Source organism: Castanea sativa, chromosome 3 (assembly GCF_040712315.1).
Source record: "Castanea sativa cultivar Marrone di Chiusa Pesio chromosome 3, ASM4071231v1".
In the NCBI taxonomy this organism is placed as follows: Eukaryota; Viridiplantae; Streptophyta; class Magnoliopsida; order Fagales; family Fagaceae; genus Castanea; species Castanea sativa.
In genome coordinates, this window is record NC_134015.1 from 22,307,410 (window position 1) to 22,379,498 (window position 72,089).

Below are 72,089 nucleotides of genomic sequence, written 5' to 3' on the forward strand. Positions count from 1 at the left end.
CTAATTCTAAAATCAAACATTTTTATAAAAGAGTATTTTAAAATATTTAGTATGACCTTTTTTTTTTCCAATGGATTGTAGAGAGATTTGTAATTGCAAGTTTTTTGGTGCTTGACAAACTTTGCAAATTTAATTTAATTGTATCAATTATGTTTTTACAAACCATTGTTAAACTTTGGTAAAAAGAATATTTTAAAATTTTAGAATATATTGTTACTAATGTTTACGGAAGGGGAGAGGGAGTGTTATTTTATTTAAATCTCAAGGAATGAGAATGTTTTTCCCTTTAGGTTTGGGATGTAGTGTCATTGTTTCAAATCACAAGAGAGGGGAATGTAATTACCAAAATAAAAAATTGTAGGAGAATTTCTTTATGAACTTTATTAAAGTACTAAATTTCTAATCTTTTATCAAAGACAAAAAATGATTGACAATTCTAGAGAGAACTCTAGGTCAAAATGATTGCGACTTCAACTTATTATGTCGAGGATTGTAATTATTTCTAATTGCCAATATGGCACTGCCTCATGTTTAAAGAGAATGTATGGCATCGTACTCTTACCTAACCCAAATATGAAGGGAAATCAAAAAATTAACGGAACAAATGCACACCCTTACCATTTTCTCTCTTTTATTTTCTTTTCTCTCCACAAATTTCCTTACTTTTCTCCCCAACCAATTAAACCCTAAATCCAAAACTTATATAAACTAAAAAAAAAAAAAATCATGTCTATCTTTATAGCCTTTTCTTAGCATCAAAACAAACACACCCATACACACCTTCAAAAAAAATAAAAAATAAAAACCTTCAAACCACCCAAAACCCAAATTAAAAATCCAGAAAAGAAAATTGTAAAACCCTCACCTCCTTCACCTTTGAGCCATAGCATATTGCTGGAGTGGTGTGGATAGCATGGTCGACATAGGTGAATTCCGTCAAATTGGGCATAGATGGATCTATTAGCTACATGGTTTTGAAATCCAGCCATTCATTGAACCGTAAAAGGGAGAGATGTAAGGTTTTTGAGGTTGAACCGAGGTTGAACTGTGATGATGTCATAATTAATTAAAGCCTAAGTATAGATATTAAATTTATAAAACTAGCAAAATTGACTAATATATCTATATATGTGAGGGAAATTTAATGATTTTCAAGCATATATTTAATAATTAAATAAGAAAGTTAATAAAATAAAATAATAACTGTAAGGTCACAATTTACGCCCAAACCCAATAGTGAGAAGGGAATAGGTCCAAAAAGCTCAATACAATGAAATTTATAGAGAGTGGGCTTGAAATCTAGGTTCTAGGGATGTTGGATAATAAAAATGATGGGCTCGATCCCAACGTTATACACAAGGACAAGTTTATAGGACAGAGTTCATCCTTGGACATAAGCCAAGGATGATTTCTGTTATCTCTCTCGATCTCTTCCAAAGATAGATTACAATTATAGACTTTGAGGTATCCAATGTTTATCCTCCCCATCTCCCTGAAGGTCTCTTCTTTCTTTTATATCATCCTTCTTCTTCTCCTCACCTTCCACGTAAGAGTTCGATTGCTAGTTTCGATACTTGTCCCATCCACCTCCCCTGAGGTCTTGGGAGGCAGGTATAAGGCTAAAACTCTAATGCTCATGTATCACTTCCCCATTAATGCGGCTACAGAAGCAGTTGCAGAGCATTCAATGCGGGGGCGGTGGTAACAGCTTTATCTTAGATATTTCACCGCCCTTCTTCTTATCTTCCACATTTACCATACTTACCCTTACCTATAGGGTCTTCTAGAATATTGCCTGTGGATGTTAACCAGCCCTTCTCCTACCTCAACTTCACATAGCCGAGGACATAATCTTCCTCGGACTATCTTCTTGGATATACTTGTTCAGGTATCACCTCCTTACCTTTTAGTATTGCTTTGTGAGTTGACATTCTTATATCCTCGGATAATTCAATGTCCTCGGATTGGGCCTTTAGCCCAACAAATACTCTTGGGCCAACCCTTCACATATTCCTTGGCCCATTGACCCTACAATAACCATGAAAACATTAAAATTTATGATTAATTTTTGAAGTAAAGTTGAATATCTTTGATGGATTTTAATTATCGTTTTTTGTATTCCTTGTAAGAGATGGATAATTTAATTAAGTAGAATAAAATTGTATTAAGTTGTTTTTATAAATTTTTTTTTTTTTAATTGCTAAGGGGTTGGACCGCACGGTTCTTGCCATCGGTTCAAGCGGTCCAACTCCGGTTTTAGGGGTTCACGGAATTAACAAAAAATCCGGTTCTTTGTGCTTAAAAAACCAATTTTCATCTCAGTTCCTGGTTTTCACGGTTTGACCTCCTGGTCCAGTCTTGGTCTGAAAAAAGCGATTAATTCCTTTGCCTCAGATCCGCGGCATATAGGTTACAGCTTATTTTTAAATTCTGTTTAACTTCCAACAAATATCACATATGAGAATGATATTAAAGATAGATCTCCTCCCATTTAATCTTTCAATTCTTTCTTATTTTTATATAAATATAAAATATGTGGTATTTATTTAATTTCATGTGTCCAACTAAAAATCTAAGGGAATTGGAGTAATCACCTTGTATTTTTCATATATACTAGTTAAAGACTTGGTATTAGTCGCAAGATTAATCATTTCTAATCCCATGTATTTTAATTTTAATCTTCTATTTTTGCAATTAAGCGTTAAATGTCATAGAGAGTATACAAGGACATGATGGTAGTATTTTTATATAGGGGAAAACTTGTTACACATTTTTGTGCATCCACATAAGCGTGTAAAAACATTGAAATCACGAATCTAAAGTCCTATTTTTTTTTTAACAAAAATGTTTTTGTAAAATATTTTCCTATTTTTTTGGTTTTTGTTTATATGTAAAAAGTTTTCCGTTGACCGTAAAACTCATTGTAAAATGTTGTAAAATGTGTCACATTTAAAAACTTGGTAAAATATTTTACGAAAACATACAATGGCCTTCCTCACCCTATTTGGTGGCTAGGTCGTTGGAGTCTCCATTTTTGTAGCTAGTGTTGCTACTCTGGTAGTGGGTGTTAGTTGTTAGGTCGTTGGAGCTGCCAGTTCGACAGCTAGAACCCCTAGTATGATGGCTAATGTCTATGGTTCGATAGTCGGAGCTGTCACTCATGGCTATTGTCATTGATCCTGCAATCGGAGTGACAATTCAGTCACTTCGGTCACTGGATCTCTATTATTGGTGGCTTCAATGGCTAAGTTATCGATTTTGGTAATTTATTCTTGAAAGAATTTACATGAACCTAAAAATGTTTTATTGAAAAATGTTTCAAAAGAAAGGGACTTTAAGTCACAATTTTAAATTTTAAATCATGATTTAAAGTCACAATTTTAGTGCATTTATATAAATGTATAATACACACACACGCATATATATATAACTCCAACTTTAGAACCAACCTTTTCATTTCTTTTGGTATATTCTTCAATTTTAGTAGGATAGGGCATCTAGCAATGCTTTCCTTTTTATCCTTTTGAGAGTAATTCTACCGTACCCCATTTTTTTGGGAGTACGGTACCCACTAGTAAGCAATCCGTAATACAGGTTTCCAAAACATTACAATTGACGGTTTCATCCTCGCATTGTGTAGTTCCAATATCACATGTGATAGTTTTTCTGACACTTTTGGTGGTTCCCTTATTTTTTTTCTCACATTTGACAGTTTCGTCCTCACAGTATACAGTTCCAACATTACATGTGACAATTCTTTTGTCACATTTGATGGTTTCCTTTTTTTTTTTCTCACGTTTGACGGTTTCATCCTCATAATGTGCAGTTCTAACATCACATGTGATGGTTCTTTTGTCACATGTGGTGGTTCCCTTATTTTTTGTCACATTTGACGGTTCTATCCTCACATTGTGTAGTTCCAACATTACATTTAATAGTACTTTTGTCACATTTGGTGGTTCCCTTATTTTTTTTCTCACATTTGACAGTTTCATCCTCATATTATGCAGTACCTACATCATATGTGACTGTACTTTTGTCACATTCAGTAGTTTCTTTTTTTTTTCTCACATTTGATAGTTTCATTGTCACATTAAGTAGTACCAACATCACATGTGGCCATACTTTTGTCACATTTAATGGTTATCTTCTTTTTTACTCACATTTGACAATTTTATCATCACATTAAGCAGAACCAAGATTATATATGGGCATAGCCAACCAAATCCAACCCCATTGAATTACATAATAATCGATGAATATATATAACAAAAATATTCCTAAAACCTCTAAAATTTCCAAAATACCCTTAAATATACTAAAATGACCAAAACGCATCCTACCACTTAAAAATGACCAAAATAACCCCAAAACTCTCAAAAATTACTGGGATATCCTTAAAACCTAAAAAATGACTGAAATGACCATAAAACCCCAAAAATGACTAAAATACCCTCTAAACCTTAAAAATAATTGAAATACCCTTAGATGCTAAAAAAATGACCTAAATGACCATGAAACTTAAAAAATGACTAACATGACCATATAAATTAAAAATTGATAGTAATGCCCTTAGAACCTAAAAAATGACTGTAATGCACATTCAACCTAAGAAAAAGACCGAAATATCCATGGAACCTTAAAAATGACTAAAATAACCCTAACACCTTAAAAAATTTCAAAATACCCTTAAAACCTATAAAATGACCAAAGTACCTCATAAACTTGAAAATGACTAAAATACCTCCGAAAACCTTTACAATTACCGAAATACCCTTAGAATCTAAAAAATGATCAAAATACCATTAGAACCTAAAAAATGACCGAATGACCCTAAAACCTAAAAAAATAACCGAAATTACCCTAAAACATAAAAAATTATCAAAATAACCAAAAAACCTAAAAACAAATGACAAAAAATTACCCATAACACTTAAAAATGACCAAAATACCTTTGAAACCCTTTAAAATTACCAAAAGACCCTTAGAACCTTAAAAATAACTGAATGACACTAAAACCTAAAAAATGACCAAAATGACCCCGTAACCTAAAAAATTATTTAAATTCGCTTAGAACCTAAAAAAAAAAAAGAAAAAAAAGAGTGATTGTTTGCCCCCGAAACCTAGACACTTACCAAAATAGTTTCACATGTGACCGTACTTTTTTTACATTCGGTGGTATCCTAATTTTCTATAATTTGTTTCTCACATTTGATAGTTTTATCGTCACATTGGTCAATACCAATGATAGGCCAAAAATGTGTTGACCACTTGTGATGATTTAACCAATTAATTAGCCAAGTGAATTAATTAGGTTTAGTTACATGCAATGAGCGTGGCAGCACAAACAAATCACTAAATAAATAAATGCAGCGGAAATTAAATTTGACACGGTGATTTGTTTATGAATGGGAAAAACCTACACGGAAAAAATCTCACCGAGTGATTTAAGGTCATCACTCCCGAGAATCCACTATTATCAAAACAAGCGGTTACAAGTAAAGGAATCCCAGTACCTTATACCAACCTACAATTGAACTTTTACCCCAATACCCAATTGGACTTATTCTGTAGTGATAATCTCTCCTTGTATTGCATGGCTGTCAGTACATGACTAACCAAAATATGTGCGGATCCTAGTACGCGACTTGATCACCAACTTAAGAAGGAGGTTGACTGTAGATTTTTTCTATTCTTCAACACATGAAGATCATGAAGTTGTTCGGTCACAATACCCTACAGTGTACAAACACATAAGCTTCTCAAGAACTAGGGCAAACTAGGTTTACTGTCACACTTGATGAATTATGCTTTTGTGCAATTATGCTCTTGGTTGTGTAACTTGATACGGCCCTTAAAATAATTCTTATATATGTATAGGGTTGTGAGAAAAGAAAACCCAAACATACTCACGGATTTGGATGAAAAACAGTTATGAAAAACTGAGTTTCATAAACCTCGATAAATAGCCATCTATTGAGCTAGTTGTCGAGCCACAGACTTCATCAGCTTTTAAACCTTGATAGATACTAGCTGTCGAACTAGCTGTAGAGCTTTAAAATCTAGCACTTCATTACTTGATTCTTGGACAGATTTGCATGGCTTCATTACTTGGCCTTGAACTCTTGTTCCTTGAAGTATTAAACACATCCTAGGTCTATCTAAATACAAGTAAAGTGTGTTTTGTCAAAGAATTAGCCAATACACAAAATGTTAACATATGTTCCTAACGTCCAATCACATATGTCCTAACAATTTTTCCCTTTGGCAATTCGTGACAAAACCAGAATAAACAAATGAACATATGAGGGAAGTCATAAATTATTCAACTTATACTCACTTGTTAAGTACAATAAAATCTATCCTAACACAAACTCTTGAAAAACTTTGCAAGAAGAGAGTTCATGGCAAGGAAGACTTTGACAACCTGTATTTCCGAAACACTTAAACAAAACTCATCAAGGCATCATTGTGTAAAATAGAAATATAAGATTGCACACAATAAAATAAGAAACATGTGTATAAAGAGAGAAAAGAAACAACACATGTAGAGATAGGTGAAAGAACATACATCAAAATATATAAATCAAATATAAGTACAATGTATGTCAAAATGGTCACAAGACCTAAGGTACAAGAAGAATGTATCTAAAGAAGAAAGAAGAGAAAAAGATAGATCAAAATCCTGACTACATCCCTCATGAATACTCAAGAACACTCCCCCTACCTCCAAACTAACCCTCCCCCTATGAGTATGACTACTCTCATCTCAAACTACTCCCCTTTTTTGTCACGGGTGACAAAGGAGTAAGTACATCAAGTAGACATCTCATCATCACTAGGCGAGCCAATATCCTCATCCTCATCACTGCTGGAGCCATCGCCACTCACATCCTAGGATGCTGGTGGAGATGGAGAAGAAGCAACCGTGAAACCACCCATCACAGCCTGTCATCGTGCAATATGACCCACACGGGTGTTCACCTGACACAACTCATCACTAAGTGTGTCTGGGCGAGCATCCATGCGTACAAGCTGTACCATAATGGCCTCAAGAGTCACTCCACCCATTGAAGACGAAGGAGCAAAGGTGGATGGAGCGGTAGAAGTTGGAGGAGCAGTCGTCTTGCTTTGAGAAGGTGACTCACAAAAACGAGACGAGAGTTCATCTTCAGACATAGTCTGCAGACACTCACAACCAGGATAGTCAGGAAACTCTATCCTAGGAACGTGTAGTACCTCGGATACAATACCAAAGTAACTACTATGCGTATACCCCGAACACGAGGACGAACTGGGATATAGAGGTGTCAAATCCGAGCATATTGGAGTAGAACTCCTGTATGATCATGGAAGGACATATGATAGGAATGCCACAAAGAGACTCCCAACCCCTACTGTGAATGACAGTGGGTATCTCAAAGAAGTCCAATTTGGCCTTCTCATCACAGAACCGTACATGAAAAGGAGTAGGGTTAAAAGGAGAAGAAGATGAAGATGCCCTAGAACGTAAAGGGTTCCGAGACAGAACAGATTTATGCTTAGGTGCCATGATGCAACTAACGTAAGAGGGAGAGAGAAAGAGAGAGACAATCAGAAAAGTACCAAGCAACACATATATCCAAATATATAGAATTGAAGGTACGTATGCATGAGAATGCATAAACATGTGACATGCATAAAATAAAACATCATGGGCTCAGCCCAATCCAAACCTACCAGCAAACAGCATGCAGTATAACAGCAAAGTAAACACACATCTAAATGCATGAAACATTGTTATAATGCTAGTGTGATGCAATGCATGAGCTTTTAAACTTATTTAAGCAACACCCATCCCAAAAATTGCACAGAACCTTCATCAATTTTGAAAAACTTCAAAAATTTTCAAATAATTCAAACCCTAGATCTAAATTCATGAAATGCATGAAGAATGAGAGATAGAGAGATCATACCAAGTGATTAGAAGTAAGAATAGGCTGAAAATCACATGAAGAGAAGGTCTAGAGAGAGAAAAGAGAGTTTGGGAGGTGAAGAGCTTGAAGTCTGTCAAGATAGATTGAGGGAGTGAGATCTGAAATTGCGAAGGCTCCTTATATAGCATTCTCATAAAGCTCGATTGATCAAGAGCTATCGAGATCTATCGAGCTTTAAAGAGGCACTTTTCAGCTTTCAAACTAGCTATCGAGGATCAAATGAGAGGTTTGTCAACAAAAAAGCTCAATAGATCGAGGTAGCTATCGAGAAGCTATCGAGGAGACATAAAGTTTCTCGATTGATCGAGATAGCTATCGAGAGCTATCGAGATTGTGATAAAGAAAAGCTAAAGATTCTCGATAGATAGCCTATCTATCGAGAGCTATTGAGGAGCTATCGAGATTTCTTAAAAAGAGTTTTTCAAATAGGAGAAAAACACAGATATGAATGCAATCAAGAATGCTACTCAACCAAAGATCCAAACAACATTTTAACCTCTCAAAACCATCTCTCAACAAGAAAAATTTCATGTAATTAGATTAAACACACACACACACACACACACACACACACACAACAAGTCTAACTAATTTTATATTTCAAAAACAAGTTACGACAGTTTGGTGAGCATACATTAACACAAGTATTCATTGTGATGGCTAAATCACATTGTACCTGCACATGTATCAAAAGTAGTAAAGAATATTGCATGTTGTGTGTGAAAATATCGCAAGATTGCATAAGTGTCTTTATGTTATGACGATTTGAGATATGAGTAAATCAATTTAACTCACACAAGATCATAACTGTTTGATGGGAACTATCACCTTTGAGGTACATCCTATAACTCCCAAATCTCTTAGAATACACGCTTGCAATCATATATAAAGTATTTTGATCTTTTTGCTTTTATTGTTTCATTGCATATTTTTCTTTTATTAAGCATATCATGCATGGGCATATAAGAGAGGGAAAAAAAAATACCCAATTATGCTAAACTTTTTGACATTGCACTTTTGCTATGCTAAAACGTATAGATGTCATTTCATGATTGACGGACAATAGTGGTGAGATGATTATTTATACCTTTCTCTTAGGATTTTTTAGTCATTCTCATTAAAAAGAGTGATACAAGTTTTAAGTACAAGAGATTACTTAATCTTACTCATCACAAACAAAGTTCCACAAAACTCACTTGCTTAGTTGTGCATAAAGATACTCATCTAAGTTACAGGAGATACAAAGTTTAGAAAACTTTGTTTCACTGGCCATTCAAGGTATACAAGTACCAATGTACACAAACACACACTATTTTTGTATTTTTTCTGATTTTTCAATTTTTTTTAATTTTTTTATGAAAAATAAAATAAAGAAAAAATGAAAACAAACAAACAAAAACATGTTAAACAAAACAATGCATAAAACTAAATGCAAATGCATGAAAGCATGATTCCAAAAAGATAAGAAAACAAGCAAGAGAGTCCAACTTTAGATAGTAAGAATTAAAGCAAATGTCAAAAAAAAGCAAGACAATTAAGTCTTGGGCTCCTTTCTCACCCACATAGCACGAGTCTTTGGTCGTGAAGATGAAAAGGCACGTGTCCTAGTATGACTACTAAAGGACATAGAGGAATTAGAATTCCCCTGAAATTGAGTTAAAAAGCTTAAAACTTTTAATAAATCGACAAGAGTAGGTACAAAGCCTTTAGACAAAAGACGAGACCTATAGGACACACGCTTATGGGGAAACAACTTGAAACAATTAGGACGAGTGTGACCGGAAGCACCACAATGGTGACAAACATGAGTAGTTTTCGAACTACTATGCTTCCTAGAAGAAGGTCTAACCTTAGAGGTTGACAGAGATCTCAACTTGGGACACTTTGGCCTAATATGACCAACAATATGACAATGATGACAAATGGAGACAAATTCAGATTTTTCATTCAACCTAGGAGGAGTTTTAGACATAGGTTTAGAAACTTTAGCGTTAACATCAGATTGTTTACCTTTGTCTATTCTAGCAATATTAGCCTTAAACTCTTGATTATTACTCTTAAATGGAGGAATATAAAAATATTTTTCTTTTGAGTTAGGCTCAACAACAAGTTAGGCACTAGTTAATTTTTCAACTTCAGTTTTAAATTCAACTAGTTGCTCTTCCAAACTCTTAATTTTGTCCACTTAAGATGAAATTTGATTTTTAAAATTCTCATTCAAATTATTGGCTTCATCCAATTTTGCAATCAATTAATCTTTTTCAAGTTTGACCTTTTTAAATTTAGCTTTTAATTTTTAAGAATATTCAAGAGATTTCACACAAAAATTATAAAGCTTGCAATAGGCATCTTGAATTTCATCATTATCATTCAACACAAGATCTTGCAAATCAAAACAATCAAGAGTTTCCATGACAACAGGGGTCAATGGATCACACAGCAATGATTAAAACATAATCAAAGTGTGCCCGCTTTGATACCACTTGATAGGCCAAAAATGTGTTGACATCTTGTGATGAATTAACCAATTAATTAGCCAAGTGAATTAATTAGATTCAATTACATGCAATGAGCGTGGCAACACAAACAAATTACAAAATAACTAAATATAGCGGAAATTAAATTTGACACGGTGATTTGTTTACGAATGGGGAAAACCTACACGGCAAAAACCCCACCGGGTGATTTTAAGGTCACCACTCCCGAGAATCCACTATTATCAAAACAAGCAGTTACAAGTAAAGGAATCTCAGTACCTTATACCAACCTACAGTTAAACCCTTACTCCAATATCCAATTGGACTTGTTCTGTAGTGACAATCTCTCCTTGTATTGCATGGCTCTTAGTACGTGACTAACCAAAAGATGTGCGGATCCCACTACGTGACTTGATCACCAACTTAAGAAGGAAGTTTGCTGCAAAGTTTTTTTGTTCTTCAACACATGAAGATCATGAAGTTGCTCGGTCACAAAACCCTATGGTGTACAAACATAGTAGCTTCTCAAGAACTAGAGCAAACTAGGTTTCTGGTCACACTTGATGAATTATGCTCTTGTGCAATTGTGCTCTTGGCTGTGTAACCTGATACGGTCCTTAAAATAATCCTTATATATGTTTAGGGTTGTGAGAAAAAAAAAAGCCCAAACACATGCTCACGGATTGGATGAAAAACAGTCTTGAAAAACTGAGTTTCATAAACCTCGATAGATAGCCATCTATCGAGCTAACTGTCGAGCCACAGGCTTCAGCGGCTTTTAAACCTCGATAGATACTAGCTATCAAGTTAGCTGTCGAGCTTTAAAATCTAACATTTCATTACTTGATTCTTGGACAGACTTGCATGGTTTTAATACTTGGACTTGAACTCTTGTTCCTTGAAGCATTAAACACATCCTAAATCTATCCAAAAACAAGTAAAGTACGTTTTGTCAAAGGATTGGTCAATACATAAAATGTTGACATATGTTCCTAACATCCAATTATATATGTCCTAATAAACAACATCACATATAATTTTATTTTTGTCGATTCATAACAATCTTGTTAATAATTAAAATGTTAACAATAAATTTTTCCAAAATAGTTATAAACTTGAAAATTAATAAAAATACCCCGAAAATTAAGGATTTCAAAAAACAGTCCTAAAAATATATAAAATTATTAAAATACCCCAATGCCTCAAATATTACCAAAATACCTTCATTAACCTATGAAATGACTAAAATACATTTTTAAACTTTCAAAATTAATTAAAAAAAAACTGAAAATGAACAAAGTAGCGCTAAAAATATAGAATGACTAAAATACTAATATTTTTTTAAAATTACCATAATAGAATTCAAACCACTCAATTTGGCCTTGTTAGAGTGATATCTTGGATTTTTTTTTTTTTAGGTGATTGTAAAGATATTTTGGTCATGTTAGAGGTTTTCAAGACAACTTGGTGATTTTTGACATCTCATGGGTATTTTAATCAAACACATCTCAACTTTTTTGATACCTTTATGGTGTTAAATTTTCTCAATGAAAAAAAAACCTGACCCAAAGCAAATGTTATTTGTTAGGAAACATTTTCTCCTCTAAATGATTCCAAAGAAGCTATATATTTAGACCATACAATGCTGTAACTGTGAACTCTAAATAAGAAACAAAAAATTGAAACCCAAAACAATTTAGGCCTCAGTGTGTTTTCTTAAAGAACTTGAAATTGAAACATAAAACAAATTTAGGCCTCAGAGTGTGTTCTTGAAGAACTTGGTATCATGTGAAGGGAAAGAGAGTGTAAAATTGAGAAGCAAATAAAGTATACATTCTAATGAAAATAGCTAATGATATTCTTGTCAGGAAATAACAAAATGAAGCAACCAAGTAAAAGCACATATACACCAAACTAGCAGTAAGCTATAACTACATTTCAAAATAATTTTAGATTTCAAATTCCGCCAAAATGCAATGTTATCACTATTTAACAATTACATTCAATATTTCTGCAACTATTTAACAATTACATTCAATATATTAGAAACCAATAAACGGTCAAGATTGAAACAATAAAAATATACGGCTAAGATTTGGGTGGGTACCATATCCCATACCCACTATCTTAGATTCATCCATCAAGCTATCTTAGATTACATTCCATTCGCTTTCAATACTTTGTTGTAGCTTTTTTCATGGAAAGAAGCTTATAGAATTCATTATTTGTCTAACTACTTGGTATTTTATGTTATAATCATATCACACTCAAGTGGAATAACATCTGATTCTCAAAAAAAAAAAAAAAAAAGTAAGTGTAATAACATCTAGTGGATGCTGATATATTATCACATGTAGTGGTAAGGTACTAATATTAGTAGTGATGGCTCATGATGGTCTGGGACTACAATCAACACTTGTAAAATGTATTTTGAAAGCTTTAGAACTTTTTTCCAAGGTTTTCTGACCCAAACCGTGAAAACTGAGAACCGGATGAAAATTTGGTTTTTTAAGTATAGAGAACCGGGTATATGTGGGAATTCCATGAACCCCTAAAATCGAAATTGAACCCCTAAAACCAGGCGGTCCAACCCCTTAGCAATTTTTTTTTTTTTAACAAAAACAACTTAACACAATTTCATTTTACTTAATTAAATTATCCATCTCTTACAGGGAATAAAACAAAATTATAATTAAAATCCTTCAAAGATATTCAACTTTACTTCAAAAATTAATCATAAATTTTAATGTTTTCATGGTTATTATTTTTATTTTATTAACTTTCTTATTTAATTATTAAATATATGCTTGAAAATCATTAAATTTTCCTCACATATATAGATATATTAGTCAATTTTGCTAGTTTTATAAATTTAATATCTATATTTAGGCTTTAATTAATTATGACATCATCACGAAGACGACCCAAAGCTAATTTAAGTTAGTGTATAATGATAGATATTTTGAGAAAGGAGATGACCCAAAATACTCAAATAGAGAAGGTTTGATTGCACACTTGAGGTAAGAGCTTAATATTCTCTTTCTTGTCAGATCTAAGCTTTATTTGGAACTAAAGTATCTTTTTTTATGTGGGTATTTTGGCCAACAGTGAAACTATTTAAATATTTAAGAGTTTTAATGATGCAAACGAAGAAAATTTTAGAATTATTTCAGTAAATTGGACGCTAGTACCTACAGATTTTTCTGTGCTCAGTATTTTAATTTTAATTTTTTATATATATACACTTTGTTGCTATAAGTGTAGATTGAAGTTGCAGATTTTAGGCGTAATGGGTCAAGGGTCAGGTTTCTGCACAATTTTTGTTTAAGAAACTGTACCTGAATTGATGGAATTGGGAAAAACAAAAGGCCTAGTAAGCATAGGTTTAGGTTTGGGGTCTGACAAGTAAAAAAGAAAAAAGAGAACAAAGTGTAAAGGTAAGTGTAGTACTTAAATATGGCCCACGTGCCTTGTCTTTCCCAATGTGACATAGTACTAGGAGTTATAGCCTTATCTCTAGGGCAATAATGGTGGCAGGAACAAAATATAAAGAAAAATATTATGATTATGTGGATTTTTTTTTTTTGAGAAAATGATTATGTGGAATTTTGGCATGAGTTAACAGTGGACAGTTATTGGATATTTTTAGTAGTCTCTCTTCTGATCGAGTACCGTTATAAGTTTTCTTGAAGTATTTAATTATTAAGTAAATAGTGCTTGAAAATTTTTTAGGTGATATCTAAGGATTTTAGAGAAAGTGTTAGGGGGAAGTTCGATTATGGTGAGCTAGCTAAGGTATGTAAATGAAAGCAGATTAACACTGTTCCTCATGATCCAGTGCATAAGATGTACTTCTATTTTTCTTTTTTTGGGATAATTAAGACATTATATTGAAGAGTAAACAAATTACAAATAGAACAACCTGCCCAACACAGCCACTTTAGTACACACAGAGTCCTTCAAAGACCACCTAACTAAGATCACTAACTTTAAAATTTATAAGGAAAACAATACAACTCCAAAATATTAAATCCAAACTATAAACACAGATAGCATTGTTGATAGGGCCTAATTCTATTTTGAATGTTCCAAGATTTAATAATCTTTAAGCCTAATATCTATCTTTATATAACTCGTCAAGCAAAACATCCAAAAAACTAACAAACAATTTCGAGAAACAAAACATATTTCACAGCTTGCATAGGTTAGGGTTTTGTCGTTTTGATACTTACCTTCAACTATGTTAAAGCGATTTTGATTACTTTGAGAAGCCTTCACCATTCAGTAAATTTATGTGATGCCAAAAGAAATTTACCCATCACACCATTGAGTAAAGCCACAGGATGCCAAAAGAGATTCACCCATCACACACAACACAAGAGAGAGCAGCAAGAACTCGAGAGAAGCAGAGGAAAAACTGAAGAATGTGAGCGAGAGAGAAAAAACCTGAGAATGCGTCTAATTTTTTTTTTTTTGTATATTTACTTTACTTTATATAGAACATGCTTGACCGGTAACAAGTTTTCATTAAAATAAAATAAATGATTAGTATTAAAACAAATTAAATCAACGGTTGAAAATTTTAATACCCACTGGGTACTGTGGAATGACCCTTGTAGTTAAGCATTTGGACTTTTCCGTGTAATGACTAAGAGCATCCACACCAGTTCAGTTAAAAATTTGTAAAATAAAAGAAAGTACAATTTTTACACATTTTATGCAAAAAAAATACCCACATCAATGGGTGTATAAATAGCCAAAAATGTGGAAATCCATACACAAGCTACAGTACCGTGTAAATATACACGGCTACTGTAGCTCGTGTATGAATTATTTTATTCCAGGAATAGTTCGCTCCATTTTTCCTCTCTCTTCTCCGTTCTCAACGAACTCAACAAACTCAGTATCATCCACAGAGAAATTAACACAGATACTCAGTAACAAACTCAGACATACACTTGCTCCAAAAAAAAAAAACACACACACACACACAGATACACAAACACACCCATGATGCTTTGGTCGGCGGAGCTGCAGATCGGGGCTGGGATCGGTGGTGTTGGGGATCGAAAATCGGAGCTGGGATCGGTGGTGCGTGGATCGGAGATCGGAGCTGGGATTGGTGGTGCGTGGATCGGAGATCGCGGCTGGGCTCGGTGGTGCGTGGATCGGAGATCACGGCTGGGATCGGAGATCGATGCTGTAGATCGGAGATCGGAGCTGGAAAATGGGTAGAGAGATGGGTAGAGAGAGAGAGAGTGAGCGAAAGAGAAATGAAGAGAAGGAGAGAGAGAGAGAGACATGAATCAGAAATGAAGAGAAGAAATGAAGAGAGAGAGAGAGAGAGAGAGAGATAGAGAGAGAGAAATTACCAAAAAATGAAGAGAAGGCGCGCGGTAGTTGGAGAGAAATAATAAAAAGAAGTGAGGAAATTATTATTTAATTAATAGAGGTGGTAGGATAGATGAACTGATGTGGGTGATTTGTAAAAATGAATGTGTAAAATTTTAAAAGGAGATTTTTCGTGTAAAATAGACGAAATTTTTACACGAGCTGATGTGGTTGCTCTAATGATGACTAAGGGGCAAAGTACGCGTGTGAACATAGAAAAATGGAAAATATGTTTACGTATATACCAATTTATTTCATTCTTCTCTCTCTATAAATACCATCCCAACCATCGACTCTTTGCAAGCACAACTTCTGCGCTTTTCTACCATTTCTTTGATTCATTAATTACACGTCTACATCTCTAGAAGCCTGCTCTGACAAGTCGATCTAAAATGGCGAGTGATCGAACCTGGTCAACCGGCCTCTTTGACTGTTGCTCTGACTGGCATAGCTGCAAATTCCTTATCCTTTCCTTTTCTTACTTATTAAAAAGGTTTATATATTTGTTAAATCATGTCAAAAAATTTCTTTTCTATTCCTTGTTCTTTCTAAGTTACAGAATAAAAAATTATCTCCTTTATAGTGATTGAAATATTGTTAGTTTTAAGACTGAAATCTTTTTCTGTCACAGGTTGTTTGACATGCTGGTGTCCATGCGTTGCTTTTGGCCGGACCTCGGAGATTCTAGATAAAGGATCATCCTGTAAGTATTACAGAAGCGTATAGAATGATCAACTTCAAGCCCATGGTCTAATGGTTTCTAAATCTCATTTGATACATGAAGTTTCGAGTTCAAATTTTCTATATATCGAACACCTTTAATTTAGACCACCCCCAAGAGATTTCTCCCACTATTTTTGTGGGACAGAATCACCGAAAATTATAATACTTGGAGATCAGTGAAGTGCGATGAGAGCCCTAAACAATAATCTTAGCAAAAAAGAAAAATAGAGAAAACTGAGAGAGCAATACTTGTCGTATTTAGTGACCGTTTATATAGTGACCGTTTATATACATGAAATATGTACAGTATTTATACATATATACATATAAATAGTTAAATAAAAACTGACTTGTAAGATGTATATATTGTCTTTGTGCAACATTCAGCTTGTTGCGTAAATGGGACGCTTTATACACTGCTCGGTATTTTCACTGCTACTTCTTTTGTTGGACCCTTCTATTCATGCTGTTATCGTACAAAACTGAGAGAGCAATACTTGTCGGGGGAGAATCATTGTGAGGACTTTTGCACTCATTGTTTCTGCCATTTTTGTGCCTTATGCCAAGAGTATCGTGAGCTCCAAAATCGCGGTTTCGACGTGTCTGCTGGTAATATTAATCTCTCGCTCTCTCTGTGTCTGTGTGTAATAGATAAATAGATCCTTTGAAAATGAAAATTTTCATGGGCTATCAATGATGGGATTTTCCTGGTTTTGCTTAGGATGGAGAGGGAATCCACACATGTACAGTAAAGCAGTGTCGATGGCCCCAGTTGTGGAAGGAGAGATGAAGCGTTAGTATGCTGGAAGATTTGCTTTGTGTATTGTGTTCTGCACGGTCAATGTTTGACAAGTTGAGATGACGAGTTGTTAGTGATAAATAAAATTTTATCAGCTCAACTGTTCTGAAAAAAGTTCTAAAAATTGTTGTGTTTTGTATTATGTTTGTAATATTATTTCATGCTGTATTTATGTGGTACCCTAGCTTGTAATGTTTGAATTAATATTAAATAACCGTATAGTAACCGGTAGCTTGTTTTGTTGAATAATAAGTACTATGTAGTAAATTTTAAATAATTTGTTGGGAACTGAGGTGATTAACTCTTATGATCTTTTTTTTTTTAGGTTAGGTGATATATATATATATATATATATTTTTTTCTTTTTGAAGTCATTTGAAGGGCTTTTAAAATAGGCTGGACTTTTGTTCGATAGTAAGTGCTATTCGTCAAAGAGAGGCATTGGGATAAGACTACTAAGAGTTTTATAGTTCACTTAGTGCTTCATGTGTTTTTGATGGAGGCTTTTAGGTTCTGTTTGGTTATCATTGCAGGTATATTTATTTTCTCTACCCAACCCATTTCATGTTTGACATTATTTTCTAGTTTGGTTTTTGCTTTTTTTTTTAATCACTTTATATTTTTCAATTAAAAATTCAACAAAATTGAAAGAGAAAGTGTTTTTGATGGGACAAGTTGATGTTAGAGGGATCCACATATTTGGTTTCTTACAAAAATGCTATTGTATTCATTTTCAAGAAAATAAAAACATCAAAAAGTTGTATTAAGCCTCTGTTTGGATGCAAATTATAAATGAAAATTATTTTACTATTCAGCTTATTTTTGCTACTATTCATAAGTTCCATTGCAATTTTTGGTATTATTCATAGACCTCACTGTACTATTTTAACTAACTTTTACTTTTATTTATAGTACTTTCAGCGATAAATTTTCAGTTTCAACAAAATAAGCGGTATCCAAACAGACACTAAGTAAGTGTTTGGATAGACGTTTGCGTTTCCTTCTTTTTTTTTTTTTTTGCACGACAAGTTTCATTGTTACGGCTACTGTTCATGAACAGTAACCGGTACTGTTCATGCACAATAACCGATACTGTTCATGCACATGATTACACTATGCGGGAGACAAAGTTATTGTTTAGCACTGTTCACGCACTATTCAAGGGACCCACAAGCACTTTATTCAGAAAAAATATTAAAAATGAGTCCCACAGCACTATTCACACATTTAAAAATTATTTTGCTACAGTGTTTTCAGCTAGTTTTCAGTAATAAGTTCTATCCAAACGGACCTTAAGTTTTTATATTAAATCCTATTTTTTTGGATATTGAAAATAAAAACTGAATACAAATACAGTCAAACAAGTTTTTTAGTAGAGGCTCCCACGAAAACTGAAAATAAATACAGAATACACCAGTTTTTTGCTCAAACCAAACACGTCCTTAGGATTCTATTCCCCTATCCTTTAATTATTGAATTATAGAAAAAAGAAGTTAAGATTGTCCATAAAAAAATTTCTTGTAATTTTTATGCAAACAAGGTAGTATGTACCAAATGCATAGAGAACTGATTGATGGAATTTTGTACCTACAGGTTCAATATCCTTTCAGATGGTAAATAGATATATTATATAATAAAAGTTGACTTCTAGAAGATTTGGTTGCAACATTTGGCTACAATCTCATTGTAAAATTTATTTTATTAATTGTTAGGATTTTTTTACTTAAGTTGTAAGTCTAATATCTAAGTTTCAAAAAATTAAAAAAAAAACTACTTAGGAAAAAACTTCTATTTATTATCTAATTAATAGTTAGTATGGTTTAATTTAGCTAAAATTATATAATATAAGTTTCAAGAAATTCAAAATGAAATATAATATTTATTCTAGTTATCTTAATCATGTATTTCATAATTTGTATTATATAATATTATAAAAGCTGCACACTACGTACCCATAGCCTCTCTTTAAGTTGAATCTAAAGAAATATCAAATTCGGATTTTTAAGTGATTCACAATTATATATTACGATAGTTTTAATATTAATTTTCAAATATACATTTTTTATATAATTTTCAAATTAATTTACACATCATACGGGTACATTATTTGTTCAAATAAAAGGGAGAAATTATATTAATAATTATAATATCTTTAGTAGGGATAAAAGGCCTAAAAATGTGTATTGGCGCATGAGTCTTGTTCGAGGATGCTTAGTAATCCAAGGACAAATAGACATTAGTGAAGGGGTAAGAATTAGTGGGTTATGGAAATGTTATGATTATAAGAATCTGGGAAAGTAGTTTGAGGAGGAATGCCTCATCCGCTAATCAAAGCAAAAGTCAGAAGGTGTGGTCTGCCATCAAGAGCAACACTCTGGAGGATTCTATTGATAAGGATAAACATCAGGAAAGTATAGGACAAAGGGAAACTAATAAATATCTAAGAGAAAGCTGCTACCACCGCATTGAATACTCTGCAGCTAACTTTTTGGCCGCATTAATGTTGAAGTGATACCTGAACAGTGATATTCAGCCTTACAGCTACTCCTAAAGACTTTAAGAATGTGCTAATGAGACTAGGATCAAAGCCAGCAACTTGACCTACACGTAGATGGTGGAGATGAAAGAAATAGGATAATATAAGAGAGAAAGAAACCCTTTAGAGGGGGGATCGAAGAATCAGTAGAAAAAACATTATAGCAACAAGAACAGAAACTGTAATCAAGTCTAACAGAAGTAAATCTAAGAACTGTTCTCCTCAGACATTGCCAAGAAAGGATTTTTTTACATAAAGCTTGCTTTTCTTTGCTTCATTATCAACTTTAGTCCATTGTAAGCCTTGTTCATTTCATTAAAGCCTAGTTTTTAGCCCATTTTCTACAAATTCATTGTATTGGACTTTTTGGGCTTTAATTCTGTTACCTCTTGGGTTAGGACTCAAATCGCGCCCTTACATCTTTCGTTTTACCAAGAAAAGTATATGTGTGTGTGTGTGTGTGTGTGTGTGTGTATATATATATATATTATTTTCTAGAGAGTTTCAACTTATAAACACTTGCTTTTAATGATAACTCTTTATTATTAGATCAAGACACTAGTCAGTTTTTGGTATAAATGGTGATTAAACCCAAATATCTCATTTAACTATTAGAAACTATTAGAAAAAGTATTATAAAAAATAAAACTACTGCCCCTCCTTCACAAAAAAAAAAACTACTACCCTTACTAAATTTAGATGTATGTTTTTGTCTTTTGTCATCCAAATGAAATTTCATAAAAGTATAAATTTTATAAAATTAAATTCAAAAAAGATGTGGTTTAAAATCCTTATTTTACACCATCCAATCTTAATATGTCACATCATCATTTCACAAATAATTACAAATAATCAAATAGGGTTTGCCACACACAATCAATCCTCACTAATACCCGTAAGGAAATAAAAACTTAGCAAACTCAGCTTCAGACAGTCTTCTATGGCCTTTGCTCCAACCAGCAGCAGCCCATCTAGCCATCTTCATAGACGGCGAGTTCTTGGGAGGTGGAGGACAAGGAGGAACATGGCTGAACTCTATTAGTAGTTTGTCTCCTTCTTCATTCTCAAATCCTTCGACGTTGTTTTCTATATGCCTATTTTAAAGTGTGAGTTTTTGTTTCCAATTTGCAATAAAGGGTGGTAAAGTCAGGCAATTGTGTGAATGTTTATTACTGGGTTTGTTTCACAAAAAAATATTTTCAATTCTTCACAAGAGATATGGGATTAAAAGGTTCTTGGTGGGGATGGTCAACGAGTGTTGCATTTGCTAGGAAATTGGTATCAATGAAGCTTTCTAATCCCAGATTTGACTTTTGCGCTCTTGGCAGGACGTGATGGTCTTGATATGACCCAAGAACACGCCATCAATGAAGATGGCCAGATGGGCTGCTGCTAGTTGGAGCTAGAAGACTGTCGGGATTTGAGTTTGCATTGCTAAGTTTTGATTTTCTGATGGGTATGAGTGAGGATTGATTATGTGTGGCACACCCTATCTGATTATTTGTAATTATTTGTAAAATGATGATGTGGCATATTGACATTAGAAGGTGTAAAACAAGAGTTTTACACCATGTTCTTATTGAATTTAATCTCAAATTTTATTCGAATGTTTTAATTCATTGGATAGAAACCGAAACAGACTGCACAATTTCTTTGTCCTCACATCCATTAAATGAACCTTGTGTAAAATTAACGAAGATATTGACAAGGTGCTTGGCCAAAGAAAACATTATTAGGAATTATAAACACTTACTTTTCATATCTCAATCGATCATAATGTGTTAGCCCTTTGAGCGGAAAGAGCATTGGCAACATCCAGAGTCACCTTGCACTCATACGGATCACACAAATTTTGTGCATAAATAAAACATGGATAAGGTGGCTTTTGTGATGCTGTGGTAGCAGCAAGTTGTATTGCAAGGACTTATTTATAAAAATGTAAAATAAAATATAAAAGTCTCTTTCATTTCACTTAGAATTTGAATTTTCATTAAAAAATTGTATGTGAAAAGAAAAATTCATAACATTCTCTCTCCTGTTTACGATCTAAGAAAATTTACGTGGCTTTATGTCCTAAATATAATCTAAAAATGAAAATTACATACATTTAATTAAAATCAAAGGCTGAGTTATGGAGTGGAAATGTGTTAGTTACCCTTCCGCCCTATTAAATAAGCCTTCTCCGAATAAATTTCTAAAAAGGAAGACCTGAGCATGCAGCCAGTGGGGGCCTATAGCCGCGTTTTTGGAAAACGCGGCTATAGGCCCCCCTCTGGCTGCCTGGAAACGCAGCCAAAAACGCGGCTATAGGCCCCCCTCTGGCTGCCTGGAAACGCAGCCAGAGGGGGACCTATAGCCGCGTTTTTAAAAACGCGGCTATAGGTCCCCTATCCGAATAAATTTCTAGAAAGGAAGACCTGAGCATGCAGCCAGTGGGGCCCTATAGCCGCGTTTTCCCCTCTGGCTGTGTTTTAAAAAACGCGGCTCAAAAAAAAAAAAAAAAAAACTCCCACGTGCCCCTCTCTTTCCCACCTGCATCCTCACCTACCCCACTTTCAGCTATAAGTTCCTTTCTTTTTTTCTTTTTTTTCTTTTTTTCTTTCTTCATTCTTCACTCAGCTTCAGGTTCTTCTCTCTTTCCTCTTTCTTTTTTTTTTTTTTTTTCTTCCTTCTTCACTAACTCTTCAGGTTCTTCTTCTTTTTTTTCTTTTTTTTTTCCTTTTTCTTTCTTCCTTCATTTTTCCAACGTAACTCTTTTTTTTTTTTTCTTTTTCTTTTTTCCAACGTAACTCTTTTTTTTTTTTTCTTTGTTTCTTTGGAGTTCCTGCATCTTTTTTTCTTCTTCACTCCAGCAAAACTCTTTTTTGTTTTTTTTTTCTTCATCTCAGACACTAATTTTTCTATAAATCTAGTTTTTTTTATTTTTTATTTTATGTTTAGTTAGTAAGAAAATGTTGAAAATGCTGAAAATTTTAAATTTGTGCTATTGTGTCTCTGATATTGTGCTTATGTTTAAATGGGTTTGTATTCCTGAGCTTGTTTTTTTGTGTTTCTGAGCTTGTACTTGTGTTCCTTGAATGGATTTAGTGTTAGATTTGGGTTGGCTTTGTTGAAGGAAATGAGATTTATGGGTTTGTGTTCTTATATTTTGGAGCAAGTTGTGGTTGTATTGTTAGTATGTTGTGTTTGATTTTGAATTTTTGGGGTGTGTTTGTATTGTGTGTATGTTGTGTTTGATTTTGAAATTTTTGGGTTCGTATTTGATTTTGAATTTTCTGGGTTTTCGTTTAATTTTGATTTTTTTTTTGTTTGAATTTTGAATTTCTTGGGGCGCAGCAACACCCAGAATTTTTTTTTTTTTTTTAAAAAAAACCTATAGCCGCGTTTTTAAAAACGCGGCTATAGAGCTGAAGCCTATAGCCATGGTTCAAAAACGTGGCTTCAGGTATGGTCTGTAGCCGCGTTTTTAAAAACGCGGCTACAGACCCGCAGGGTCTATTGCTGCGCCGCTTAGGCCGCGGTTGTAAACGCGGCCATAGAAAACGCGGCTTCAAGTCCAAAGCCGCGTTTTCGGGGTCTATAGCCGCGTTTTTGAAACGCAGCTATAGACCCCGTTTTTTGTAGTGTAAACGAAAGCAAAAATACAACATGTGATGATTATGCATGTAGAAAAGAGATCAAGCATATTAGGATTTTTAAAATTCACATGCGCATATGAAACACTACTTCTATGGTAAGCATGTTCATCAAGTTCATCCAATATCAACAAAGAAAATGTACTGGCAATCAATATATATTACAAAACTAGATCAAAATAGGATTAGTTTGGAAATTATACTTGCACGCAAAGAGTTTTGGCAAAACAAGCTTGGGCAACACCTCCTATGTTTGTATAGTTCCGCTTCAAATATTCCTTTTTGTCTTCAAAATTTTGGGCACAATTCCTCTCTTCAAATATTCCTTTATGTCTTCAATAATTCCTCTTCCCCTAATGCCTCTCTTAAAGAGCTCTCAATGCTTAACTATTAGCATTGAACCATCCTTTATTTATAGAGAGTAGAAGCCTTGGTTGATGAGTTTGAGTGTGAATTACAAAACTCCTCAAGGATATTTATCTAAAAAATAATGAGTTGATTAATTTACAAATATGATAAATCGAGCAAATAACCAAATTTGTAAGCAAGTCACTTTTGTTTTGTCAAATAAAAAATGGAGTCTCTAATATGCACTCATCAATCCCACGTTACGTGATAGTAATGGATAATACCACGTGTATTACCAGGGCTTTATTGGGCTATCACTCAAACTGCTCACTAAGTGAGGGCAAACACACTTGCAGTGTCATTTGCCTACCCCTAAGTGCCAAACAAAATTTAAGAAGAGGTGAAGTGTTGAACAAAACTTTGATCCCTAGCTGGTCAAAATGTCAAATGATGACACTTTGGTTCAAAGTTTGAATTCGATCCAATTTTTAAGTTTTTATCATTTTTTTTTTAATAGAGAAAATAATTTGCCACTGAGGATTTTTTTTTTTTTTTTGGTAGATGCATTGTAGCCTCTAAGGCAATTTATAATTTTTATTGAATAAAATTTCAGAGTTTTCCTATAATCTTATGATGGTGGATTCTAATCTCTCTCCTTATAGATTCAAAGTTATTTTCTTGAAATAGATGTGTTTTATTTCTTATGGCTTTCCACCTGCATCACAAATAGTTGACTAATATTGTTTTTTGTTGTTAAAGTATTATTTTTTTTTTTTTTTAAGAATTAGTAAGGTTCTTATTTACTATGAAACAACCAATATAGAAGGTAGAACACCAAAAGCCATAGTATAAACTAAGCCTGGCCTCTGCAAAGCACAATTTACAATATTTGTTAAAGTTTTTCTTGTTGCATAAATCCATAGAAATTGTTGGGAAATTTAGACCCCGGTTGATAGAATTAACAAGTTTTAAACCCAAGTTATTAATTAGATTAATTGTGAATAAACCTTGTTAAAACAAACAAACATTAATATCATGCTAGAAAAAATAAATAAGAGAAGATATGATAACCCACGAAACCAATGAAACAAACTAGTTTCACAGCAAAAAACCTGGGGGGAAATCTTCTCGAAAAGCATTTCACTATAGTATAAGGAGGTTTCAGATGTAGTACAAAACTTTTGTCTCTAAACTCTACAATCCCCGTAGACAAACTTACAATAGAAACCTTTTTTCGCTTCAGAACCTCAGAGCTCTTCAACATATGAATGCCACCCTTTTGCATGGATCCCAATACGTAACTAACCGATGATGCACGGCTCCCAGTACGTGACTAGCTCACCAACTTGAAGAAGATATTGGTGTTAGGGTGTATGCTCTTAATTCCTATTGTATTATGCTATGTATAACATAATGTTATGGTTAATAAAATTGTTTTATTATTATCTAAAAATAATTGTAACATGAATATTGGAACATTATCATATAGTCCATGAGATGCATAGTATGTGATTTAGTCACGGAAAATATAAATCACAAATTCTTTATAAATTCAGAATTTTAGTTCGTAGTAGGTGATAAAATTGGGCATTTCATCTGCGAAAACTATAACATATCAACTAAGATGATTTGTCTTGATCATGGAAATTGAGATTTCTAGTTGGTATGTTGATATATTTTAAAAGTTAAAACATATTGAATTGGACCACTGTGAGATTTATTATTCTCCTAACGACCGTCAAATGAATAATAAACTCACGACTTCTATTTACATGAACTTTTAATCTTGAGAGGATAATGGACCTGATCATGAAGTGTAGGTTGCTTTGATATATCAGAATTGAGGTCTAAAGAAACAATCAAAATCTCAGTATATTGAGCAATCACATTTAGTATTGATGAAACATATATTCTCAAGATGGAATTCATAGTCTCTTAACGGAAATATAAAATATTCCCTTGAGATAAGTTTAATGAGTTTGGTTATTCAAAGAGTTAGGCCTAACCACTTTGGTAAGAAAGTTACTAAAGTATATATTTATGAAATTGGATTTCATAAATATATGATGAATAACTTTAAAGGATTAAACCGGGTACTCAAGGAATTAAGATGTTGTAATCTTCAAAGTGACAGTCTATATTCATGACCTTGTTTTACTACGAATATCTTATGAAGAGGTTGAATGTACAATAAATTCTTGAAATATAATTTATAAATAAAGTCTAGAGTGCAACTGTATTTATATAGTGCTATTAGATATAGTTAATGGTAACTTTGGACTTGTCAAAAGTTGACAGAAAAGCCCAAGACCTATTGAAGTTAATGTCTTATTGGTCCATTTTGTTCCCATTCCAAGCCACACACTCAAGCCCAATTGGAAAGGCCCAAAATGCCAGCCCAATTAGATAATCAGTTAGATACAAAGAGAGACACATGCAAAATTTTTGTGTGTGTGAAAAAATAACACTATTGTGAAAAGGTGAGTAAGAAGTGTTAGACACTATAACATTCTTTCTTGGAAAACTGATTGAGAGACCACACTTCTTGGGTGTTAGTGGAATTGGAGTGAAGATTAAAAGTGTTCCGAAGTGATTCTGATCTTCTTTTTTGAAATTCACCACACCAAGGTACATTTTCTTGTTCTTAAATTCTGAAACTTATATAGTACATGTTAACATTTATGAATGAAGTAGATCCGTTATTTTTTCCACTGCATTTGTTTTGTATGCGATACGAACATGTATTTATCCAACAATTGGTATCAGAGTGGTCTTCATTTTCATACCTGTTTAACATGTTTTGAGTTTTGGAATTAGTGACAATAGTTTCATGTTGTTAGAAATTAGTTTTTTGCATGGTTGTTGAAATTATTGTTTGATGAAAACAGATATTGATGTTATGATGTTGTTTAAATTTGAGTTTAAGTATGTTAAATTGAATTGTAAGGCTATAGCATCAATGAAATTCAATTTTGATATCAATCTTTGTCCATTATGTTCATATGATGGTAGTTTGTTCATAAAAAACGTTAAAAAACTATCTTAGAAAAATTCTGGAAAATTTAAAATTCGCGAAGCTCGATCGATTGAGCATCGAGAATCGATCGAGCTGGAAAATTTTTCTCGACCGATCGAGGATCTATCGATCATCGGTCAAGTTGGTAGAATTTTTCTCGATTGATCGAGGACTTAAGATACAAAATTTTCTCTAAGTGTTTTGTACATATATAAAGAGCAAGGCTATATGTAATTTGCTTACGCGTGTTTTAAATTAAAAACTTTTATTTAAAAAAAATCTAGTGGGAGAGAGATACAAGGGTTGGATCTCATGACCTCCATTATCGGTTCATAGAAGTGTGGGATAAGCACCTCATCTTGACGTATAAGCCTTACAGTCCCAAAGGAAAGTGTTTATTTCATAGTACTACAAGATTGAACTTACTCGTTTAAAGTAGTGTGAACAAAAATCTCGTCTTGGCGTATATGCCTCATGATCCCAAAGTAGGGTATTTTATTTCATGGTACTACAAGTTTAAATACTATAAAGGGAGATGGAATGTGGCTACACATGATTCTAGATAATGGTGTACACTAGACTAAGTGTAATGTTAACCTCCCAAATGAGCTATGTCATTATTATTTAGAGGTTGTAAGTAATACGGCATATTATTAGTGTTTGATAAGAGTTATCATGATGGCACTAATAATAAGAATAGTTCACAATCAATCATAGTGTTTGTAATAAACTTGCTACCAAGGAATTATAGGCACGGGATTGAGTTCTTGTTACACATATTATATTATGGTTTTATTAAGGTTCCATATTATATGCTTATATGCTAAATTGATAATGTCCAGTTCACTTATTATATTCATGTTTATTGTTTTCATATTTTATCATGGCATCATTTAGTCCACTTGTTGTTATTCTTAATCAAAACAAACTAATTGGATCCAACTATGTTGACTGGAAAAAAAATATGGACATTGTTTTAACTGCTAAAGAGCACAAATATGTACTTATTCAACCATGTCCTAACTTTCTTTCATTAGATGCTCCTCTTGAGGAAAAACAACAATATGATCGTTGCAAAAATCTAATGAAATGGCCAAGTGCTATATCTTAGCATCTATTTCAAATGTTATACAATATCAAAAGCAAAATGTAGCCTAAAGGAGATGTTTGGTGAGCAAAGTCGTTCTGCAAAACAAGAAACTATGAGGCAAATTTATAAGACCAAAATGGCTTAAGGTAGTTCAGTGAGGGAGCATTGTCTTAGGATGATCTCTAATCTGAATACATTGGAAGTTTTAGGTGTCGACATTGATGGAGAATTCTAAGTGGATATGATACTCTAGTCACTACCATAATCATTCGAGAATTCAGACTTAATTATAACATGAGCAAAAAGATTTATTATTCTTTGTTTGAATTAATGAATAAGTTAATGGCGGCGGAAGGCATTCTTGATACTTCTAGTGTTGAAGCCAATATTGGTGAAGCTTCTACTTTTCAACTTAAGACGAAAGGCAAAGGTAAGAAGAAGAAGAAGAAGAAGAAGAAGAAGAAGAAGAAGAAGGACTTCACCAAGCAGGATGGTAAACAATTGCCTTGGGAGTTTCCAATAAGGGAAAGAAGAAGGAGTACACCAAAGGAAAGTGTTTCCATTGTGGTGAAAAAGGGCATTGGAAGAGGAATTGTCCAAAATTCATAGCTACCAAGAATAAGAATATGAAATGTTTATTCCTTCTTGAAATATGTTTAGTACAAAATCCCACGGATTCTTAGTGTGTAGATTCAGGTTGTACTAATCATATCTACAATTCTTTGCAGGGGTTCCAATAGACCAGAAGACTGAATGAGAGAGAACTTTTTCTTACTTTGGCTGATGGGAGCAGGATTCTAGTTGTAGCTATTGGAGTGTTTAATTTATGTTTTAGTTCTAGAGTTTTAATATTGGAAGACTATCTATATGTACCTAATGTTCATAGGAATTTAATTTTTGCAACTTATTTAGGTAAACATGGGTATTGTGTTATCTTGAAAGACAATGTTGTAATAAAGAAGAATAAAGTGTTTATCTGTTTTGGCAATATTGTGGATGGTCTTTATATTTTAACTCCTGATAAGCATGAATTATACAATTCTGAATTAGATAATAACTCTCATGTAAAATCATTAAAGAGATAGTTTCTTTCTAGTGATGCATATCTTTGGCACTTGCGTTTAGGTCATATTAATTCATATAGAATTCAAAGACTGATCAAAGATGAACTCTTAGAGCTCTTGGACTTTGATGAATTTCCAGTTTGTGAATCTTGTTTAAAGGGTAAAATGACCAAACGACCTTTTAATACAAAAGGTAGAAAAGCCCAACAGTTGCTTGAATTAGTTCATACAAATGTATGTGGTCCTATGTTAACCCAAGCAAAAGGAGGTTTTGAGTAATTCATTACTTTTATGGATGATTACTCAAGATATGGTTGTGTACCTAATGAGATGGAAGTTCGAAGCCTTTGAAAAGTTCTAAGAATTTAGGTCTGAAGTTGAGAATCAATTGGGTAGACGCATAGAGGCCATTGGATCTGATGAGGTGGCGAATACCTTCTTGGAGATTTCAAGGATTACCTAATTCAAAATGGGATTATATCCCAATTGATTGCAATTGGAACTCCTCAAAAAAATGTTGTAGCAGAAAGAAAGAATATGACTCTTTTGGAAATTGTTAGGTCCATGATGATTTATTCAACTTTACCAATTTCTTTTTGGGAATATACTCTAAAAACGACAATGCATATTTTAAATTTGGTTCCATCAAAATTTGTTCCTAACACACCTAAGGAATTGTGGAGTGGGTGCAAGCTTAGTATGAAATATCTCCACATTTGGGGATGTCCAGCACATGTGTTGAAAGGGAAGTCTAATAAGTTGGAAGTAAAAACAGAAGTATGCATGTTTTTAGGGTATTTAAAGGAAACCAAGAGTTATTTATTCCATAATCATAAGGATAACAAAGTGTTTGTTAGTACCCATGCCAAATTTTTGGAAGATGATTATGTGAATAATTTTAATCCTAGGAGTAAAGTTGTTTTGGCTAAAATAGATGAACCTGTAGTTGAACAATCAATGGATGAAACTAGGAATGATGTAGTTGTATTAGATACACCATAAGATACTACTCATGAGATGTCTAGTACATAAGTGCCTCGACATAGTGGGAGAATTGTTCAGCCTCCTATAAGATTTATAGGTTTGGGAGAAACTTATGAAGCTATCTCAAAAGAGGCTGAATCGAATCCCTACACTTATGAGGAGGCAATGAATGATATAAATGCATATCATTGGATCCAAGCTATGAAATCTGAATTGGATTCTATGTATTCCAATCATGTATGAGATCTTGTAAAAGCGTCTAATGGCATTAAACCAGTTGGTTGCAAATGGGTTTACAAGAGGAGAGGGATAGATGGAAAGGTTGAAACCTTTAAAGTAAGACAAGAGGTGAAAGGGTATACACAAAAAGAAGGTATTGACTATGATGAAACTTTTTTGCCAGTAGCCATGCTTAAATCTACCAGAATTATCTTATCCATTGCTGCTCATTATGATTATGAGGTTTGGCAAATGGATTTCAAGACTGTATTTCTTAATGGCAATCTTGAAGAAGAAATCAACATGTTGCAACCGGAAGGTTTCATAGCAAAGAACCAAAAGCATATGGTATGCAAGTTGAAAAAGTCCATTTATGGACTTAAACATGCATCTAGGTCATGGAACATCAGATTTGATCAAGTAATCAACTTATTTGGTTTTGAACAAAATCTTGACGAACCATGTGTATACAAAAGACATCGAGATAAAGTAGTAATGTTCCTAATGCTTTATGTTGATGATATTCTACTCATTAAAAATGATGTAGGGGTAATGTCATCAGTTAAAGTTTGGCTGTCAAGCCAATTTGATATAAAGGACTTGGGCAAAGCTAACTATATTCTAGGGATCAAGCTTTGGCAAGATCGAAAGAATATGATGTTAGATTTGTCACAAGCTGGATATATAAATAAGGTTCTAGAACAATTTAGCATGTAAAACTCCAAGAAATGATTATTTCCTTTCAGACATGGAGTTCCTCTATCTGATAACCAAAGGCTTAAGACTTTTGAGGAAGAAAACATGATGAGACAAGTTCCCTATGCTTCTGCTGTGGGAATGAGAAGTCTCATGTATGCCATGCTTTGTACTAGACCGGATATTTGTTATTCAGTTGGCATGGTCAGCCGATATCAATCAAATCCAAGACCAAAATTGTAAAACATATTCTCAAGTATCTAAGGAGAACGAGAGATTATATGCTTGTTTATCGGTATAAGGATTTGATTCCCATTAGCTATATTGATTCATATTTTCAGTCGGATCTTGATTTTAGAATGTCCACTTCAAGTTGTGTATTCACCTTGGAAGATGGAGCCATAAGTTGGAGGAGTGTTAAGCAATCTTGTATTGCCAACTTCACCATGGAAGCTGAACATATTACTGCTTGTGAAGCAACAAAGGAGGCTGTTTGGCTTAAGAAACTCCTTTCTGATCTTAGTGTTATGAGAATTGAGCAAGTTCCTATCACATTGTTCTGCGATAATAGTGGAGCAGTTACACAATCCAAGGATCCAAGGAATCACAAGAAAGGAAATCACATAGAAAGAAAGTATCACATCATTCAAGACATTGTTGCTTGTTGAGATGTAGTAGTCGCAAAGATTGATAGTGCAAAGAATCTAGCAAATCTCTTTACCAAAGCCTTGTCCCAAAGGACTTTTGAGTCACATTTGGAGAAAATAGGAGTTAGATTAGTGCACAATAATCTTTAGGGCAAGTGGGAGATTGTTAGGATCTGTGACCTTAAATCCTATTGTATGATGCTATATATGACATTATGTATAACTTAATGTTGTGGCTAATACAGTTGTTTTATTATTATCTAACAATAATGGTAACATGAATTTTGGGATATTACCATATAGTCCATGAGATGTATAGTATATGATTTATGTGATTTAGTTACGGTAGATATAAATCACAAGTTTTTTGTAAATTCAGAATTTTAGTTCGTAATCGGTAATGAAATTGGGTATTTTATCTGCGAAGACTAGAACATATCAACTAAGATGATTTGTCTTGATCATGAAAATTGAGATTTCTAGTTGATATGTTTTAAGAGTTAAAATATATTGAACTGGACCACTGTAAGATTTATTATTTTCTTAATGACTGTCAAATGAATAATAAACTCACGACTTCTATTTTCATGAACTCTTAATCCTCAGAGGATAATGGATTTGATTATGAAGTGTAAGTTGCTTTGATATATCAAGATTTAGGTCTAAAGAAACGATCAAAATCTCAGTATGTTGGGCAATCACATTTATTGTTGATGAAACATATATTCTCAAGATGGAATTCATAGTCACTTAACGGAGATATAAAATATTCCCTTGAGATAAGTTTAATGGATTTGGTTATTCAGAGAGTTAGGCCTAACCACTTTGGTAAGAAAGTTACTAAAGTATATATTTATGAAATTATATTTCATAAATATATGATGAATAACTTAAAGGATTAAACCGAGTACTCAAGGAATTAAAATGTAGTAATCTTCAAAGTGGTAGTCTATATTCATGACTTTGTTTTACTACGAATATTTTGTGAAGAGGTTGCATGTACAATAAAGTCTTGGGATATAATTTATAAATAAGGCCTAGAGTGCAACTATATTTATATAGTAGTTGACAGGAAAGCCCAAAGTCCATTGGAGCTAATGTCTTATTGGTCCCACTCCAAGCTATACACTTAAGCCCAATTGAAAAGACCCAAAAGGTCAGCCCAATTAGATAATCAGTTAGATACAAAGGGAGAAACATACATAATTTTTGTGTGTGTGAAAAAATAACACTATTGTGAAAAGGTGTGTAAGAAGTGTTAGACACTTTGACATTCTCCATTGGAAAACTGATTGAAAGACTACACTTCTTGGGCGTTAGTAGAATTGGAGTGAAGATTAAAAGTGTTCCCAAGTGATTCTGATCTTCATTTTTGAAATTCACCGTACCAAGGTACACTTTCTTGTTCTTAAATTCTGAAACTTACATAGTACATGTTAACATTTATGAATGAAGTAGATCCGTTATTTTTTCCGCTGCATATGTTTTGTATGCGATACAAACATGTATTTATCCAATAGTTGGCTGCAAAATTCTTCACTTTATCAACAATGAAGATCAAGAAGCACTTGGTTACAAAACTCTAAGATGCAAAGATGTAATAACTTCTTTCAGAGAGAATAAGGCATCGGTCACTTTTTGCATGTGTTCTTCTTATATTCTCCTATGTGATAGCCTTTAATATAAGCCTTATATATGTCTAGGATTGTGAGAAAAGAAACCCTACACAAATACATAAGCATGAGCCAAAAATTAGATCTGAAAAACTAATTTTCATAATTCTCGACAGATAGCATTTGTCAAGCAGCTATTGAGACCTCGTTAGACAGAATCCATTAAGAAATGTCGAGACTCATTAAACCTTCATAGATAGCTATCTATCGAGAGCTATTGGGAATCTATCCAGCTTTAGGGTGTGTTTGTTTGGAGATGAAATAGGGTGGATGGAAAATTTTTGAGAAAAAATAGGAAGAAAAACTTTTTTAAGTGTGTTTGGTTGGATGGGAAGGAAGAAAAATAAATAGTGGGGCCTAGGTGTTCTCTCTGGGCCCACCAAAAAGTTTTTTCCCCCAAATGGAGAGAAAACTAAGTGAGGATAAATTTTTTTTAATTGACAAAAATACCCATGTGCACATTCTTTATTTCTTCTATTCCTCTGGGTAGTACATTGCCCTTTTTTATCTTTTTTTTTTCACTGGGCAGTACCATTGCCCTTTTTTTTGTTTTGTTTTTTTGTTTTTTTTTTTCTGGGCGATTGCCTTTCTTTTTTTCTTTTTCTTTTTTTCTGGCAGTAACATTGCCTCATCTTTTTTTGGGATATTATTTTTATTTTTTAATAAAATTGGATGATTGCTCTTTTTTGTAATTATTTGTCACTTTTTTTTTTTGTTTTAATTATCATTCTTCAACAAGGGTATATGAGTAAATTTATGCAAACTCATTTTTTTCATCCTTCCACTTTTCCACTCTTAACCAAACAAAAAGGATAGAAAATAAATTATTTTCTATCCTCCCACTTTTCCATCCTCCCACCATTTTCTATCCTCACACTTTTCCACTCCTCCAACCAAACGGACCCTTAATGAACAGTCATTCTTCACTTGTTTCTTGATCCAATCTTCATGGCTTTAATACTTGGCTTGAACAACATGTTTCTTGAAGTATTAAACATATCCTAGATCTACCTAATTACAAGTAAAGTGCGTTTTATCAAAGAATTAGTAAATTACATAAAATATGTCCTTAATAATCTCCCCATTTGGCAATTCGTGAAAAAACCACAACAAAAAAATGAACATATAAGAGAAGTCATAAATCACTCAACTCATAATCAATTGTTGAATAAAATAAAATCTACTCTAACACAAACTCTTGAAAAACTTTGTAAGAAGAGAGGTTATGGCATGAAAAACTTTGACAACATGTATTTCTAAAACATTTTAAACAAAACTCATTAAGGCATCTTAGTATGAAACAGAAATGAAAGATTGCATACAATACATAAGAAACATATGTATAAAGATGGAAAAGAAACAACACATGTAGAGGTAGGTGAAGAAGACGTGCATCATATATATATCAAAGATAAGCACAATGTATGTAAACATGATCATACTCTATGGTTATACTATATGGTTGAGTAGAAAATGGCTAAAAGCAATTACTATTGAAATCTAGAGGCTAGAATGGCACTAGTGCAATCCAGCTGATATATTGTTTGGGTGTCCGTGCCCCATGTATGGTTTGGTGTACTAGTATAACTACAAAAAAAATGCCTATTAGCGACCAAGAATCGTTGACAGGCCTAAAAGGCCCTCTCAAAAAATATTATTTGTGATGGCAAAATAAAGCCCTTGCAAATACTTGGTAAAATGTAAAATATTTGTGACCAACAAAAAAAGTTGTCGCAATTATGTGTTATAACTGTCACAAATACTAATATTTTGGAGGGAAATTTTCCCTCCATATTATTTGTGAGGGACAATTAAAAATCTCTCGCAAAAAGTGTATTATTTGTGATGGTTAAAAAAATGCCGTCACTAATACTAAATTATTTGCAAGGGCTAGAATCGACCTTCACAAATAATCATTAAAATGTAAAAAAAATTGGAGGGAAATGTTCCCACCAAATTATTTATGAGGGACAATAAAAGTTCCTTACAAAAAGTTTATTTTTTGTGTGAGTTAAAAATATACCCTCACTAATACTAAATTATTTGCGAGAGCCACAATTGGCCTTCACAAATAATCATGAAAATATTAGTTATTCTAAAATCAAAACAAAATAAAAAGAAATACATAAAGATATAGCACTTTGTATTCTTTAGATGAACCTTTTGTTCACAGCCTAAAAAAAATGTCTTTTATATGCATCCTATATATGAAAGGTCTGTCTTTATTTTCTAATAAATTTTACCCATAAAAAAATGATAGCACTTTCAACAAAGAAGAATGACATTAAATAGTCCTTTTAACACGGAAGTATGAAGAAATTTTTAACAATTACAAACAAACAACCTGTATTTCCTTCCCATTTTGTGCCCTAGACAATGAACACAAAATAATAAATTAGTTCCTTCCATGTCTTAACAACTTTAATAGCATTAAGCTATAAGGAGAGATTTAGATTTCACAAAATCATCCCACTTGCACAGTAGATTCCAATGCACAAGTCTCAAAACCATCTTTGCCCTCTTGCAGTGTAATTTTACTTATCAGTTCTTGAGGCTCAAAGTTGACTAGCTTGGCCTCAAGAGGTTGCAAGCCATTGCCATGAAAGAGGAATATTTTGGAATATCCATCAGCCCCAACTCTACTTATGTTCTTCTCCAAGCACCAATTTAGAGCCCCAAAGCCCAAATCCAATCCCACAATAGTCCTTGAATTACTACATATCCATTCTACACTGTCAAACATATAGAATTCAGTAGGTATTTACATGCTTTTGGCATTGCAACTGCAAAACAAATTAATGACCTATGCAATCCCCACCCCCTTTCCAAAGAATTAGAACATAAAACTATTCACTAATAAAATTTTCACTCTCTTCACAAACTCAACCTGGGCATTTTTTCACTGTCGACTTATAGTAATATGGAGTAATGTGTACCCACTTCTCAATCTAATTCTTTTAAATTCAAAATACAAAATAAAAGGGGAAAGGAAAGGAGACATATGCATACCTAGATTCTATTTAATGTCTTCAAGAAACTGACACAGCCAAATAAAGGTCTTAGTTGAGAGGGAGGTAATAATTGAAAACTTGAGACTAGCTTACTTGATTTAAGTGGGGCAGAACCAAAGCATTTACAATAGCCGTCACAGCAAGAGATGTGACTGCAACAATTGAAAGGAACTGGGGCAAGCTGAAATGGAAACCAAAGAATAATTACAAAGAAAAATTATCTGGTATTTGACAATTGATACACACACAGAAAGATCAGAGCCAAGAATTATGATCACCTGTAAAAGGTCACACACTGTTAATGCAACAAAACAAGATTACCTTCTCCACATGAAAAAAAACAATCCTAGTATCCGATTCCTATTATGAATGAGACCTACCATGGGTTGACCAACTTGTAGGAAAATAAGCATGCTTTGAGAGAAACTTTATTGAAATATGCACAAAACTTACACGTTTATATATCTCTAGCATTCATTAATGCAATATTTCAATTAAGAGGGTGATTAAGGAAATGGTTTGCGTGAGTTATTTGCTGAATCAGCAATAAATAAAATATTTTCCTGTAAAATCTGTTCAGGTTCTAAATGAGGATCATTTGGGTTCTATTACTAAGATATAACTTAATTATAGATTTATTCGCAGAATTGTGTGTTAGCACCATGTCAATTTGACATTTTCTACTGTGATTGAATTCTGCTTATAGATGGAAAGGAACTGAAGGAACTCAAAATTGGGAGCAAGGAAAAAGATAAACTTTATAGAGATGAAATGTGTAGGACTGCCAATCTCATAGAGGAAAAAGGTAAACATTTTGCTTGGCAGATTTTTAGGTAGCATTTGTCAATTTTATTGCTAAAGGCTGATAGCTTGCGACTCCTATAGACTGCTGGTTCATATGGAAAAATGAGAAAATGTAACCAAATAAATTTCGATCACAGAAATTATAGAAGAACTTCATTAGGCTTTGATTTCACTATCTATTTATTACTTTGGAAGACATTTGAAGTTCAAGCATCAAAGCACCATAAAATTTGCATATACTAGGTTCACCTTCACGGCTCAAAGAATAATTAAGTACATGGCCTTTGGAGCTATGCAGTTTTATATATATATATATATATATATATATAGACACACATCTTAAAATCTCCAATTTTTAGAAAGGGTTGCATTGAGGGGGTAGAGAACAAAATAATTCCGCTTTAAACAGGCTTAGAGACAGAAACTTACCCCAAAAGTACCGTTTCTGATGGAACTGTTGATTTAAGAACTCCCACTTCTAAGAAACCCGCCAACGGTAACTTGCGCTCAAGAGCAGAGGTTATCTGTAAGAAAATCCTATTAAAATCTGTCACTTCAAACTAATTTCATATAATCACAAAACTTCAAACTCATTACCTTATCTGTTTCTCCAACAGTAAACTGAGGATTCTTATGAACTAGGATTGTCCCACTAGGCTTCAATACTCTTAAAATTTCTTCAAACAGCCAATCAGTGGGAAATTCAACTGATCTACAGATACAAATAACAGTCTCGAAAGAGGAAGACTCCACAGACAGCTGATCTATTGTAAGTCAAGACCATAATCAGAATAGACATGAGAACAGAATATTTGAATTAGAACTACTATGGAAGCATTCTTTAAAAAAAAAAAAAGGCTTGAATTTAAAAGACCCTGTAAGGTCAGGTAAAAAAAGGGCTAATAGAGTTATAAAATTATGTATCTTGATAGTAGGAGCTTGTAAAACCAAGCTATTTATAATCTGAAATGACTGAACTTATACATTAAATGGCATGAAGACTTCCCAAAAAGAAGAAGCATAAGAAACAACTATGTGTTGTAAACGATAACAAACACTACCTCAATCCAATGCCACGGCCCCACCCCCATCCCCCCACTCAAGAGACAATAGCCAACAGTCAACACAAATACACCATTACATATTTACATATTTACATATATACACTTACACAAAAAGCCAATTTAGCCAAAAGAGAACTAGAGGAAAGCCTATAGGTGCCTACTGAGATTAACAAAGTAAGGTGTAATGTATATCTAGATTAACAAAGATTCCTACTGAGAGGAGGTTGGTAAATGCACCATTCAAAATAAAGCAGAAACCTTGTCCTCATTTATTTAAGTTGCAAATGAAGTTCTGTTAAGCTCCATTTGTTCAAAAAACGATAGATGGCTATTTCTATAACTGGTGCACAATATCACGTCATCACTTTTTAAAGCAAATTGATCATCTCATTGATAACTTGACCATCAAAATAACCTCTCACAGAAGATGCCCGATCCCCATCAAACCACCACTTGATTGGCCAATACATGAAGCATTCAATCATGGTCCGCATTTCTAAGCAACCAATGATCTCAATACTTATTCGCCAATTTAAACTATTATGTACAGCAACTTATAGCTTAAAGTATTCATTTTTCACAAAGAAAAATTATTTAATTAAAATAACCAGCATCAACAGAAAAAGAAAAAAAAAACATTTTTGAAGTCTTTTTCTTTTTACAAAAGGTTAAAAAGATAAAAAGAGAAATCATGGGGAAAAACTTTTGTACATTTCACATGCATACAGATTACATACTGTGTGAAAATAAGTAACTTCTTAAGAACCAAGGAAAAGAACCAAAAAATTGAAAAACAAATATGTGTCTATATATACTTGTGGCTATCATTTGGTAGCTTCTATAAAAACTTCAAGGCAATGCTATCGAACTTAACGCGATCCAACACAGAGTCTCACATTGACTGACAAAGCTTAGTGCCATATATCATTCAAGATGCAACTTTTTTCCAACCTAAAAAATCAGACAGGAAAAAAGAATAAAATAGTTACAGTTCACAATTACCAAGCACCTCTGAATTCTTGCCTTAAATTACATGAATCCAAAGAATCCTATACCTCATATTCCTAAAAACAAGAATTACGAATCCAAAATATTAAAATCCAAGCTCAGAAGCTTCATAAAAAAAAAAAAAAAAAATCGTTAATCCAATTTCCGAATCAGAGCCCTGGATTGAGCCGAAAACGAAAACAAAAACGGAAAGAGAGATATTGCATGCCTGGAGAGCTCTGGTGGCGAATTCAACGCCGATGGTGGACTTGGATTCTAAGCAAAATTCGTTGCGAGTGAACCTGGAGAGAATGTTGGATTTTCCGACGCCAGAGTCAGAGCAAAGAAAAAGAGAGATTTCAAAAGAAAAAAAAATAGTTAGTAAGTCTTAAGTCTAAGTCAATACACTGCATTATCAAAAAATAGTCATAAGGCAGACTATGAGATAGAGAAAAGTGAAAAAATTTAGGGGGAAAAGTGAGATAGTCAGTTGGCGTGAGTTGGGAATGTTAGAGGGAAAAGTGAAAAAATTTAGAGGGAAAGGGGAATTGTGTTCCAAGGGAGTTGGGAGTAGGGAGTGTTAGAGGGAAAAGTGAAAAAAATTTTGAGGGAAAGGAGAATTGATTGACATGTGGCGCTAAGGTTCAAAGTTTTATAAGAAATTTCTATCACTTCTGTCAAAAAGGGAAAAAAGTTTTACAAGAAATAATTATATAGAGGTGTTGGGCATAGAGCTGTCTTCTTTTGGTCTTAATGGCTCTCTGCGGTGTTTTATTTTATTTGGGACTAGACTGCATGTAGTGAATGTACCACCTATACTAGTGTATGCACTAGTTTACTTTGTATGACTATATTTGGCATTTAATAAAAGATTTCTACCGCTCAAAAAAAGTTTTATAAAAAATTGTGTTATAAGAAATTTTTTTTTTCTTAATTTAAATTTTAAATATATATAGCGGCATGTGGTTTGAAGTTTATAAGGTTTAAATTTTAAACAATTAGTATAATCTTTTATAATAAACAAGAATAAATAGGAGTATGTATATGAAATACATAAGTTAATTAATGAAATAAATTATATATAATTCATAAATTGAATAGCTCCCCAAAATTAGATAATAAAAAAGATTATATGTCATATGTTAAAAGAACAATATGAAATCTCCGTAGTGAGCTATATCAAATACTATAAAATAACAATATAGTTCAGATATTAAATATTAAAACAAATGATGGGTTTGCTTATATGTAAAAATGGTTTAATTTGAGCTTGATCTAGTTGTTCAATTGAGCTTAAATTTCATCGACACCAATATTTTACCATGTTATGCAAATCTAATGGTAAGAATTGGAATCTAAATTGGCACATGAAGGTTAAATGTCGTGTGCCGGTACTTTGATCGGTCCACTCTTGCAATCAAACTATTTAATCACACCCTAATTTCGCCAATATCCATTCTTTACTATGCTCTTCCCATCCAATGGCTGGACTTTGAATTTGGTGCCATTTTCAAAATTGTCAAATTCAAGACTCATGCCCTTGCAAGGCTGGCCTAAGGCCCCCACCACACAAGGCTCAAATTTTAATCCTAAGAGAAAAGGCATTGTTCCCTATTATAAAAGGCTCAAAATTTTATAGAATTATATATGTATGTGTATATGTATGTATGTATATATGTTTAGGGGTGTGTGTGTGTGTGTGTGTGCATAATGGTTGTTTATTATTATTAGTGATACTAAGGATAACACAAATTTACTATAGGATTACAAATTGACATGTCACCTATCACAAAAAAGAAATTTAAACATTCATAATTATTAATTAGGTAGTTGAAGTTTATTGATCATGTTGAGCCGCCTCTGCGCCCCTATACCTATCCCCTAAGGAAAAACTTTGACTACCTTGTCCAAAAAATCCAATATACATCCTTTAAAATTTTGTCCTTTTTTTTCATATTGACTTTTGAAAAATCTCTTTTGACGACAAGATACTAGTAGGCATCCCATGGATCACACATAAGAGTGATCGAGGTAGCCCTCACACATTAAGATTTCTATTTTATCTCGACATTAACCCTCGCTAGTCATGGGTTTTTTAAAAAGAATTTAAAGTAAGGACATTTTCCCTCTCTAAAATCAAAACCATTTATATCTAAGCACACGTGTAAGGGCGCAGTTTGGGTCATAAGCCTAAGAAGTAATAGGATTAAGGCTCAAATAGCCCAACACAATGAATTTGTAAAGAGTGGGCCAAAAACTAGGCTTTAATGAATTGAACGACACTTACAACGGATTAAAGGTGGGAAGTAAATAAGGAAAAACAATTCCAGTTCTTGCATATATTCTCTCTAGACTTGATTACAATTCCAGTTCTTGTTGCTACAATGTTTTCTCCACCGATTCTTAGATCCTCTCTTTCCTCTGGAAGGTTTCTTACATTATATAGCCATTTTCCGTTGATCTTGGTCATCCATTTGTTGATCACGTAGATCACAACTCGAGTGCTTGTCCCATCAGATGTTTCCCCAAACCTTTCGTGAGTTGCGGCTACCTAGACAACACCGTTCAGGGGTCTTCTCCACATAAATGCAGTCAGAGGGTTTGGTGAGGTGCAATAAATGTGGTGGTAGCTTCCTTCCCTTCAGACATGACAAGACTGACCTCCTCCCTGAAGCCCTTCCTCTACAGTGTGACCTCCTCAGGTAATGTGCCACTGACATGGTCAAGGCTCGCCTCCTCAGTTTTTAAACAAACTAAAGTTAATTTTACCAATCATGATATGCCACATATTTAATTTTTTTTTTTCAATTAAAAACTTTAGCTATTTTATAAAGAAAGTTAAATAAATACATAGCAAGTTTATATTATAGGAACATAAAAAAATAGTAGTACAAGGACTTATATTGGAAGTCCAAAACTTGTTACATAGTGTGTGCAACTACTAATAATGTCATCGATAAATTTTGAACTTTATGGCCTTTTGTGATTAAAATATTGGATTAATGAGTTTGCCAAGTATTTATATCTTTTTATTTAAGTCAATTATAAATAAGATTGAATCTCTCTTGTGGGTTCCAGTTAGTTCAACTGGTAAAGTCTCTGATAGTCGTATAAGAGGTTTGGGGTTCAATCCCCGTCTACACCAAAAATTGATTGGTGTCTTTGGTCTAATGATAAAGAGCTATCATTGGGAGTGGACGTTATAGGTTGAAATTTTCTCCAAAAAAAAAAAAAAATTGAATCTCTCTCATAGAAAAAAGTATAAATAATATTTCTTCTAAAAAAAAAGTATAGATAAGATGGACTTTAAATACTTTCAAACCATAAATTATTTTGAAAGATAGTCTCCTTCTAAATAAACATGTTGTATATCTATTTCTTTGACAAAATTTAACTTGTGTACATCTACAATTGCCTATGTATATATCATGAGGCAAATGATATATATATATATATATATATATATATATATATATATATATATATATATATATATATATATATTTTGTGAAAGGCAAATGAAATCTCTACCTTAATATAATAAAAATATATATTTAATATATGCATCTATTCCCAAAACTGAGCATATCTATAAGTTAAAAATATAATAATAAATAAGAATCCTTGGAGCACTAGCAATAGAGGTGCTAAAAAGCTATTCTTAGTACCACTATATACTAAAACAGTGTTAGAGCATCCACAGCAGTGGAGCTAAATTTTTAGTTTTTTAGCTACACAAAAAGTTACTTTACCTATTTTACCTTTTCACATTCTACAGCAGTGGAGTTATTTTTAGCTTTTAACAGAATAAAATAATATAAACACTACAATAAAATAATATTTCATTCAACCACCAACACACAACCACATCCACCATTAAACCCATAAAAATCACAGCTCAGCCACAACCCCACTATGCCCATCAAAACCAGTGAAGAAGAACAAAACAAAAACCCAAAAAAATCAACACAACCAAACCGAAACCCATGCCCGATACTCTGTCTGATTCGGTACCGGTCGACGAGACTTGCGCCAATCATCAATCAGTGATCATAGACAGTGATGATGAGTGCAAAGCGAAACGGAGTGCTTTGATTTGAGGTGAGTCGGGTAATGTGGGAAACAGAGTGCTCCGATGCTTTGGTTTCCGATTACGCTACAACTCTCTCTTGGCTTCGATCTCATTGCTCTACTCATGGGTCTGAGGCGGATGGCGGATCGGTGGCATGGGTCTGAGGTGGATGGCGGCGTGGGTCTGAGGCTGATTGGCAGTGGGTCGATGACGTCGAGCTTTGGAGTTGAGAAAGATGAGGTTCAGATGTGATAAGAGAGAGAGAGAGAGAGAGAGAGAGAGAGAGAGAGAGAGAGAGAGAGAGAGAGGCACGGTGTGAATGTGATAAAAGAATGGAAAAAAACTTAGCAAGTTGGATTATTTTAATCTAGAGCTGGAATAAAAAATTATTATTATTTTTAGCTCTCATGAATAGTGCACATCTATAGATAGATGTGCACTGTTCATGAGAGCTAAAAAAAAAAAAGATTTAGCTCCATTGCTGGAGCATGCTTTTTGGTGTTTAAGGAGCTAAAAAATATTAATATAGAAATATACCATCACTGCTGTGAGTGCTCTTATAGTGAAGCTATAGTTATAATTTTTACTCTCCACCCAATTAAAATACTATATGTTTGTTGATTTTTTTTTTCTATTCTTTTTATCCAACCGTGTCTATCACTCTCCTCTCACTCTCAACTCCTTCTAAACTCTCCAACCATTCTCTCAACTCCCTCTGAACTCTCACCTCTCTATCTCATTGCCGCCAGCCTCAACGTCACTGGCCCACTATTGACCCACTCCGTCGAAGTCCCAAGCCGACCCAAGCCCCAAGCCGCCGATCCACGCCTCCGCCCAGTCCTCCATCTCACCGCTCACCCAGCGCCAACAAGCCTGGATTTCTCTGGATTTCGTGGGTTTCATCGTCGATCCAAGCTCTGGGTTTCTCTAGGTTTCATTGTCAAAGCCGCAGCTGCCTTCCCAGCCCATTGCTTTGGTTTTCCGCCGAACTCAGGTATCACTCTATTCTCTCTCTCTCTCTCTTTTTTTCTTCTTTTTAATTTTTTTTTATAATAATTTTTGCAATATGATTTGTGGTTTAGACTTACGAGTTAAGATATGTAGTCTGTGGCATCTGTGATTTAGGTATTTTTAATTTCGTGATTAAAATGGTGTGGTTTGTTTGTACTCCCTGTTCAGTGATGGGATTCTTGTGATTTGGTTGTGTTCTCTTCGTTTATGCAGTTTGTGAGGCTTTAAGTCACTTAATTGCATGTGAATCATATGGGTATGTTGGGGGAAATTCGGTGTTTGAACTTTTTTGGCTGGGGTTTTATTAAAATGTTTAGTTAGTTTAAACATTTTGGTTGGCTGCTGAGAAAATGTTGGTAAAGGGGGAAATTTAGGCACTCAGTTTAAAGTTTTATGGTTATATACTCAATTTTAAGGAATGTCTTTTGATTGCAAGGGGTCAGGGTAGTTGAGAAGGGTCAGGATTAGTGCAAGCAAGTGTATGACTTAAAGTAATGTTTTAAAGTAAACAAATCTCAATGAAACTCTTCCCCTAACATTATCATATGTTGTTGAAATTAAGTTAGCCCCTCTTTGGACCAAACTTTCTCTTATTCAATATCATGAAATTCCATAGTTCTTGCATATAAATAGGAAAAGTGAGAGTGTAAGGGCTTTACAACTATCAGGAGTTTTTGGTTTGTTTTAAAATTTTCATTTATCTATTGATTTGATGGTGGCTGATTTCAGATTTCACATTTCATATTTCTGTGCACGTGATACATTGAAAGTGATTTCCTGCCAACCAGAAGTATCATAATCATGTTCTATTGTGTAGTACACACACTTTGGTGTGTTGTATTGGATATGAGATTCGATTTGAAAATTTCCAAGGCAAATATGCATCCCCCAATGACTTAGCATACCTCTAATTGATTTTCATATTGTAGCTGAGGGGCTGACTTATTCTCCACCTACAGATATGGAATTTAAAGAATTTTATTTGATTTCTTCCTTTTTTGAGAATTTAGTGCATCAAATATGGCCTATACATTATGTTTGATCAATTCAAATTTGATGTCTTAGTCATCACTTTTGGCATAGTTTAATCAAATTTCTTGGAAGCAAACTAAAATCTTTTTGCAATTTTATTTGATTTGTAGGAATCTAAATCTCTTAAAGATATACCAGTAGTGATCATGTCCTCAGATTACATCCCATCAAGGATCAACAGGTAAAGGGAATAACATACATTTTTGTTTTAATATAGTTACTGAAAAATGCATTTTGTTTTAAATTTTAAAAAATGAGAATTTTTTGATTCAGTTTTTAATCTAACATCGTCTAATTGGTTTGATCAGATGCTTGGACGAAGGAGCAGAAGAGTTCTTTTTGAAACCAGTTCAATTATCTGATGTGAATAAGCTCAACCTCATTTGTTGAAGGGAAGAGACAAGGAATCAGAGCCCAGCATCAACAAGAGAAAGGGCATGGAAGAATGCCACTCACATGACAAAACAAGAACAAAATATGATGGCTTGGAAGTGGTCTAAACTCTAACCAGCAATTTGATGATATATGGAGCTTTAGACTGCTCATGTGGTCGCTTTATGCCTCCATAAGCAGTTTGTAGGGATGCTGCACACTGTTTTAAATATAAAGCGGTGAATAGCAAACCTGACTTTTAAACCAGTCTCAAAACCTCTTTACTGAAAGGTAAGTTGCAATACAGCTTTCCTTGCTTATAGCTTATCCGAGACCTAAGGAGTTTAATGTTGATTATGATATATTATTATATGATTAGATTTGATATGGTATATGTGTACTTATTTATTAAAGCATTGATATAAATACAAATTCACTTTAATTGTTTCATTTTTATGTTTTTTATTTTTTTTAAGGATGGTACTAGCAGAGATGAAGATGACTACTCAAACAATAACATAGAGGTTGAAAGCAACTTGAAGGGTGACTCAGAGGAAGACTGGTATAGATCTTATCATAATTCTAGTTGTTTAAGTTTAAAACAAGGTTTAAATTCAGGATTTCTTTGTATATTTTATATTTTAAAGTTTGAACTTATGTGAATTTTTATCTTTTAATGGATCAATTTTTAGTAATTATTAGACTATTGTAACATGATAGTTAAACAAAAATGATATAAAAGAAATTATAAATAAATAAATAAATAATAAAATATTTCAAAAATTATAAAAAAAAATATTACCACTGATGACATAAAAATTTGGTCATAAATAACTTTAAAGTGACGACAAAGTCCCTCGCAATTAATAGAATAGCGACACTTAACATCATTCAAAAATGTTTTAAGTGACAGCTTAATGTCGTCATTATTATTCCTAACTAATTGCGAGGGGGTTAAAATCCTTTGCAAATAAATTTTAGCGACGTCATTATTTGTCTCGTCGTTAATTTGAAATTTGCAAATAATTAATTGCGAGGGTATAAAGGTCCTCACAAATAGTTATTAACGACAACTGCTTCTCCTTGTTAAAAATAAGTTGCGAAGGGTTAAAAACCCTCACAAATAAATTTTAGCGATGACATTATTTGTCACTAAAAAGTATGTCGGCAATTTGGAATTCGCAAATAACTAATTGCGAGGGTATAAATGTCCTCACAAATAGTTGTTAACGATGACTGTTTTCCCTCGCTAAAAATAAGTTGTCGACTTTTCTCGTCGTTTGGTAATATATTTGTGAGGGTGAATTTGTTTAGTAGCGACAGTGGATTGCCCTCGTAAATTATTTATTTGAGGGTGATATATGTTGTTGGAAGCATTTGTCAAACATGTTGCCGTGACTTTCATGAACGTATATCACCATTGCAACATGCATAAGAATGACCATTGAGCTGATTTACTCTATGCATTATGGGGCTAAAACCTAATTGCAAAATGTATATTTGAAAGGAATCTCATAGTATTTAAAGTTGGCATCACTAGAGTTGTGCCCTGATACCCACATGAATGTATTATACATGAAATGTGGGGCAAAAGCCTCACTGTGAAATGCATATTTGAAATTCTATCTTGTTTCATGTGAACATTCATGCAGCCACAACACATAGCGAAGCCAATCTACGAGCAAATTGTGTTACTCTTCTAGTACCATAAAATGGGGTTTTGTGAACAAAGAAGAATATCAACGAGTAATCATAGTCCTTGACCCCTTATATATTTAGTGCTTCTCACACACATTTGTTCGGTTCAATATCTTGCAACTAATCGTCAATATGAGGTCCAACTCAGAGACTAACTACAATCAGAATCTGATTGTGATGTAGGTCGAACAAAGCGATTAGCTAGAAAGAGGAAAATTAGAAGCAAAAATGTAACACATGTTGTTAGAAATACTGAATAATTGTATTATATTTCTCAATTAAAGAATATACATGTGTGCCTTTATATATGAGGCATATGAGTGTAGTATAAGTAAATGTGTAGTCCAAAAGGTGTGCTATACAAGTAATCCAGTTGGGTGTAAAGCCTATAACATTATACACGTTAATAGCCCCTCAAACTCAAGGTGGATGTAAGACTAACTTGAGGTTGTCAACCAAAGTACGAAGGCGTCCCTTAGGATGTGACTTGGTGAAAATATTTGAAAGTTGATCTGTAGAGGAGATTGAGATTAGCTTGAGAGTACCATAGACAAGATGATAACGGATAAAATGACAATCGATCTCGATGTGTTTAGTCCATTCATGGAAGACATCATTATGAGAAATATGAATGACACTCTTGTTATCACAATAACGAGGAGTAGCAGAGGATGTAGACACACCTAAGTTTTTAAGAAGCCATCGTAGCCAAAGAAGTTCAGATGTGGTATCAGCAAGGGCACGATATTCTGCTTCAGTAAGAGCGGGCCACATGAGTTTGTTTCTTGCTTCGCCAAGAAATCATAGAAGAACCAAGAAGAAAGCAATAACCAGTAGTGGACCTGGGATCAGTAGGATCTCCTGCCCAATAAGCATAAAAAAATACACGGAGAACAAGATGAGACTGAGCAGAGTAGAAAAGACCATGGAAGAGAGTGCCCTTTAGGTACCGAAGAATATGCAAAACAGCAGCATAGTGAGTCGATCGTGAAGCAGACAGATACTGGCTCACTTGGTAAACAGCATGGGAAATGTTTGGACGAGTAGCAGTGAGATAAACTAGGCTGCCGACTAAGTGTCTGTAAAGAAAGGGATTAGACAATGGTTCCCCCCTGAGGGAATTAGATGCGTATTAAGCTTAACTAGAGTGTTAACAGTCTTGCTATTAGTGAGTTTAGCTTGAGACAAGAGTTCAGAGGCATACTTGGCTTGAGTAATGTAAAATTTATCTGTAGAATGAGTGATTTCAAGACCCAAGAAGTAGGTGAGATGTCCAAGATCTTTCATCTCAAACTGCTGACTGAGAAAATCCTTGAGTTCTTGAATGCCACTGAGGTCATCATCAGTTATGATCATATTATCCACATACTGGAGAAGTAAAATAGTGCATTTGTCAATGCGAAAAATAAATAAGGCAGAATCATAATGATTGGCCATATAACCCAAGCGAGAGATAGTAGAGCTGAATTTGGCAAACCAAGCTCATGGAGCTTGTTTAAGGCCATAAAGTGCACGTCAAAGATGACAAACCTTGTTTGATTCAACAGAGAGACCAGGTGGAGGTTGCATATAAACTTCTTCACTTAAATCCCCATTAAGGAATGCATTTTTGACATCCATCTGGAAAAGGTCCCATTTACTGGCAGTAGCAACAACTAAGAGAGTATGAACAGATGAGATATGAGCAACCGAAGTAAAGATCTCTTCATAATCAATCCCATACTCCTATGTAAAACCTTTTGCAACAAGACGAGCTTTGTAGCGCTCAATGGATCCATCAAAGCAAGTCTTAATCTTGTAGATCCACTTACAACCAACCACAGATTTCCTAATGGGGAGAGTGACCAAGTCCCAAGTATGGTTTTTAGATAATGCATCAAGTAAAGGTGTAGTACAAAAATGTGTGCTATACAAGTAATCTAGTTGGGCCTAAAACTTATAACATTATACACGTTAACACACCGTAAAAAGAAAAAGAGAGAATGTTACAGTTATTACAAGCCGCTAGCTTGTATGATATGCGAAAAAGCTTTGCATTAATATATTAAATATACTAAAAAACTATAAATGTCATTAAATATTTAATAATTCTATTTATATACTAAGCACATTACAATTGAATTTTGACAGAATTGAAGAAAAAACTTCAAATTGAGCCATTAAAAAAAAAACATTAGAATGTTCTATTGTTGGATGGGAGTCTAACTTCTCACGAGAATAGTTTAATCTCACATCAATATTCTAATTTAGATGCATTTTATAGCATAAAAAACTAACACATACACATTCTTTATTTTTTTCCCCTAGAGTTATGGGTAATATATTTCTTTGCTTGTGAGAATTTCAAATAGAATGATTTGACATTAGACTTGAGTAGAGCATTATTTCTTAAGCTTACTCTATTTGATATATCCACTCACCTTCAAATTGTGTGAGATATATATAACACCAAGTCACCAACAATTTATATGTAATCAAATTTTCTAATACTAAAATTTATCTTATTTATTTATTTAATTATTTTTGCTTTTTACAAAATATTCTGGGTTCGAAATATGTAGAAATTGACGGGTGTCATTGATCTCTACAATGCTTCTATGTGCTTGATCAAACCCAATCAAGGTTGTTAAAATTGGGCTCCTACACAGGATCATTGTAGATCTAATAGGATTGGATTGGATTGTAGGATTGAATTGTGGAACATAATATCCTACATTTATTCTAAAAAATGCAAAATAAAAAAACATTCGTAATTAATTTTGTATGTTAATTAATTACTAAAATTATGATTTGATCCATAAAATAACAAATATTTTCAAGGAAGTCAATACTGTACCGGAGGCTGTATCGGTTTCGCCACCGGTACGATATATTTTGGATACCGATCAATACCGGTGTACCGTTTCGGGTTTACCAATATTTTATATATATAGATACACACACACACACACACACACACACCCCAAAATCTCTAGAACCATGTTTATAAACATATAATATTTCACTTATATTATACAAAATACAAAAGTTTATCATAAAACATTACCTCAATTCAGAACAAATTATTCATAATTTTAGAATTTAGTATCAATTAAAAGAAAAAAAAACATAATATAAAAAATAGAAAGCTTAGTTGTTCATTGCATACTAAGAAAACAAATAATACTAATAAGTTAATGTAAATAAGTTACCATTATACCTTTACAAAAATTCAAAAAGTACAAAACTAAAAAAAAAAAAAAAGCTTTTTTCTATACCGGCCGGTATTGCCCAAAATTGGCCGGTATGACTGGTATGACCGGTATTTTTTTTTGGTATAATATAGAAGTGTATCGATACCCGTGCACTGGCTGGTACCGGTACGGTATCGACCACCCTGAATTTTTTACATTAATATAATGTAATTTGTATATATCATTACGTTTATATTAATGAAACAAATATATACTTAATTTCAATACATTTTTTTCCAAACTTTTAGTGAGCAAAATCGTTAATATGGTGAAAATCACTAATAATGATTATATACATTAAAGAATCATTAAAATCATGAAAGAAAAATGATAATTTTGACCTAATATACATCTCTAGGAACTATATAAAGTAACCATGACTTTTGAGTAGAGTTTGTAATGTGTCTTTGTGTCCCTCTCTCTTGTGTGAGTGTATGTGTGTGTGTGTGTGTGTGTGTGTGTGTGTGTGTGTGTGTTTGTTTGTTTGTTTGTTTTTATTTATTTTTTATTTTTTTAATTTCTTAACACAGTCTACTTATAAATACCAAATTTCAAATATATTGGAAAAGCGCAATGTTCATCTCTAGGAACTATATAAAGTAACCATGACTTTTGAGTAGAGTTTGTGGTGTGCCTTTGTGTCCCTCTCTCTTGTGTGAGTGTGTGTGTGTGTTTATTTGTTTGTTTGTTTGTTTTTTTCTTTTTCTTTTTTAAAGAGCTATACAAAGTTTTTTTTTTTTTTTTTTATAAATTTCTTAACACAGTCTACTTATAAATACTAAATTTCGAATATATTGGAAAAGTGCAATGTTTTATAAAGCTTAAAGATGTAATACCAGAAATCTTTTTCTCTCCCTAGCGTGGAGTCCTCTCTCTTGTGCACTCACGAGTTCTTTTCTCCCTTGGCTTTGTGCGAAGGGTATTGTTTTTTTGTTTTTTCTTTACCATGGTTGAGGAGATGGCTAATCATATGGACAAACTAAGGCTAACATCTGAAGAGGAAGAGATTATAGCCATATCCGATGAAGGTAGATTAGAAGCACTTGAGAGTTGCCATCTGAGTTTGATCGAAAAATTCTTAACGTGTAACCCTTTTAACAAGATGGCAGCCAAGAACACGTTAAGGAGGGCTTGGGGTGTTGATTATGAGATGCAGATTTTAGAAGTCGGACCAAATTTATTCTAGTTTAAATTTAGTTCAGAATTTGAGATGGATAGGATTTTGAGGGGTGGTCCTTAGTCTTTTGACAATCAGCTTCTTTTGTTACAAAGATGGAAAAAAAGAATGACTGTTGGAAACATAAAGATGGAGAATGCGTCGCTTTGGGTTCACATCTGGGGAGCGCCGTTGGATATGATCTCTCCCCAAGTTGATAAACAAATAGGCCGACTGGGTGTAGTGGAAGAGGTTGAATGGATGAAGAAGAAAGATGATGTCAATTTTTTCATCCGTGTTTGGGTGGCCTTACCAATCTCGAAGCCTCTTTGGAGATGGGGGTTCATTGCTGGGGCGGATGAAGAGCGCTTTTGGGTGGATTTTAAATACGAGAGATTACCTTTTTTCTGCCATTATTGTGGGATTTTAGGCCATGACATCAAGAACTGTGCTACTCATTATGCAACAGAGAAGAATGGTGGTATTAAGGAGTATCAGTATGGAGATTTTCTTAGAGCAATAGAAGGACGTGCAAGAGGGTCAACGAGTCAGTCTACTAGTGACAATTCTAGGTTAGGGGAGGGTGTTGGTCGTGATCAGGGTTCGAAGCATGAGGGAAATGGCGGCGGCAAGGGAGGAAGATCATGGAAACCCTAGTACGAATGATAAGGAAGCTTCCAAGAATCTAGGGGATGTAGCAAAAATTACAGACACTAAAGGGACTGACCATGCAAATGTGAAGGCAGTGGACTTTGGGAAAAAATGGGTCGGTTCAAGTGTATTTCCAACTAGGCATGTGACTACTGACTCACATACAGATTTTGAGGAGGATTTGTGCTTAGCAAATTAGGAGGCAGTGCAGGCAAATTATCAGGTTGATGAGTTGTTTATGGATAATGAAAAACTCATGGATACAATTGGGCCAACCTCTTCTAAGCCTAGAACTAAATGAACCGGCATCAATAGATTGGATTTGGGGCTTGGGGGTCTAGCAAGGGCACTCACGTTAGCATCACTTGGGAAGAGAGACATATGTGCAACCGGTTTTGTACAGAATGATGATCATAAAAAAAAGAAAGGAAGAGTGGAAGGTAGTGAATTGTGGAAGGCAGTGATGTTAAGATATTGGCGGGGGTGGACAGCCACCCTTGCCAGAAGCAATGAGGCTGATAAGTTGGAACTGTCAAGGGCTTGGGAACCTTTGGACAGGTAGAAGCCTTCGCAAGATTGTGAGGGAACAAGCTCCCATAGTCTATTTTCTAATGGAAATTAGACTGGACAAGGATGGTTTTGAGAATCTTTATAGTAATTTGCCGTTTCAAAATAAAATTATTGTTAAGCATCTTAATGCTGGTGGAGGGTTAGCTTTTTTTTGGAAGAACAATATTAATTTGGAGGTTATTAATTACTCTGCAAACCATGTCTTAGTAGTGGTAACAGAGGAAAATGGGTTCAGATGATTTATGACTTGCTTTTACGGTTGGCCGGAAGCTCAGCAGAAAGAGAAATCGTGGAGGTTATTACAATATGTGAAGACTTTTGTGGAGAAACCATGGATGGTTATAGGGGATTTTAATGCCTTTTTACATGCCTCAGAGAAGAAAAGTAGAAGGCCGCCACAAAATTCACAAGTTGATGCTTTTAGGGAGGCGTTGGAGTCTTGCCATCTTCAAGATCTTGGATTTAAGGGTTATCCATTTACATGGAATAATAAGAAACCAGGGGAAGCAAATACAAAAATTAGGTTGGATAGAGGTGTGATTAATGCAGCTTGGATAGGGAAGTTTCCTTTGAGCAAAATTGTACACTTATTTGCCCATGCATCAGATCATCTACCATTGTTGTTACTGGTACAATCTTTTGATCACCAAAGGCAACGAAGGGAGAAAAAGTTTCAAGTTTGAGGAGTCTTGGCTGCTGTTGGATGATTGTGAGGACATGGTGAAGGAAGCTTGGGGTAGAGTTCTTAGTGCTTCTCACGGCCTTGAATGTATTTAGCAGAAAATTCAAGCGTGTGGAGCAAAATTGATGAGATGATGTTCGGCCAGGACTGATCCTCATGTTGAAGCAATTAAAGAGATTCAAAAAAGGTTGGACCGTTTAAATGAAGAAGAAGTATCTGAAACTAGTAAAGCCGAGTATTTGGAATTGAGTAAAAAGCTAGATGACATTCTTCAAAAACAAGAAATTTATTAGGCCCAGAGGTCGAGAGTTTCATGGTTGAAGCATGGTGATCAAAATACAAAATTCTTTCATTCAAAAGCTACTCAAAGAAGAAGGAAGAATCACATTAGGGGTATTTAAAATGCTCAAGGGCAATGGGTAGAGGAAATAGAAGATGTTGTGGAGGTAATTTCAGATTATTTTTACACTCTTTTTCATGCAGGAGCTGGTGATCAAATGGAGGAGTGCTTGGATGCTATTCCACATAGGGTGACTGATGATATGATGGTGGTCTTATCTAGTGAATTCACTGCTGAAGAAGTTAAAGTGGCTTTATTCCAAATGAGACCTACCAAGGCTCTTGGACCTGATGGTATGAATGCCCTTTTCTATAAAAAATTCTGGCACATAATGGGTGATGATGTGGTTTTTGTTGTGTTAGATATTTTATATAATGGTAATATGTTACCTGAAATCAATCACACAAATATTGTTCTTATACCAAAAGTGAAAGTTCCAGAAAAAATGTCGGATTTTAGGCCAATAAGTTTATGTAATGTCATTTACAAAATTATTTCCAAAGTATTGGCCAACAGGTTGAAATAGGTACTTCCACATATTATTTCACAGACGCAGGGTGCATTTGTACCGGGAAGATTGATTACAGACAATGTGTTGGTGGCCTATGAGACACTGCATACAATGCATGCTAGGAAGAAGGGCAAGAAAGGGACATTAGCATTGAAGCTAGATATCAGCAAGGCCTATGATCGTGTGGAGTGGCAGTTTCTTCAAAGGATCATGGAGAAAATGGGTTTTCCAGCAGTGTGGATTGAAAGGGTGATGACTTGTGCTACTACTCCATCCTTTTCTATTTTGGTGAATGGCAAACCATATGGTATGGTACATCCTTCACGTGGAATTCGCTAGGGAGATCCACTATCTCCATATCTTTTTCTGTTATGTGCAGAAGGATTTACGGCTTTATTGGCAACAGCAGAATTGGAAGGGAGGATAATTGGAGTTTCTATTTGTAGGGGAGCACCCAGAATTACTAACTTATTGTTTACGGATGATTCTCTGCTATTTTTTCAGGCCATACAGAATGAAGGGGAGGCCATTATGGAGATTCTCCAAATCTATGCAAAGGCTTCAGGTCAAAGTATAAATCTGGAGAAGCCATTTGTTTATTTTGGCACAAACATAACAGGAGTCCAGAGGCAGCAGATGTTGTAGATTTTGGGTGTCAAGGAAGTGATGAAGTTTGAATCGTACCTAGGCTTGCTAACCTTGATTGGTAGGGCTAAGTACCACACCTTCTCTTATTTAAAGGACAGAGTGTGGAAGAAGTTGCAAGGATGGAAAACACTGATGTTATCTAGAGCTGAAAAAGAAATTCTTATTAAGGTCATTGCTCAATCCATACCGACATACACAATGAGTGTTTTCAACTTCCTATGAAGTTATGTGATGAACTAGATAATTTATGTGCCAAATTTTGGTGGGGTCAAGTAGGCAATGAAAGGATAATTCATTGGAAGAGTTGGGAAAAACTTTCAACTTCAAAATGGGAGGGTGGTATGGGTTTTCAGGACTTGAGGGATTTTAATTTAGCTATGTTAGCTAAACAAGGCTGGAGATTGATCCAAGACCATGATTCCTTACTATCAAAATGTTTCAAAGAAATTTATTTTCCTCGTTCCTCCTTTCTTGAGGCAAAAGAGTCTCCTGGATGTTCTTATGTGTGGAGAAGTTTGGTGGCTGCTCTTCCTATTCTTAAATTGGGCTATTGTTGGAGGGTTGGTAATGGGGTTTCAATAAGTGTGCTGGGAGATAAATGGATACCTACTTATCCTACTAACAAGGTTCTTCATCCCATTCATGAGCTGGTTGAGGACATGGTTGTTTCAGAATTAATTGATCCGGAGTTGTATACTTGGAGAGGGGATATGATCATGACTTTGTTCCATAGAGAAGATGCTAAGGAAATTAAAAATATTCCCCTTAGTAGAAGGGCTATTTCGGACTCAATTATTTGGATGCATAATAGACATGGGAAGTTCTCTATCAAGTCTGCCTACAAGGTTGCACGAAGAATGCAAGGTGAAGGGTCTCGGGCTGAATCTTCAGGGGGCTGTGTTGGGAAGCTTATCTGGCCAGTTTTGTGGAAGCTTTGTATTCCAAAAAAAGTTAAAATTTTTTGGTGGTGGGCATGTAATGACATATTACCAACAAAGTGTAACTTGGTGAAGAGGAAAATTATCACTGATGACAAATGCCACATCTGTACCAAGGAGGTGGAATTAGCAATCCACGTTTTATGGGGCTGTGCAGTGGTGCAAAATGTGTGGGCAGGGAGCATTTCAAAACTACAAAAGGGTGTCTCTGGCTTTAGAGATGTCATGCAACTGGTGGAGCACTTGGTAGACCGGCTTTCCCTTGAAGAGATGGAGCTATTTTGGGTTCAGAGTTGGCTGAATTGTAATCAGCGTAACTGTGTCTTGTATGATGGGCAGCTGAAACATCCAACCAGTCTTAACAAAAGGGCAGAGGAGTTTCTTAAGGAATTTAAACAAGCACAAGTATCTCTGGATAGCAATCCGAGGGAGCAACAACTTGGTGAGACCTGGCAGCCGCCTCCATCTTCGGAATTCAAGTTAAATTTTGATGCAGCAATTTTTTCTGGGGTGGAGAAATCTGATATAGGTGCTATAATCAGGAACGATAAGGGTGAGGTCATGGCTAGTATGTCTGCAATTGGGCTGAAGGTGGATACAGGTGAAGAAGCTGAACTCCATGCGCGTCGACGATCCATTGAATTCGCGGTGGATGCTGGCTTTAATCGGTTAGTGATAGAGGGAGATAATTTAAATGTTATGAAGGCAATTTCCTCAGATGTGGCTAACTATTCTTTTCTTGGCAATGTGGTGGATGATAGCCGCCATTTGATGTCCGGTCTACAATGGGTTACAACCAGTAAGATTAGGAGGGGAGGTAATAAGGTAGCACATGTATTAGCTCAACATGCTAGAAACTTAGATTTTGATTTGTATTGGATGGAGGATTCTCCCCCACCAGCTTTGGAAGCTTTGTATCAGGATTTTATTTTATTATAATTGAATGAATGACGTTCCCTTCTCAAAAAAAAAAGATGTAATACCATAATTTTTTTATTTAAAAAAAAAAACATATATACACCACATTTAACTATTAATTAAAAGAAAATTTTTAAATCATGTGTTCTATAATTGTTATTAATATTAAATCTTGTGTGTGTGTATATATACACACTCAATTGGATGACAATAAGGTATTTAGATAAGTTTACTGTAGTCTTCATAAACCATAATAAAAGAAATTATTTAAAAAAAAAGTGGTGGTCAAACGAAAAATCAAAACGTGGTCATACTATTTATATCTCATCTACCCAACCTTCGGAACTACCTCCACATTGACACATTCTCTTTTCTTCTTCCCTGTTTATTTTTCTCTCTCTAAATCTCTGTTTTCTATTCCTCTATTAGACATCAAAGAGTGTTATTCTTTGATCTTCACTCTCTCTCTCACAGGTATCATTAATTTGGGTTTGATATTTGGTTGCACTGACTCTATGAATTCTCAGTCAAAATTGTGATTTTGGGTTACCAAAAAAAAATTTCAACTGATTGCGGTGCCTAAATTGCACAAATCCAATTGATCAATTGAAGGAAACCGTAGGTGAATTGTTGCTATAGCTTTCACTATTCTTTCAATTGTATAGCCGACTCGGACAACATCAATTAATATCTCGTGAACATTTTCCAAGTATCTCCTAATGGCTCTCCCACTGCCATAGCTACGGTCATTGGTGATTATAGAAGAAGCATTGAGTCGTATAGAAAGCTGTTCGAGGCTATTAAGTTGTCGAAGAGCATAAAGAGGAGTTGGGCATAAAAAAGATAAGGAATAAAACAAAGCAAAGAGAACAGCTCAATGCCTTAGGCTGCACAGAGGTAAAGAAGAAGGAGGAGTTATCAGAAGACAGGCAGTATATCGGGTGGGAAATAAATAAATAAATAAAATGCAAAAATACACTTTTAATCCCTACTTTTTAGGTTTATTCTCATTTTGGTTCCTATGATTTTGCACCTACTTCAATCCCTAAAATAAAAAAATCATTTCCGTTTTGGTTCCTGTTTTCAACCAACTAACAAAAAATGCATACATGGCAAACAGAGTGCACCGTTGGCATATTAGATGTTAACATAGTTAATAAATTAATAATAAAAAAACCACATCCATATCAAAACCCACAAAACTCCAACACACCCACAAAAAACCCAAATCCTCTATCACGCACCGATCCAAACCAAAACCGACTCGCTACAAAACCCACCACCATGGAACCGTCACAAAGACAAAGAGAGAGAGAGAGAGAGAGAGAGAGAGAGAGAGAGAGAGAGAGAGAGAGTGTGTGTGTGTGTATAAATGAGCGAACCTACCACCACGATGCCACTAGAAAGACGAAAAGAGAGAAGATAAATCTAGAGAGAGATAGAGAGACAAGAGAATCAGCAGTTATGGACTGAGATGGTCAAAGGAAGAGAGAGAGAAAGAAGAGAGAGAAAATGGAAATTGGAGAGAGAGGCAAGAGGGTCAGAGGAAGAAAGAAGAAAGAAGAGAGAGACAAGAAGGAGGAGTGACGTGATAAAGAGAAGATATTTATGTTAAAGAGAGAGAAACTAAAAAAATAAGTAACGACATTAATTACAATGCGTTTGGGTTATTGGATTGAAATGGTCAGTTTTTAAATGTTATAAACTTGATCAGCATTAGTCCAAAGGGCAAAACTTAGATACAGTAACTTAGATACAGTTCCTTAGGTACCATTTTTAAATTACTGCCATCTGTCTAATTTAATGACTCCACTAACTGATGTTAAAACCCCATCTCCTTTTCCCATCAAAATTAAAAAAAAAAAAAAACACAATCTCCTTTGTTTTCTCTTAGCCCGAGAGAAAATCTGAGAGCTTCAAATTTCTCACCCAGTAACCAGATCTCTTCCTTCCTCCATTTTATTTGATGTTTCAATATTTATCAGTTACCAAACAAAAAAAGGGGGAAAAAAACTGGTTTGAAGTTGAGTGTTGATGTTAACATTGAAATCCAATTCGTATTCACCCAAACAAAACCATTGCAAACCCATACTCCTACCCAAACCCAACAACCACTTCCCTGCCAAACTCCATGCAGCAAGCCCAATCTGGAGATTCGGTGTCAAGATTTGGCTTTGAAAGAAAATCAAAAGCACTAAAAAATCTTTTTTTTTTCCTACTTGTTAGGCACTCCCCTGTAGATCTGCAGACTCACTTACCCCGTCCAGAAAAATGAAATTAGGTAGTGCATCCCTTGAATGCATGTGTCTTTGGTTATCGAAAATTTCCATAGATTGACCATCTTTAGCCATCTGGTGTGAGAGTCTAAGAGATTTGATGAATGGATTTCTAGCGGGCCAAGAAAAGAAAAAGTAAAAATAAAAGGGAAGAAAGAAACAAAATGAGATGGTGTTTTAACGTCAGTTAGTAGAGTCGTTAAATTAGACAGGTGGCAGCAATTTAAAAGAAGTACCTAAGGAACTGTATGTAAGGTATTGTATCTAAGTTTTGCCCTTAGTCCAAATATGTTTGTGAAATTATCCAAATATTTTTAATTAAACGTTTCATACAAAAGGATTAATGCATGTATTTTCTAGAAATAGAAGGATTCTAGAGAGAGGGAGAGGGTGGTAGAGCAAGATAGGGAATTCACACATCAATCTAAATTCAAATATGAAATTTTACTATTAATCTAATTATCTTTAATAGTGCATTTACATGGAAATTTATTACCTAGGAATTTTATTGGTAATCACATGTAACTAATTCACATTTATCACTTGGTAAAGTCTATTATTCTCGAACGAGAACCAATTAGTGTCTTGATTGGATGTTAAGGAGCTATCATCAAAAGTAGACACCATAGATTTTCTCTATCATATTTGTTGAACAATTCAAAGTCTCCTAAGATTTTTATTATTGAGACTTGACCGTGGTGTTTCTTATGAGAACAAACACACAATATCCACAGCCTAAATACTTCGATAAATTGATAAAAAATACAGAGAGATGTCCGTGTGTTGTTCTCTACAACACCACATGTAAGTGAAAATTTCGATGTGTTGCATAACTGAGCGCTTGGCCCCTTTACATAGACAAACAAAGGGTATAAAACCAAGAGATATACCTCTTTGACAATGGGTTGGACTAGGCTCACTATTGGGCTACTTTATTTGGGTTTAATTCGGCCCTATATTTCTAACAGTATCTATTAAAAAAAATTCACATTATTCAAATGCAAGAATACAATTATGACGTATTAATCACATGTTAGATTCAATAAACCACAACATCTAACAACTTCCTAAACTCTAGCATTAGCATATGCTCTAACTATTTTTCCCTCCAATTTTTAAATACTACAACAAATTTGGTAGTGTGGATTTAGCTGTAAGACTTACATGGGACATGTAAAACTCAGCCCTTAGGATTGGTTGACTTGGTGCCATGTCACTCCTTCGTGCGACGTTCCTATGCCATGTCGACATCTTATTATTGATATTGCTTTAGACTCTTACGATGTCATAGGAATTGCTAACCAGTGATTTATTAAATCATTTAAACAAATCATAGCATTATTAAGTAGATTAGTGAGTAAAAGCATATGTGGATAGTGCTCTAATTTTTTACACGATGGGTTGAAGTAACTTCCCAAAATTTTTTTTGTCCATATCCAACAGAGCTTCAGCTCTAATAGATCTCGTTCACGAACGTAAAGCTTTGAAATTCTGTATACTCATCATAATCCAAAAGATCAACTGAAATGTCCTTGCTTTCATCGCCTGCGCTACCCCTAACCCAGCTAGATGACTAAACCTACACCAAAAGCTAGTTTCCAAAGAGCTCAACAAACGAATTATATTATGAGAAAGTGACAATCAACAGGCTACCCACCATATATGTTCAACCCTCAAGTGAAGTCCCAGATTCCCATGGTTCACTGGACTCTGGGATTGCTCCTCTGAATTTCAAAATTGTAAGATTAGTTAGATTCTATAAAGAATGAAAGTTCAAATAGTGTGTAAAACACCTATGGACGTTTAGACCCCCAAATACAAAAATACCAACACAAGCTTATAATCAAACAATATATATGCGGAATATGAAATATAAGCTACATCAAAATTGTTATCACACTCTAAACCATAATTAAATTCAATCACAGCAGTAATTAAAAAGTAAAGAGTAAAGGAAGAGAGTTGCAAATACAAAGATAACACGACGATGTATTATCGAAGAAGAAACCGAAGTACTCAGCGAAAAACCTCTCCACCGTCCTCCAAGCGGTTAATAATCCACTAGAGAATAAAATTTTGATACATGAATAGCAGAAAACCTTCAGAGCCTAATCTACCCAGTGCACCTAAGCCCTCCAAGCTTCTTGTTTCAACAAGGTTATGCCAAACCTTGTCTTCTCTAGCTTACCGAATCCCGCAATCACCCATTGCATCATCCAAATGAATTAGTCCCTTCTAAACTGCTTCCCAAGCACCAAAATACCTCCTCACTGATATCGGTATGGTGGAATAGGATTTGACTAAATGTACCTCTCAAGGAAATGACAATGGAAAGAGGGTAGAGGACTTTGGAGAATCAAAGGATGAAAATTGTGGATAAGTCAATCTTTTTATTCTTAAGGGTTTCTCTCTCAAAATTCTCTCTGAAAGCTCTCCACATTTCATGTGTATAAGGGTATTTATAGTAGGGTGTATAAGGAATGCAAAATGTCAATTTCAACCAAACAGGGCATTCTGGCGACTCAACCTTGCTATTGGAACGAGTTGCGAGTCTGAGTCGCGATCTAACTGCCTGGCCAAACTAGAATTTTTTTCCTGTAGTGCTCCAGCTGTCCTGACCCTTCAGCTCCTCCTGCATACTTCATCTCCTCCAACTGTCGTGAGCTCTAACCGCAAGACTCCTTTGAATTGCACACATCTTGAGTTTTCCTCACACTCTCTCACACACTATCCTTACATAAATCTCACCTAAATCAGGGTATCTAATTGCTAAATTGCAAGCAAATTTGGCACGGAATAAAGTCAACACATGATTGAATAAATTCAACCTTACAAAGAGGGTGTTTTTTGGCCCCCTTAAACGTTCCTTTGAACCTTTTGCTGAAAACCTACTTCACTGCTTCAATCACAAAGTCACAGGTTGGGGAACCTTCTACTGTCCATGGCTTAATTTTAGACAAGTCTCAAAGATCATAGATAGAGGATCTTCCTGTGAGTTGGACAAAACATACAACTATGTACCAACCTAGTGGATTTACAATTCATATTTTAAATTGAAAGATTAGTAGTTGAATTATACAATACTATTGGTATATATAGACGGAAACAAAAGATGATGTTTAAGAATTTTGGTGGTATTTGTATTTGTAGCTTGAGCTGCAAATGTAGCACTTTATGTACTAATTAACTATTTCACGGTTTGTGCAATGTGAATGCTTGTTGGCAGAAAGCCCAAAAACTGAGGAGGCAATATACAGAAAGAAGATGCTTTGAATGTCATTTGATCCTTTAAGAAATCCAAAGTGCCCCCCATTGGAGCATTAAACCCCTTATTGATGATATTTTGTATTTTGTAAAGTCCTTTGATAATTTATCATTTTCTTTTGTTTTTGGAGAGGACAATTCTTCAAGCCATCTTGTAACCTAGTGAGCAGCTCTTGTAAACTAGTCTGGACTGATTCTCATCTCCAATTTGTCTACTTCTATGGTTAGCCTAAGTTAGTTAAATATTCTTTAGCACATAAACTTTATATTGAGTTCATTGTAATACAAGTGCTTAATATTAATATATAGCCGCCAAGAGCTTTCTCACTATGGACATAGGCCGTTAAGCTGAATCACATAAACCTTTGTATATGCTCTCTCTTTCATGTTTTCACTCATTATTCAATTATTACACACAATCACACAATATCTTTCACATAGGCCATGATTAGAGATGGGGCCAAGCCTGATTTCTATTGTTCCTCTCCTATTTGGGTTGAGCAATAAAGTCATTATTCCAACAAAAAAAAAAAATTTTGAGGAGGCAAATATTTTTTGTGGGGATTGATTGTGTTTGTTTGTTTAGACCCTTTAAAATAAATTTTTAAACCTAATGTATTAGCCAAGTTTTTACTTAAGTTAATTATGAGATATAGGTTAAACAACAATAAATCATATCATGCACAGTGGAAAAGAAAATAACACACAGATATGATCACCCAAGAAAACCAATGAAACGAACCGTCTCAAGAGAAAAACTTGGGGAGAATTTGACCTAGCTATCCTCAAGGTAAACAAATCCACTAGAAAGAACTAAAGTTTACAAAAAATTTAACCCTAAATCGATTGCTACCACTTGTAAAATTTAATGACACGACCAAGTGCAAGCTCCGACTCCACGGACTCTTCTCTCTTGGATTTGCAACACACAAGCTCCCACGCTTATGACTTTAAGATCACACACATAGGTTTAGATCACCAACACTTGATTGTAGATCTCACTTCGGTAGACACCTGAAGAGTTAGAAGGTTATAGAACCTCTCAGATCTTACATGATTAACTCACAAGTTTTCCAAGAGTATTCAAAATGTAGTTAAGGTTTTCTTTTTATACTTAATTAGTACCCATACGCGATTGTTACATGAATCTCGAATATTTTATCCATGGGTACCCAAACCTGATTTTTGGGTTTAAAAAAAAATTATGTTCTAAATATTTGGGAATTCTAGATAAGTTTCTACTATTGCTTTCTATAATGATGGGACCTAAATTTGAATGTTAATTTTAATGGATACAAAACTTGCTGCATATAAATGAGTATATGATGTTATCTCAAAAAGGATTTAAGGGTTAATTGTTAAAATTTCCAAGAACCAAATAAAACTATTATTTGGAGTCCAAGGATCACATTTGTAGGCTAAAAACCCTAGTTCATTTAGACACATATTAGAACCAATCACATTGCCTTTGTCCAATCAATTATCATTCAATCATCAAACAAAAAACAACAACAAAAATTCATTCCTGGTGACACCTTGATCAATTAAAAGAAGCCAAACATAGAGTAAAAAAACTGGTTGTATCATTAAGAGAAACACATATCCCAAACCATTAACAAACAAAAGCAAACTCAATTTGTTCAAGGAGTAAGCAACCAAGGTTCTGTTTGGCTCTGTTACAAAGCTTCCAAAAAAAAAAAAGTCATGAAGGAAAAAAATGCGTTATTTGGTAACCTCCCAAAACGAGATTTATACTCCTCTCAAAGCTCTATTAGAATAGGCTAGAATTTGGAAATTTTAGGGGGGGGGGGGGGAGAGAGAGAGAGAGAGAGAGAGAGAGAGAGAGAGAGAGAGGAAAAAACACTCAAAATGGAAAAGAAACTTACAGTTAAACTTAGGGGTGGCAATTCGTGTTCACGTGCATGTCAAGTTCACATTGGGTCGAGCTATGAGTGTTATGTGTTGACACCCCATTTTGCAACCCATATTTAACCTCATATGGAGGGTAAAAGGGTAATTTCACCTTGCAATTAGATATCTTAATTGTGGCCATTGTATCCTTAATTTCATTTCATCAAACTAATCTTGATGTTGTAACGATTAAATTGACTAGTCATGAGCCTTAATCGGACCATCAGCTTGAAATTGATCATCAAAATCAAGTTTTAATGGTTGAGATGCACTATCACAAAATTGAGTTTGACTATATGTAATTATGAACAATTGATTCCAATTGGTTATAATTATAATCAATATTTGAAATTAATGACGTGTCATAATTTAATTGGCTAGGGCTACATCTTATGGTAAGGTTGCAAACACTTGATTAATTAGATAATCAAACATTAATTATTCAATGAGTAATTTGTATAAATATCATTTTAATTGAGGTAAATTTGGAATTGATTAAGTTTGAAATGGAAGTGATTGGAGTTTATTAATGTTAATTGAAAATTAATTTGGGGCCTATTAATGTTAATTATGTTGATACTATTTTCTGAAAAATGACCCCTGCTCACCATTTCGTTGATATCTCTTAAAATATTTTGAATATGTGAGTGAGATTTATTTTTCCAGAAACTAGACATTTGGGACTTCAATTTGAGCATAGGAACAAGACAATTCCAATCAAAATTGAGTCAGATATGATTTTTTTTTTAAATTTTAAATTTAGCTTTGTGGGCTGTTACAGGAGCTATGGGAAAAACTGAATGCTTGGTCATTTAGCTTGCTTATCACTCCCACCAACCTCCACATTTAATGCACTAGCTTTCTTTAAATACTAAAATATGGTCTAGGTTCATGATTCTTTTTTATCCTTTGTCAACCCTTATTAATTCCCTTCTATTCATATTTTCTCTACCACTACTATATAAATCCCCTCTCTCTCATCCATTCCAAAGCACTAAGAAACACTCTCTCTTCTCCTCTTTTGAGTTCTAGTGAAATAGAGTAGTCTTATCATATCTTGGTCTTCCTAAGACTCTCTCTCTCTCTCTCTCTCTCTCTCTCTCTCTCTCTCTCTCTCTCTCTTTCCTAGTTCTTCTTTTCTACTTCACCTTTAGGACCTCTACCAAAAGCCTCCACCTCCACCATGTGGAACTTTCATGCAGTTATAATCTCTTTCCCTAACTTTTTTTTTAATTGCTATAATGAGAATTTTAGATTTGATAAGCGAAGAATGTATTGACCCCTTTGGTAACTTAATCAATTAATTTATCCAAGTGAAATTAATTAGATTTAATTACATGCAATAGCGTGGTAGCACAAACAAATCACCAAATATACTAAATGCAGTGGAAAATAGATTTGACACGGGTGATTTGTTTACGAATGGGGAAACCTACCAAGGCAAAACTCCACTGAGTGAATTTAAGGTCACCACTCCTGAGAATCCACTATTATCAAAACAAACGGTTACAAGTAAATAAATTTTAGTACCTTATACCAATCTACAGTTGAACCCTTACCCCAATAAACAATTGGACTTGTAATGTAGTGACAATCTCTCATTTCAATACACAGCTCCAAGTACGTGACTAACCAATCAATGTGCGGATCCCACTACACGGCTTACTCCTTCACCCGAATCCTTGTACATGACTAACACACCAACTTGAGGAAGATGTTGGCTGCAAAGTTCTTCAATTCATCCAAATAATGAAGATCAAGAAGCTCCTTGGTTACAAAACTCTTGATGCAATGACGCAGTACCTTCTTTAATGAAAAGATGAACTAGGGCAAATTGTCTTCAGTCACAATATGCATGAATAATCACTTTGCATCCTTTGTAAAGGCCCTTAAAATAATTCTTATATATGTCTAGGGTTATAAGAAAAGAAACCTTACACAAATAACTTGGATATGCGTGAAAAACAAATCTAAAAATCTGATTTTCGTAAATCTCAATAGATAGGTTATCTGTCGAGCTGGTGTCGAGCATCAGACTAAAACTGCCTTTTAAACCTTAATAGATACAATTTCTCGAGCTAGCTGTTGAGTTTTAAAATACAACACTTCCTCACTTGTTTCATGGATAGATTTGCATGGCTTTAACTCTTGACTTGAACAACATGTTTCTTGAAGACTTAAACCATCCTAGATCTACCCAATTACAAGTAAAATGCGTTTTGTTAAAGGATTAGCTAATATACAATAACATATGTTCTAACAAGTTCCACCTATGTCCTAACAAGATGAAATCATGCTAGTGATTATATAAATTCTTTGAATATGTTTGAATGTTCTTAAATTTTCATATGCATTCTTCACTAGTTCTTGGTTGTTCATCACATGTTTAAGCATGACACTAGTTTTGATCTTAAATCCAAATCCAGAATATGAAAAATATGTTAATTTCATAATTCTCTCAAATCCTTGAATCTAGGATACCACCATTCATACACATGAACCAGAATTTAATTTTCAATTCAAATGCAATGATTAATAAATTGAATTAGAGTTTATCACATGCACACACATTAAAATTCAACATACAATTGAGTGATTTGGATTATACGATATGAATGTTGGCCACCATAGTCCAAAAGACCAGTTTCACCAGGCAAGGTGAGTGCCTAACACCTTCCTACCTTATAACATAGCCTTCGAACTTAGATCAATGATTAGTAGACCAAGTACTTATCCATGTAATTTTTAATCTCTAGATTGTAAATAGGAAACAAAACCATGTGCTTTATCTTAGATTGTATCTAGAACCAAAGCCATGTAATTTCCAATGATCAATGTACATTCATTCTTAAATCAATAAAATGAGGATTTATTTTAATTTTGGTTTTCTTATTTATTCTAATAATTAAGTAAGTGGTGACTCCATTGTAAAACCCTTAATCTAAAGGGAAAAATACAATTAGTCGAACTTCCATTCGAAGAGGCAATAACATGACTCTATCCATTCACATAGGTTTGGCCCAATACCAAAACGAGGCCAGGGGTGCGGACTCTCACATTATTTTATATGGGTCAACACAAACTCGACCAGTTTATTAAACAAGTTAGGAAATGGGTAACTTGATACAACATGTATACCCCGTTTAATTTGCAGGTCATGTTAGGGTTGCCCAAATGACTTGTTTAATAACTAGTTTGATTAGTAGGTCATAACCGACTAGAATAACTTGTTTGATTAATAAGTCATACCTTATCCAAATAATCTATTATCAATTCCTGTATATCTAAAATTATAACACAACCATAAATCAAGTAATAAAAATTCAGTTACAACCATAATAATCTAATGATAATAACAAAAGCAAATAATTCTTTCCTTCATTCAAAAAAAAATTACTGGTCCAAGAGATTCTAATCTCCATTTACCACCAAATTCAATAATATGACAATGTTCCATAATAATAAAAATCAAAATGATTACATGGCATCCAAGTGTCATATCAAAAACTAAAAGACATCACAAATTAAGAGGTTAAAAAACCAAAATGATTACATAACATATCAAAATATCAATAATGGAAAAATCTAAGTCCAATCATCCAAGTGCCATATCAAAAACTAGAAGATATCATAGATTAAGATACCAAATTAGAAGATATTGAGGGTTCCTTTGAAGGGGTCATCCTTGTGCTCATCCTTATTGATATTCATATTCATTACATCGTTAGTGAACTCTTCCAATTGTGATTGTGCAAGTTCTACATAAAAATATAAAATAAAAAAATGAAACATTAAAAACTTATCAAAACATTATAAATAAAAAAATATTAAAACTCATACAACCAACTTGTAAATAAAAAATATATAACCTATACTTGCATACAACCAATTTCTGCTAAAATCCAAAGCCTCCACAATATCATGTTTAAGTGCACTCTTGAATCGATTAATGACTTGTCCCCCAACACTAAAGGTACATTTTGAAGCAACAATAAAATCATGAATGCTCAAAACATTGTGAGACATCATTGTGAGACATAGCAGCACTGGATACTAAAATTCATTTCCTTTCCAAAAAGCAAGCATGTCTAGTTTTGCATTCCTATCTACTCTTGGTTCATACAAGTGGAGCTCTATTTGCCTAAACATATTTATACTATGAAAATAATCAAATTTGTACATATAAAAATTACATAATTGACGCAATCTTAGTTGAATATAAATAGCATAATATGAAATAAATAAATAAATAACATGCCTCATAAACAATGATCCCTTATTAATTAGTATATTGTTCTTCAATTTCTTGAGTAGCTTGACCAAACCTTCTAGAAGATGTTGAAGGTGCAGGAACATTACTCACATATTCTCCAAAGAGAGCAAATAGTTTTTTACAAACCTTTAAATATTGGAGTGATTTAGCAACCCATAAAGCTTCTAATAGCACTAATCTATAAAGGAAGCTTATACCTAGGGTCCAAGACTACTGTTATGGCCAACACAACGCTAAATTCTAATCAATACTTCTCAAATTTCACAAGTAATTGATCTGCCAGTTTTCTCATATACTCATCCTCACTGTGACGTTCTTTCTTTAAGGAAACTAAACAAAGAAACTTGTAGAAAATATAAGTTGGATGTTGGATATTTTGTGCTGGAAAATGCCAATGTAGCATCATAAAAAATAGCCAAGAACTTTTTAATTTTTACTACCTTTTCCCATTCATCACCAGTAAAACAATGCTTAAAATTATAATCAATTAATTCTAGTTGTTGAAAAACACATTGATAAAAGAGAACACTTTGAGGCATTAAAATGTAGAATTTCATCTAGTAGGCACATCTTGCCCTAAACCTTTCTTACCATCCAAATTCATTTGCTTAACATATTCAAAAAAAAAAAAATCCTCCCTCGTGAACCTCTAACATACTTTATGCTTTTCATGATTTTTTTGGATAACAACTTTAATTTCTTTCAAACCATTTTGTACAACTAAATTGAGAATATGAGCACAACAACAAAGATGAAAAAAAAAAATCACCATTACAGATAAGTGCTTTCTTATATATTAACTGAGTTCTTAGCATGTCATCAAAAGCATCATTAGTGAAAGCATTATCTAATGTCACACAAAAAATCCTATTCTCAATGTCCCACATAGATAACAATTTATAGACATTTTCAAACAAAGAAACACCATTATGTAGTGGTGGCATATAGCAAAAGTTCAACACCCTCTTTTATAAGACTCAATTAGATGTCCATAAATCAGATGTCAAACAAACTCTACCAGGAGCAGATGTCAACAAAATCTTCATTATTTCTTTTTCCCTCTTATACATCTTAACCATATCATTCTTAGTAGTATTTCTAGAGATATGTGGGACATCAACACACAAGTAAGAAAATATTGCTCATATACCAACATACTTAACAAACTGAAAAGGTAATTTATGCATTGTAATTGTAGGTTGCAACGCATAACGAGTTCCTAAATTTTGTAGGATCAAATTTAGGTGAACTTATAGACATTGCATTTTGGCCAAGTATAAGCTGGCTAACAACCCTTGTGTCTTTTCTTAAACATACCTCCAAATGGCGCTTTAAATTACCACCATCATATGCTTCAGCAGCAATATATTCCTTTCCACACTTCTTGCATTTGCAAGTATGCTTTTCTCTATCATTTTTGGAAGCAACTAAAAGAAATGCCAAACGCTTGAAGTCCTCCTTTTGTGATCTTTTTCATTTGTCTTACTCTTAGACTTTGATTTAGTCTTTTTTGGCTACAGAAGTTCTGCTAGTTCATCAAGCTCATCTTCTAAGTCAATGTCTTCTTCTTCATACTTAGTGTCAATAAGCATCATCTCACACTATAACAAATGTCGACTACAATGACAAAATTTAGTGAGGAAAAATAATTTCATCTCTAAATGATAACAATCAATGAGGAAAAGAAACATTTGTCACCAAATATTATAAAAATTTTAAAGATGGTGACAAAGTCAATATTTTGCTTCTAAAGATATTAGGGTCCATTTGAGATTTGTTTATTTTGCTAAAACTGAACACTTTTTGCTGAAAGTACTATATATAAAAATAAAAGTTAGCTAAAATAGTACAGTGAGATTCATAAATAATATCAAAAGGTGTAGTATGACCAATGAATAGTAACAAAAATAAGCTGAATAGTAAAATAAGTTGGCAAAAATTATTTTTGCCAAAAACACACTTAAATTGGTGACAAAATATTTTCCTTGGGACATTTAGTGACTAAGATTATGTGACGAATTTTGTTTTGTCACCATATATCTTAGGCGACAAAATATTGATATTTCGTGACAAAAAGTGCCGTCACCATAGTCCAAGTTTATTGTAGTTATCACTTTCCATCTAAACCAATTTAAAGAGAAATTATTGATCAAAAATTTAGTTCAAAAATTTTGTAATTCTAAGATGATAGAAACAAAGAAACTTGAAAAGAAATTATAAAGCACAACAAGTTAATTAAAAATCAATTAAAAAAATAGATCTAGTATTAGTTCTAAACAATCAACATTATAGTGAATAATACAATTTATTTTAAGATGGCAAAAACAAAGAAACTAGAAAAGAAATCATAGAACACAAAAAATTATTTTAAGATCACCAAAAAACAAACAAATCTACTATTAGTACTAAATAATCGACATTATAGTGATTAACGCAAAAAACAAATGGGTCTTCAATTATTTTATTTTAAGATGACTGAAATAAAGAAACTTGAAAAGAAATTATAGGGCGCGCCAAATTATTTTAAAATCAACAAAAAAACCAACAGATTTACGTACCATAAATACTAAACAATCAACATTATAGTGCTTAACCCAAAAAACAAACTGATCTATAATTATTTTATTTTAAGATGACAGAAACAAAGACTGATAGAGGAGAATAAGGGACTGATAGAGGCTTAAGATTGATACCTCAAGCAGTTGTATTTAGTTGTAAGGCTTTGTACCTATATATATAATTCACCTGGATGGGATTTTGGATACTTGTTGACTTGTCAAGATCACTGTATTCTTTCTCTATTTTCAATTTTTTAGAAGTTACAAGTTTGGACTATCACTGTTAGGACATATGTGATTGAATGTTAGGAACATATGTCAACATTTTATGTATTGACTAATCCTTTGACAAAACGCACTTTACTTATAATTGGGTAGATCTAAGATGTGTTTAATGCTTCAAGAAACAAGGCTTCTAGTTCAAGTGTTAAAATCATGCAAGTCTATCCAAGAATCAACTGAAGAAGTGTTGTTCATTAAAGCTCGACAGCTAGTATCTATTGAGGTTTAATGAGTCTCCACAGCTGCCGACGGATAACTATCTATCGAGATCTTAACAGTTGCAGACAAATATCAAGAATTACGAAATCATAATTTTCAGATCTGATTTTCGGCCTATGTTGACATGTATGTTTAGGGTTTCTTTTCTCGCAACGCTAGACATATATAAAACTTATTTCAAAGGCCGTTACATAAAAGAATATAAGGAGAACATATGAAAAAGGTGACCGATGCCTTATTCTCTCTAAAAGAAGCTATGCATCTTTGCGCCTTAGAGTTTTATAATCAAGCGCTTCTTGATCTTCATTGTTGATGAAGTGAAGAATTTTGCAGC

The 72,089-nt window shown here is 33.9% G+C and overlaps 1 protein-coding gene and 1 long non-coding RNA gene across 2 annotated transcripts; one reads left to right on the forward strand and one right to left on the reverse strand.

Annotated features, from left to right (window-relative positions):
* The first annotated feature begins 16,114 nt into the window (after nt 1-16,114).
* LOC142629371 (cell number regulator 2-like) lies at nt 16,115-17,640 on the forward strand. The gene is made up of 4 exons (XM_075803352.1): nt 16,115-16,297; nt 16,476-16,547; nt 16,955-17,176; nt 17,289-17,640. The coding sequence occupies exons 1-4, from the start codon at nt 16,237-16,239 to the stop codon at nt 17,363-17,365; spliced, it is 432 nt and encodes a 143-aa protein (XP_075659467.1). The 5' UTR covers nt 16,115-16,236; the 3' UTR covers nt 17,366-17,640.
* A 17,885-nt stretch (nt 17,641-35,525) lies between these two features.
* On the reverse strand, nt 35,526-39,694 carry LOC142629785 (uncharacterized). Its single transcript, XR_012843118.1, has 5 exons — nt 39,370-39,694; nt 37,687-37,853; nt 37,519-37,613; nt 36,379-36,466; nt 35,526-36,006 (listed from the first exon to the last, which is right to left on the reverse strand). It is a non-coding gene; the product is annotated as an uncharacterized LOC142629785 (long non-coding RNA).
* Between the last annotated feature and the right edge of the window lie 32,395 nt (nt 39,695-72,089).

Excerpts from the sequence above, each read along its gene's own strand:
- LOC142629371 (XM_075803352.1), top strand. The coding sequence starts at position 16,237 with ATGGCGAGTGATCGAACCTGGTCAACCGGCCTCTTTGACTGTTGCTCT. Across the intron at positions 16,298-16,475 it reads TTGCTCTGACTGGCATAGCT|GTTGTTTGACATGCTGGTGT; the intron begins GCAAATTCCTTA and ends TTTCTGTCACAG. Across the intron at positions 16,548-16,954 it reads TCTAGATAAAGGATCATCCT|CTTGTTGCGTAAATGGGACG; the intron begins GTAAGTATTACA and ends TGCAACATTCAG.